Source organism: Camelina sativa, chromosome 19 (genome assembly GCF_030686135.1).
Source record: "Camelina sativa cultivar CO46 ecotype springtype chromosome 19, ASM3068613v1".
Classification (NCBI taxonomy): Eukaryota; Viridiplantae; Streptophyta; class Magnoliopsida; order Brassicales; family Brassicaceae; genus Camelina; species Camelina sativa.
Window position 1 is genome coordinate 10349964 of NC_141898.1, and position 67734 is coordinate 10417697.

Consider the following 67734-nt stretch of genomic DNA (forward strand, 5'->3'; position numbering starts at 1 on the left):
GGTAGTCCAGATGGGAGTGAATATGATATGTTGTTTGTTTTTATCTTAGTTTGCACTCAAGCTGGGGGAGAAGAGAATATAAAGTCTGATGTGAACTAAGAGCAAAGATTATGGGGGAGTTCTACTAGTGATTAAAGGATGTGCTTGAGTATCAAACTAAGTTAAAAGGGGGAGAATGAAGATGTTTGATCATACAAGACTATTACATGATGTAACACGAAGCATTGAGTGTGTGCTTGGGTTCTAAAATGCAGTCATCAAGGGAGAGATTGAAGATATTATGATGACTAGTTTTATAAGATGCATGGAATTGAAAAGTCAATCATCTAGGGAGAGATTGAGGAGAGATTGAAGATGCATAGCAGACTAGTTCTAATAGGTGCATGGATTATAAAACTCAATCACCATGGGAGAGATTGAAGATGTTGTGTTGAATGAAGTTTTATAAGGTTTAGAACATGTGGTGAAATCTCTACTAAGTGGCTATAATGGATGAGACATGGATACAGAGATACATCATAGATGTCATAGTGGTGGTGCAACAGTTCAGAAAAAGAGAGTTGACAGAATTAACACAGGGGATGAAGTAGAGCAGACACAATGATTAAGTAGAGCAGAACTTAAGTAGTACTTGGTGATCGTGCTGACACAGTGATTAACACAAAGCAGAAAAGATAAGGTGTTGAATCAAGAACCTTGCAGTTAGATATATTCAAAGATGTATCAAACGTCTGAAGCAGTTCTTGTACTAGTCCGACGTTAATACAAGAAGTAGTACAAGAAGCTGAATTGAAGAGTTTGAGTACAAAAGTTTAAGGCCGACTTGGACAAGCCAAGTGGCGGTTGTTGAGCTGGATGAACATCTTGAATGGAAGATTCAAGATGGGATCATGGAGATAAACTTTCCTATTTGTTGTATAATAGGAAATTCCTATTTGTTGTATAATAGAAAAATTGTCAATCCTAGGGGTTGTACAATTGTTAATCTTCCAATTCCTATTTGTTGTATAATAGGAAAGTTGCTAACCCTAGGGGTTGGACAATTGATATAAATACCGAGAAGGCGTTTCATGAAGACTTGCGCGCTTCAAGGTAGTTTCGAGAGATGTACACAAGATGTGTGGTGTCGCCCCATCAACAAGATAGAGAGATCTTTTGATGGTTTTATTGAAGATCTACACTAGTCGGAAACGACAATAAGTGGTAGTCTTCTTTCATTGTAATTCTAGGAAAGAGTGGTGGGTGCCATATAGCAATTGTAGGTTGCAGCATTTTCTAGTGAATGAATTCTGGATTATGTCCCGGGGATATAGGTTATCTGAACCCCGTTAACAAAGCTTGTGTCTTATTTACTTTATGCTTCTACATACACAAAGTCGATCATATACGTAATTAGTTTAGCCACAAATATGCGTTTTCAGTATTTCTAATTACTCGATATTTTATATTTATATAATATAAATAGTAACATAGATTATATCCTAAGTTGATTATCGATAAACCTAAATTTGCTTATATGATAGGTTTCACTCAACTTCAAGTAATTAAGGTCAAACTGAAAGGACGTTCAATTTTAGTTGTTGTTGAAAAAGACGCTCAGTTTTTGCTTTTGCTTTAATCCGCCATAGTAAAAGGCTAAAAGCGATGTATGGTGATGAACCTGAACTTGAGATTTCGTTAAAACAAAAAAACACTTGTGTTTTGACCAAATTATTTGTTTCTCCAGGGATCTTTGCTTTTTTTAAGACCAATCAAAGCTTGGAACTTAGTGAGTTTCACTAATATGACAATGTGTGTCGACAATCTAGAGTCAAGGGTTAATTCCATTTTGTCGTACTTTAAGTTAAAATATTGCCCACTGAACCGACAATACTTTGTTTTACGGGTTTGTAATGAAAATAGGGTTTAAACAATTTTTTGTATAGTAGCATCGAAACTTACGTTTTAATCTTCTAAGAAGTGTACTGCGAGCATATTGTATACCAAATGTGGTTAATTGAATATACTCTACACTAGATAATCTAACTCACATCATACTGAAAAATTTAGAAAAAAAAATTTACTCAACAACTCAAATCCATTAATGTATGTTTTAGAAGGTTGAATTATCAACTTTTACTATAAAAATCTGATTACAGTTGTGATCTTATAAAGTCGAACACCAAATAACAATTGTATCAAAGCGACGAGACAAACGTAAACAAACTACAGACAAAATACCAAACGAAAACTTATTTATTTCCAATGTGTGCTAAGAAGTTTTAATGGGTTTAAAACAGTTTTTTTTCGGCCTAAACAAGATTAGCATAGAGTGAGATCATCAATGGGCCGAATCAAATAAAGGATGAGGTTATAGATGGGCTCAATAGAAAAGGTTTACGCAAAAGTGAATGCTCAATTCATTAAGTCACATGCGTACCGGTTAGATTTAGCGCTTGGAACAACGGTCCCAACATGGCGTGTGAAGTAGCCTGATCGGCTGATCCCATATTCCCATTCTAGTTTTTCCTAGAAAGTAAATTATAAAACACTCCTTGTAAATGTGCTCTATTTTATTCAAATCATATTATCATACTAGTAAATAATTTTTTACAATAGGGGGAAAAGCTGGTTAAACTTATCCATAAATACTTAAACTTTTTTTTGTGTTCCGATGTAGCATTATTATTAAGGGGTGTTTTAAAAATTACATCTTTTCTATGTCACTTTTCAATAATATGCTTTTATCTTATCCATTTTCAAAAATACTTGATTTTCTATATATAAAATGACTAAATTCTAAACCTTAAACTCCAAATACTAAATCCTACTTTATCAAAATCATATCTTAAATGTAAAATAGATAATTCAAACCTAAAAAAAAGTTTTAAAAAATAACTTAACATATTGTAATTATGTAAAAGAAGATAAAAATAAGAATGTTCAGAAAAAATGTATATATTTTTGAAAAGGAATAACTCAAAAAAGATATTTCTAACAAATTTTCTTATAAATTCATGTGTTTAATTATTTTATTTCTCCCTCCAATAAGTTTCTTTAACCAATGCAGTTCTATTAATCAATACACGCCATGTATTTCATTGATTTTTCTAATAACGAATTCTTAAGATAAAGAGAGATAGTAATAGTAAGCAATCCCTAGTTTTATCGGACTTAATCTAGACAATGAATTCTTCAAGTCGTCATTTTATATTATCGGACTATTGGTGTATATGAAGGTAGCGTAGACTCTGCGTACCTATTGATAAACAAAGAGATGTGCTTCAACGTCGATTATAGCTATAGAAAATAACGTATTATTTAAGACAACAAAATCTTAATAATTTATATATAGTACTAGATGTGATTCTTTATTACCTCAAAAAAGAAATATCTTTCATGTGATTCCTTGGTTATCTACATTCACGGATATCTATACCCTTCCTTGTCTTACTTGATTTCCATAAAATAATACAACTATGGTAATTAATTAGTGGCTACAGAAATGAAATAACATTGTTGTGTGTTTTATTCAAAGTCACGAAGTACTCTATAAGCTTCAAAATAAAGATTATAATACACCTAGTCCATATTTTTTTTAGTAATTGGGACATTGGGTCTATAGATAGGATTTTTGCCGATCCAAGTTTTGTAATATTTATGTGAATTCTACGAAGATCGAATGTAGATGACCGCTCCGTTTAAAAAATTAATAGTATTATTACTTCAGTGTGTATATGACACTTTTATTATATCATCGCCCTGCCACCGATCTTATGCATAAAATTGTTGTTAACAAATGATACGTTGATGCAGTTACTTTAACCATTTTTTTTCTTTTAAGACCAAACCTTAGTGGTATTGGTAGTTCTGAGTGTGGATCGAAGTAAGTTTTGTTTTGTGAAACTATCACATGTAGTCATGTACTATATCGGTAGTTAATCCCATTTCCCGAAAGACCATGTACACAAAAATAAATAAGTTCTACGCGGATATATATATATATATATATACATATATTGTTTACACTATTACAATTTACAATATTACATGAATCTGTTTCCCTGTATGAAAGTTTTCTTATATCAAACCATAAATGAACCAAGACCAATCAATTAATTAATAAAACGACCACCTATATATATTATGGTCGTTTTATTAACTATTGAAACCACTTAACAACAAACACAAACGCCGCGCCCATGCCTCTCTTTATACATACTACACTGAACGTAGTCATTAACCATATCGGCGTCTCTATATACATACTACATCGAACGTGGTCATAAACCTATAGGGTCCTTTCTTGGGATCATTCAGCATACTACTATACACTTATGTTTACATCAGTGAGTTACGACAACTAATTAAAGCTCTCCTGATAATATTATGCGGCCTCGTGTTTTTACAAAGACACAACCAATGTAGAACCCTACCTTTTATAAAGAAAAAGATAGATTATACTATGTCTATCTATATATATCTAAATTAGTTCTATGCCTTTGTTTTTTTCTTTTTGGAACCTAGCTTTTATATTTATATCTTTCGATCTCGTGCTACTTAGTTCAAATCCATTGTAAGCTAAGCACATCAAATCCCCAAAAAGGATAAAATTTAATCGCAGTATATAGTATTACAAATTAAAAGAATACATAAATGGTAAAGAGACTCATCTCGAGGCGACACGAGCACTTTTCCGGCTATTCCTCCCACCACACACCACACCACACCACATATCACCATGGAAACTCTACAAAGCCTTTCTCTGGATTCCCGTGATTGTGACTTCTTTCTCTCTCTCATTCTTTAATTTTTTCACCTCAAAGAATTTGCCACTGGTTTTCGTGTTTTTAACGTCTATGCCCTACACCCACAATTTATATTTCATGTCTAATTAAGTAAAACTTAGTTTCAGTCCCCATACCTTCTTCACTACGCTCTAACTAAATAAATCGCAGGCTTCAAATGGTTCTTGACGAAGTTTATACGCTTATGTGGTTATATAATAGTACTAGTATTGTTTGATTAAGTAGGGTTTAGTTAAGAGTTAAAGAACAATTTTGCTTGTTGTGGGTTAGTAGACTAAAAAATAAAACCACATCATCACCACCAAATATGTGAGATGGGGAATTTCGAGCGGCTCTCTTTTCCATTTAATCAACTATTGGTTTTGTAATTTATTACGTAAACATTTGCATTTAGGATTTCGCATAAGCTTCTTAATGGTGGCTAAATGTTTTGCACAATATTTCATGCATAAAATTCAGCAAGGACATAAGGTATAATCGCCATTAATATGCTTAGAAACACTAAGTAGTGGAATATCTAGGTTTAATATACGACTATTAATCAATTATTACCCTATTTTATTGAGAAACTTCAAACAAAAAAAAACCATCTCCTACAAACCATAACGGAAGTGAATTTATTTAAAAATTCAATAATTTGGATATATTCGACAAAAATAAAGTATTAATTAATTTTTAAATAATTTTTTCTTGTTTTTAAGCCTATCTAAATTCACATTTTTCTCAAGGGAAGAAGATTTTTTTTTTTTTTTTGGTTTTACAGAATTAAATACCTATATTAGAAAAACTCTATCTATAATTAGAAGAAATATGTTTGTTAGTTGTGTCCACTCTAATTAGAATTAATGTATTAATTTTCACCGATACTAATAGAGATACGTAACCAGGAGGAGGGATTTACATAACACCGAGACGTGGTAGTGAAAAACGAGTAGAGGACGGCAGCAAAAATCTGAATCATTTGGGGGGAAAAAAAAGAAAAGAGAGAGAGAGAGAGGAGTATGAACCGAGGGATAGCCGGTGACTATATTATCAGTCTGCAAATTACACATTCTCCTCACCTTTCCCAACAAAGAGACTCATGCACAATCACAGAGTCTCTCCTTATAGATTCTTTTCTTTCCCCCCCCCCCCCCCCCCCCCCCAATTCTTCCGATTTTCTGCAACTTCTCTTCTCTTTTTAAAAACATTTTCATAATTAATAAATGAACATTTTCAATTTTCGTTTTAAACGAGACCATCATAGAGGCTTTGATCACTTGTAAGACTGAAAGTCTAACGTTATTTAGCTCTTTGTTTATTTATTTTGTTTTGCTTATTTGTTTGTAATTTAGTTTTGGCAATTTCATCATCATCTGTCTCTCATGTGTATTTTTGTCGTTATCTTTTTGAATTTGAATAAGTGAGTAAATAATAGTAGTATTACTAATTTTTTAACCCGACATAAGGCAAACAAAAAGAAACCAGACCTTTTCAGCAATAATATTTTATTGCTCATAATATACTTTAAATAAGAACTATTTATTTTCAGATGGTTTTGTATACTAATATTTGTCCATGGAAACATAACCTGATATTTCTCGGAAAAGCCTAGTCCCTCTATCACTAGAGGCAAACAAGATGTAAATTTATTAAAAATGTTAAAGTGATGGTTTTCGTAGAAAATTTGGCTAAGGAATTAAGAATCTAAATTTTTAATCAACTCATTTGTGAGGTTTAGCATTTGTAGAAGTTGATATTTTTTAGGTGTACTTAAAATTGTTGTGGTACAGTCAAACTTTTCTTTTTCTTAGTCAGACACTCAGACTTAACAATTTGTTGTTGTTGTTTTTTTTTTTTTTTTTTTTTGTTTCTTTCTTAAGGTAACCAATAATTTAGTGGGAAAATGTCACATCAAAGGTAACAGATTATTCCTGGATTTTTCTTATATTTCTTTCTTACTTAGAAAACTAGTTCAGAATATGTCATTTGATTATTCTTCTGCGCTTAGATTCTACGTACAGCAGACTGAGACTCTGAGTGGTTCAGTCTGGAAGGAAGCCATAAAAGGAAGCTTTCTTCTGAATTTTCTATTTTTCTTTCTTTTTCTCGTTCGTAGAATTATTGCAGATAGGTTTTTAGTCATATTTTAATAAAATGATAAAAAGTGAGAAGGATTTAGCAAAATCTAAAAAGTGGAATAAGAACTTTCCTTGAAGCAGACCTACACCTGCTCGATTATAGTATATATGTAGTATTAATTATTTTAATTAATGTGTATTTGAATTGATAAATTCATTGGTTGTTTTAATATCGTATGACATGTGTTAATACTTAATACTAAAGATATATTTGTGTCAGCTTTTTTTTAATTTATACGAAGTAACCATAATATTTTTTATACATGTATATATTTACTATTTAATTTAAAAAAATCTCTTTAAAAAGATGTTTCAGTATCGCTTGATCGAATTCTTTCCTAATTTGTCTTTTTTTTTAAAAAATCAACTTAGTTTCGGTTAATACTCCAGCATATAGTACAATGAAGTTGATCACGATGTTCAGTTTTGGTTATATTGCGACAACATAAAGCACCTATATATAAGCATGCATGTTAATACAGATGCATAATCGAAATCGATTATACTATGATCACCATTTTGAAACATTATTTTTGGTTGGCAACTAAAACATAATGTTTAGTATACCAATGAATACTATAATTTTTTTTTTGTGCCATACTAAAAAAATCACATGTGAAATCAAGTTTGGTGCACATGTACTTCTATTAGTATATTCATCTAAAACACATATATTTTGATAAGTATTATAAAATGAATTATGTTAATGGATGACACAAGGCATGCGATTAAAAAAGAGGGCTGGCTCCTAGCACAATACAATCTCCTAGTGTGCAAAGGACATACGCAATAATAACTTTTAAACTTAAACATGCTGTTTAATTTAATTAACTCATAAAAACTCTTTCTTTTGACGGGTGCGAAGATCGATTAAGCGGTCAACAGATTTTTACTTTGGGAGACCAAAACAAATTCCCCTACCAATTTTACGATTTTTTTTTTACATTTTTTAATTCTTCCTCTTGTCCATCAGAAAATTTTAAACTAACAATTAGTAAAAGAATATACTTTTCTCTTGTTAATCTTTTAAGCAATTTTGTTTTGGTATCTGTTTCCATATATGTGATCTTAATATTTAATGAATTGGCTCTTATAATATTGCATGAACGTACACATGCAGAAGAGAGAGAATTCAGGGATCTACAATAATTTATAGCTTCTAAATTTAGAGTAACATAGGTTCTATTTTTGCTGTATTTTGTAAAATGTATGCATGTATATTGACATCCATACGTACGTAGGCGTATGCTTAAACATGCATATATGGATCGATACGCAAGTATACGTGGTTAAGTAAAGGACAGAGCTGTAGAGAGCTGTAGATTGGGAATGGGAGACTTTACGTAGAATGGTCAAATGGTAATTAAGGCGTAGAGGTGAGTTGCAGAGTGTGGGAATGCTGGGCTTTGTGGAGTCATGAATCGCATTAAACGAGGACGTGAGTTCCCATAATCCTAGTGGGGTTTAGAGAGAGAAGCTCAAACGAGAGAGAGAGAGATAGTTAAAATCTTCTTTTTTTTTCTAAAAACATTATACGTAAGTTCAATCGTGAGTGATAAATTAATTTGCGTAAAGGGTTGGATTTTTTCGGTTGGAATCTTAGGTTTTGTCTTACTATAGACCGCCCATTTTGTCTAATCAAATTTATTCACATTTTACCGATTTCTGTATATTTTGAAATAAATTAATGTAAGTAAATATATAGCTAGTTTTCCAAATGTCTTATAGTATGAGGACTTTTAAACAGCATAGTATAGTAAAGAATTTTGATAGAGTTTATTACGTTCTGATAACAAAACTAAACATTCGTATTATGGTAATTTAGATAAGTTTTACAGAATGGAGGTTCTTGTTCAAAACGTATAACAAATGCTAAATACTATGATTGTTTGGGATAAATATTATGTATATTCAATACTATATGTGTTGGTATTTACAAGCGTGTATACAAATATATTTATGCATTTATAAAACATTTCAAATAGTCATGTATATACAAAACTGTCATGTGCCAGACCCGTTGCATATAATTACGTCAATCGTGCACCTTTACTTATTGTAGTTTTTCCATACTAGTGATACCGTCGTATATTCACCGATATTTAAATCCGACAGAATAGTAAAGTGTTAGGAAAAAAAATATCAATGCTGGTTTTAAATGAACTCGTTCATATAATAATTCTAAACAATAGTAATGTATAGTACATTAGCGCATATATAATTATTTATACAACAAATAATATTCTAAAAGGGTCTCTCAACCAAACTTCTCTGGTCTTCCACAAAGTTCATCTCTTACAAGTATCTTCTCCTTTGTTAAAAACCCTAAACTTATCATAGAGTAGCTTTTGAGAGAGAGAGAGCATAGAGAGAGAGAGAGAGAGAGAGAGAGAGAGAGAGGAAAAGAAAGAGAGGTTATATAAATCTGAAGAATACTTCTACCTATATATATACTATTCCCCAATCTTTGAAAAGTAGTCTTGATCATTAAATTCTCTTTCCCCAATCCTTGATTATTGAATATTCCTTTCTTCTTTGATTGGCTTAGAGCTTGGTATATTGATCATACCAAAGTGGTAGTGATTGATTGCTTACCCCGAACACAAACCAAACGTATTTGACTCGAAAAGAAGAAAATGAATTCTAACAACTGGCTTGGCTTTCCTCTTTCACCAAACAACTCTTCTTTGCCTCCTCATGAATACAATCTTGGCTTGGTCAGCGACCATATGGACAACCCGTTTCAAACACAAGGTAATACCTCTATATATATATTTATCTATACATATATGCTTTTCTTTTCGTGTTTAACTATATACTAAAAATAACAAATTGTAATTTTGTAGAGTGGAATATGATCAATCCACACGGTGGAGGAGGTGAAGGAGGAGAGGTTCCAAAAGTGGCTGATTTTCTTGGTGTGAGCAAACCGGACGAAAACCAATCCGACCGCCTAGTAGCTTACAACGACTCAGATTACTACTTCCATACCTTGATGCCTAGCGTCCAATCAAACGACGTCGTTGTAGCAGCTTGTGACTCCAACACTCCTAACAACAATAGCTATCATGAGCTTCAAGAGAGTGCTCACAATTTACAGTCACTCACTTTGTCCATGGGGACCACCACCGCTGGTAACGCTGCAGCCAAAGCTTCACCGTCTGAGACCACCGTGGAAAACACTAGCGGTGGAGCACTAGCCGTTGCTGAGACTGCCACGCCGAGACGTGCATTAGACACTTTTGGACAACGAACCTCGATCTATCGTGGTGTCACAAGGTTAGATATGTGACTCATCACTCTTTTTATTTGATTCTTTAATGATTTTGTGATATATATTTAAGTGTAATGATGAAATGTGCATATATAGACATCGATGGACCGGTCGATATGAGGCTCATCTATGGGATAATAGTTGTAGAAGGGAAGGCCAGTCTAGGAAAGGAAGACAAGGTAAGTAATTAATAAAGGTTTTGTCTTTTAATTTTCATTTGGCTCAGACTAACTATGTTTTGTCTTCACTCTTTGTTCTTGATGCGTAAAATCTTGGGAATCATATAAACAACCGTCCAGTTTACTTGGGTGAGTACGTCGAATTGGAATTTATTTTCTTTATCATCCTCGTGGAATAATTAATTATATTATATCGTTAAAAGAAACTAAATTAAACCAAATTCTTGGTATAGGTGGGTATGACAAAGAAGATAAAGCAGCAAGATCATATGATCTAGCTGCACTTAAGTACTGGGGTCCTTCAACTACTACTAATTTCCCTGTATGTTGGTTCATATTTTATTGCAATCATCTCTTGATTATTAGTTGTCTATGATTCAAATCTTTGATTATATAATATATATCAGATTACTAACTACGAGAAAGAAGTAGAGGAAATGAAGCACATGACGAGACAAGAGTTCGTGGCTGCTATTAGAAGGTGTTTCTTTGCGTTCTTCCGTAGGGTCTTTTCATATACATCGAAAACTTTCCTAATCTAGTTACATCTTTATATATACGTTCGTCAAATCACAGGAAAAGTAGCGGATTTTCAAGAGGCGCCTCAATGTATCGAGGAGTCACAAGGTTAACTAAAAATATTACCATACTTCTTACAAGAAGCATATACTAAAAATATATACTTGAAGTTGACCCCCAAAATAAAACACATCTTTAATTTACTTGTCATTTATATATAGGCATCACCAACATGGAAGATGGCAAGCGAGGATCGGCCGAGTCGCCGGAAACAAAGACCTCTACTTGGGAACTTTTAGTAAGTACTTAGTTCTTAGACTTTTGAGTACTACGTTTGGTACGCAAACCACAAGGAGTCGTTTTAACTATTTATAGGTTCAGAATAAATTTAACTAACGGTGGAGTTAATTAAACCTTAAAAAATGGAGTGCGCTACATATAAACCATTATCTTACAAGACTTACATGAGCGATATGGTTAATCTTATTTAGGCACTGAGGAAGAAGCAGCGGAAGCTTACGATATAGCTGCGATCAAGTTTAGAGGACTTAATGCAGTGACCAACTTTGAAATCAACCGGTATGACGTCAAAGCCATCCTAGAGAGCAGCACTCTTCCCATAGGAGGAGGTGCAGCTAAGCGACTCAAAGAAGCTCAAGCTCTTGAATCTTCAAGGAAACGAGAGGCCGAGATGATAGCCCTTGGTTCAAGTTTCCAGTACGGTGGTGGCTCGAGCTCAGGCTCTGGCTCGAGCTCATCAAGGCTTCAGCTTCAACCTTACCCTCTAAGCATTCAACAACCATTGGAGCCTTTTCTATCTCTTCAGAACAATGACATCTCTCAATACAGCAACAACAGTGCTCATGATTCCTCCTCTTTTAATCACCATAGCTATATCCAGACACAACTTCATCTCCACCAGCAGACCAATAATTACTTGCAGCAACAATCGAGCCAGAACTCCCAGCAGCTCTACAACGCGTATCTTCATAGCAATCCGGCTCTGCTTCACGGCCTTGTCTCGACCTCTATCGTTGACAACAATAATAACAATGGAGGCTCTAGTGGGAGCTACAACACTGCAGCATTTCTTGGAAACCACGGCATAGGTATTGGGTCGAGCTCGACCGTTGGATCGACTGAGGAGTTTCCAACCGTTAAAACAGATTACGATATGCCTTCCAGTGATGGAACCGGAGGGTATAGTGGTTGGACCGGTGAGTCTGTTCAGGGGTCAAATCCTGGTGGTGTTTTCTCAATGTGGAATGAGTAAACAAGGATCTCTTTCTTGTGGCACAAGGAAAGGGTCTTAGTAGTAACTATTTAATCAGTACTTTCATTTTTTTTTTGGCTTCTTCTCTTGGAAGTAATAGGATCAATTTAGAAGGGACTTTTGGTAGAAGAATTTAGGTGACGCAAGAGGCTATTTTAATATTTTACGGCTAAGGTAAATGATTCTCAGAATGGTTCTTGAGGGTTAGGGTTTTATGGGTACTCAGTTAAGTTTAAGGGTACCCAAATTTTGTTTAAAGTTAACCCTTTTGACTAATTTCCAAACTTGTAATTCGTTTATAAAGATATTTTCTCTATTTCTTATTTTATTATTATCTACATGTATACCAAAGCGAGCCGACAAACAAAGTCAAAGATAGTTTGTTAATTTTTTTTTTTTTTTTTTTTTAACAATAGTTTGTTAAAGTTGTTTGGAAAGCATTAACCAAACCAACCTATTATATATATCACATAATATAAAATTAAACTTGTATAAAACCCAAAAGAACAAACCTTTCTCTTGATATTTTAATACCACTTCTTAAGAAAGCTCACTATCATCTAAAGGGGAGACGTCAACTAGCTAGGCAAAGAAGAGGCATTTAAAATGCAAATAAAAACAGCAAAAGGCCGCTCAACATATACTTAAGAACTACATTAGAATAAAACGTTAAAAGTTAGTGGGAATCCTCTAATTAACTCTCTAATCAAAAGAGCTTCCAATGGAATAATTACATATATATACATAGTTATGTCTAGGAACTTAACATTGTCATTGAGTACAAAGAACAAAACCATTAAAGATGGTGTCCGAAGGTCTTTCCTTCACCATAGTTTTTCTCTTGGCCACCCTAATCACACTTGGTGAAGCCAATAACAACCGTAAGCTCCTACAAACATACACTAACTACCAACCGGAACATTCCCCTCTTCCATCTCCGGTCTATTCTCCTCCGGCTGATCTTCCTCCTCCTCCTACGCCAGTCTATTCTCCTCCGGCTGATCTTCCCCTTCCTCCTACTCCAGTCTATTCTCCTCCAGCGGATCTTCCTCCTCCTCCAGCTGATCTTCCTCCTCCTCCTACTCCGGTTTATTTTCCACCTGTGGATCTTCCTCTTCCCCCTACTCCGATCTACCCTCCTCCGATTGATCTTCCTCCTCCTCAAGCTTACCAAGCCTACTATTACAGGAAATCTCCACCACCACCACCCTCAAGATATGGAAAAGTGTATCCACCTCCGCCCGCTAGACCATGGTGGTGGTTGATATGAAGCGTCAAAGACATAGTGCATTAGTGATGTGATATCTTTGATGTCTCTAAATTAACCCGATGTTTCTTCTCTTTATATTTCAATCACGAATGTTGTTTTTGCTCTTTCGTAATGTGAGTTGAGTTATGCATTAACGGTTTGTTTAAAGTATCCTTTTGTTGTATTGCATTGATTCTTTTCATGTTGTGAGAATTTGATCTCGACTAAATATAATTACGCATGGAGATCTAAGAAACATAAGTTTCAACTTGTATATTAACGAGTAAACTATATAAACCAGAATTGTTTATATATTCTATGTTGTTTCATCGTAACTTTTGGTTTGAGATATTTTAACATTTTGTAGAAGATGATAATTAAATACATTAATGATCGTATTGCTTTTCACAAACCAGCCCCTCAACTGAGTAACTCAGTAAGCTCAATATCGCACTAGCAAGTTAATTGTCAGTCTGTTTAGCAATAAATGTGGTTTTAATCAGCTGATATATTTTTGGTCAAATTGTGTGTTTAGGATATGTATGTTTTGAATATGATTTTTGTCTTCTACTCCTATTTAAATTTAACTAAAAAATTTGAAGAATAGTTTTATTCCATTGAGAAATATTGAGCTCATCATATTTTAAATTCATGTCAAAATGTCAAAAGTACAACTAATTCCTTCAAAAAAAAAAAAAAAAAAAAGATACAACTGTAATCTTTACTAGATTTGGCTTTTAAAAAATTGGAACCGTGTTGGGCTTTGCCTTAAAGTAACGCTTGTGGAAAATTAAACATAAATTTTGGGCCATTAATCGCACGCACACACGTCATATAGCCGACTAATAGCAGAGAGACGGTGTGACCAGGGAATTATTTATGTCGCAAAATTATGCTCGAGAGAGAACATAGAAAGCCTAAAACTAAAAGCCTACTTGTTAAACAAATGTATTTACTTTCATTACTTGCAATAAGCAGGTTGGTTTGACTGGATTCTGATGACCATATCTATACAATATTTTATTATTTGGTTGTTCTAACTTCTAACCAAAAGAGTCTTCTAATAAGGCCTTGATTGGAAGAGCATATGAAGAAGCTTTTTTAATTTTATCATCCAATCAACATTTATTAGGAGAGCATATAAGGGAGCATTTAGAAGCTGCAGATGCTCTCATATGCTCTAATTTGAAGCATATGAGAGCATCTCATATGCTCTCATAAGCTGCAGATGCTCTCTTCCTGTATGCTCTAATTTGAAGCATTTCCCAAGCATGTAACTCTAAATATTAATATATATTAAAATCATTTTAAATAATTAATTTATTTTGTAAAAATAGAAAATTATGATTTCATAAAAGATAAATTTATTTGTTATAAGATAATATATGGGAAACTACTTAATGTTATTATTTAAAATAATATAATAATTTATTTAATACATTAAAATATTAATGTGGATATAATGTTTATAATATATATTATCGTTTTATTTTAGTTTAATCTATTATATTATATATATTTTAAAAATTTATTGAAATTAAAAATGCAAATATAGATATAAACTTTTATAAAAAATTTATAATATATATTAATTATTTGTAATTAATGTGTTACATTAGAAATATATAATTAAAAATTATTAAATTATACATTTATATATATATAACAATTTATTAAATTTATTAGATGTAAAATATATTTTTAAAAAATTATATAGCAATGAGTGATAATTAATTTTAATAATGAAGCACATTTAAATTATATTTTTTAATTAATGTCATATATTAATATAAATATAATATGCTTATGCTGCATAATGCTTATGCTGCATAATGCTTATGCTCTAGTATATGTGGTTCCAATCAAGCCCTAAGTTCTAACCAAAAGAGTTAAGATATATGGTCCAACCATCAGAGTAAAGGATATGGTCCAGCCAAAACACTAAGAGAAGATGTTGAGATTGTATAGATATTTCTTTGGTTGGTAAAACAATTATGTAACAAAAGTCATGAAATTCACATTTGGGTCAAATAAACTGCACTCAACAGAATTAATTTTGATAAAGTCTTATTCCCTTAACGACCCAAGTGATAAGATAATAAAACAAAAAGATCAAATCAGAGAATGTTTATTTTTTGCTAAAAAGTGTAAAAGTGGAAAGAGACTTCTCAACAACAATAAAAAAGGGACTAAATGTAATGATAACAACAAACATGTCAACAACAACAGTCTGAAACCTCAAGCAAAATTTGCTTTGGTACCTGTCAATTGAAAATTTCTTCTTCCTCTATTTTATTTTCCTTTCATTTAAATAACTTTCCCTCTCTGCTGACCAAAAATAAAATAATTTATCTTCACACTTTCTCTCTGGTCCTTTTCTTTGCTTCACCTTCAAATCTTCCCTCCTCATCTTGTTCAAAAGAAGAAATTACGAAACTTTCTTGTTCACGATATTTCAAAATCAAGATTTGGTTTAAGGGTCCCAGTTTTTTTTTTTTGTTTTTTGTTCTTCTTGCCTGATTCTTTAATTCTTGATTCTCTCATTAATGCTCATGTGTTTTATATGAATACCCTACAACTTAGAGGCTCCATTGAACAGTTACAACTTGTGAAAGTTTGATCCTTTTAAACCGACAGAAGGAAGATCTCATATGGCAAACAAGACAAGTGAGACAGTTTCCAAGATGGATGATTATGAAGTCGTGGAACAGATCGGACGAGGCGCTTTCGGTTCTGCTTTTCTTGTCATTCACAAGTCAGAGAGACGAAAGTGAGTTTTTAAAAGATCTTAATTTTGTAGTTTGTCTATAAATATGCTGTTCTGATCTTGTTTGAGATAAAAAAAAACCTATGGCTTGTTTTTTTTTTTGTAGGTATGTGGTGAAGAAGATTCGTTTGGCTAAACAAACAGAGAGATGCAAGCTTGCTGCGATCCAAGAGGTTAAAATTCATTTTTTTTTCTTTTTTTGTGATCTTGATTATATCCAACGATGATTCTTGAAAATCAAATTTTGATTGTTATGATGCAGATGAGTTTAATATCAAAGCTTAAGAGTCCTTATATTGTGGAATACAAAGATTCATGGGTTGAAAAGGTGATATTTTCTTCTCGTTCAAAGCTTCTAATCTAAGCGTAAAATTCTGAACTGTTTTGGGATATTTGGATTGGTTTATGCAGGATTGTGTATGCATTGTAACAAGTTATTGCGAGGGTGGAGACATGTAAGGCAAATTATTTACGTATGTCATATTTATGTTTCTTGGTTATTCTCTAGTGATGGTTTATTTAACTGACTTTGGTAAATGCAGGACTCATATGATAAAGAAGTCAAGAGGAGTATTTGCATCCGAAGATGTTAGCAACCGTTAAAGAATCTATTTGGTCTAAAACAAATGATGAATTGATACTGAAACTAACTAAGAATGAGCTTTGTTCTTCTCTGTAGAAACTCTGTAGATGGATGGTGCAGTTATTGTTGGCTATAGATTACCTCCATAACAATCGGGTTCTTCACCGTGACCTTAAGGTAACTCAACTTCTTTTACTCTCTATGCTTCTTTTGCTTCTATTGTACAAAGCATCCGTCAACACTGCAATTCAAAATTTTCCAGTGCTCCAACATATTCCTCACTAAAGACAACGAGGTTCGTTTAGGTGACTTTGGCTTAGCAAAACTTCTTGGCAAAGACGATCTTGCTTCCTCGGTAATAATGCTCATATTCCATTGGGATTTATAGTTTTTTGGCCGAAGTATTTCTGAACCATCGTCTTGTTTTTGTAGATGGTGGGAACACCAAACTACATGTGTCCTGAGCTTCTTGCAGATATACCTTATGGCTACAAATCTGATATTTGGTCTTTAGGTTTACTATACACAATCCTAACTTGTAATTTCTTGAATGTTTTTTGTTCTTGGTTTCTCATAAAGATTTTGGCTTTACAGGTTGCTGTATGTTTGAAGTGGCTGCACATCAACCTGCCTTCAAGGCTCCTGTAAGAATTTTTTTCCCCTCGACGTGTTAAATCTGTAGTTCCTTACGAGTTTCCATAAATGTGATTTCTTGTTTGCAAACAGGACATGGCAGGACTCATCAACAAGATTAACCGATCTTCGCTTTCTCCTCTCCCAGTCATGTATTCCTCTTCATTGTAAGTATACAAATGCATTTAGTTTAGTATTTGAAAACAAGCTTTTAAGTGTTAATGTTCTAATATTATTTTCAGAAAAAGACTGATCAAATGTATGTTGCGCAAGAACCCTGAACATAGACCAACAGTAAGTTCATGAGTTCCATTAGTTTATTCTTCTTTTTGAAACTTTACTTCCATGGTTGCTTCTAACTTTCTTAAATGGAAAATGTCTGTCTATATAGGCTGCTGAATTGTTAAGACATCCTCACTTACAGCCATATCTTGCACAATGCCAAAATCTGTCTCCAGTTTTCAAACCAGTTGTATCCAAATCAGAACACAACACGTACGAAAACAGAACATGTCTCCCTCCCAAGACCAAATCATTAAAAACACCCATTAAACAGAATCAAGAAGCAGAGGAAAGAGAAAAGATAAACAAGGATACAAGTTCTTCTTCAAATGAAAAGGAGAGACCAGCAAAGAGCCAAGAGATGTCATTGATCAGCACATTAACGCTGCTACGCGAGTTTCAGAGGAAAAGTCCGAAAAGCGAGGAGAGGGCAGAAGCATTGGAATCTTTGTTGGAGCTTTGTGCAGGTTTACTTAGGCAAGAGAAGTTTGATGAGCTTGAAGGAGTCTTGAAACCTTTTGGAGATGAAACAGTTTCATCAAGAGAAACAGCGATCTGGCTTACAAAGAGTCTCATGAATGTAAAGAGAAAGCAAAACGATGATGAAACCAATCAACACTAACCACATGCAACTTTCATGTAACCACCACTTTGTGTATTAAAGACATTAATCGAAAAAGCAATGAAGTTTTTGATCAGATTCATAAAAATTGATAGAAATCGTGATATTATTATCATATACTCATAAATATTAGTGTAATAAGTTACACAATGAGATTATAAACAAAATGGGTTATTTGTCATAGATTCTAAGGAACAAAATCAGAACAAAAAATGAGTTTTGTTATATATCTCCTTCTCATCGATCAAGGACTCTTGACTCTTGTTTCTTTTACTGCAAGAGAAGAGCCAAGAAGGCGGAGAGTGATGCAGCAACGATGGAGCCAACCACTGGGAAAGCTACGTCGGCACCGGAGGAACCACCTGGTGATGGTGCTGGAGACTCCATTGTAGCCGCGGTGACTGAGCTCACTAACACGGCCGAGATAAATAGGGCCACAAACATGTTGTTGACGTTCTTCATCTCCATGATTTCTTGTTTTTTTTTTGTTTTGTTCCTTTTTTTATTGTTGTTTATGTTTTTTTTTTTGTTTTTTGTGTTTTTTTTTATGTGATGCCTTGAAGGTGAAGGTGGTGGAAGGTATTTATATTATAATAAACTATGGAAGGAGAAGGTGAGAGATCTTTAAGGTCTGCCATTAATTAGCAAGACAAGAGAACTCGAAGAAATTTTCTAATTTTTGTTGCTAAATTTAGGAATGAACATGGCAAAAATAAACTAAAGCCATAAATTTCTTGAAAGAGTTTGAATTGGTCTCGAATTAAAAAGAAAGAACTATTTCTTATGTTTTGCAATTTTGCAAAAACATTTTTGGTCCATGGATGTTATAAGAAAAGAAGATTGTGTGATGAGACAAAAAAAAATTCATACAGTGACTAATTTTTTTGTGTGGTGATACCAAGATTATTACTTAAACAAATTAGAGACTAAGAGTGACATTTGCATAAATTGAAAGAGCTAGAAAGCTTGAATGATGTGAATACTGTAAAAAGTAGATGTTAAGAAAGATTATTATTCCTTTGACTTGAAAATGAATACTCATTGTTTACAGATTTCAGTCTTTACAGATACAACGAGACTACTTTTCACTCCAGAGACTGTTTTATCTCTTTCGGGGAGGCAATTATTGCATATGACAGCATTAACCTTACAAGCTCATTGTGTCAGGCAAACTCAACTCCAGAAAGTAAAGACTGCAACAAAACCACATAGACAAGCACATCATAATCATAAACTATACTACACATCACTATCACAAATTCCTCGTCAATTATGTCAACAAATGATCACGAAAAAGCATCTTCAAACTATTAGGTTGAACTCTAATCCTATAGGATGCAAGCTCTATTTCAAGGTCGCACTTATGTTTTTACAGCAAGTAAACTTATGAATATCAGGTGTTAAGTTTCTGGAAATACTAACCTCGCCGACATACATGCCATGCCAAAAAACACAGCCTTCACAGCTTGTTTTTGTCCCGCATAATCAAATGCCAAAGGAAGCATTTCGTGCAACGTTAGGAAAGCCATGATTCCACCAACTGCATCATACAAACAACAGTTTTGCATCGATACGCTTTATACGTCCAATAATTATAATTTAAAGTATCGATTTGCCGCAGAATTTCTACTTACCTGCTCCCAACAAACCTTCAAGGATTTCTGGACTTAAGCTTCTAGGGAAAAGATAGGCTGCATCATAAGGAAGATAGATAAAACGAGAATTTATGATACTCTCTCAAAATTCTTAGGAGAATAGGTACTTGTACAGAAGAAGCAACATGAGCAAAGAGACCGATGCAACTTACCCACGATAATTACACCTAGAGGCTCAGCTAAACCAGAGAGTGTTGCCAACTTGAATGCCTGCCATTTGCTGTTACATGCATAACATCAATTTGGGATGAATAAAACCACAGGGGTATATTATATATAGTGAACTGCATACATCCTATCCTAATAACCAGCCATGATGTTACCTCTCTGTTGCAAAGTAAATAGGAAGTGCAACTGCAACACCCTGAAAACATCACACCATAGCAGCAAAAGAAGCATGTTAAATCAGAGAAATGAATAATTTAGTTGTTTACCGTCTTTAGGATTAGTTTAGAGCAAAACAGACTGTCAAACTCGAAACACAGCAAGAAAAGTGAGACTGTTTTTTTCTAGGTTTCTTCTAATAAGAGGAAATTGGTAAGTCAGTAGATATAATAAGCCTTCAAAATTTTACAATGTTTACAGAATTTGAACCTCGGGAATGTTGTGTAGAGCGATTGCCAAAGCCAGATTAACACCAACTCGCATGCCCTGTGAAGTAGAGAATACAACAAGCAAAGATAGATATCAATACATTGACGATGCAAGCCATCAGAGAGTATAGAGATAATTAGTAATGCATGCTCCCTGGAAATTTCTGTTCATCTTGTTCCTTAACCCTCACCTTAATTGATCCGAGAAATACAGCCATCCCTTCTGGGAAATTGTGCAAGCTTATGCCTACAGTTCAAAGCGAAAAAGATGAGAAATACATGAAGGGTTAAACTAAAAACATGAAAATTTATAGAATTCCAACAAATGTGATACTTCATGATTGAACGAATCAAACAGATCATTAGGTATTTCATATTCATATTGACTAGCTTGCTAAATATAAGAGTTCAATGTTGCACGTCCAGACTTTTCACACCATCGACCGACAGATGTTTTGTGCATAGAATAAAGTTCAATTACTTTGATGCAATGATTTTGAGGAGTCACTGCAGAAACATCTAGCCAACAGATAAACTAGGATAACAAATGATTTAACAACTTGAAGAAATTGTAGTGAAAATTAGTATACCAATAGCCGTAATAATTCCACTAAACATGACTTGCTTGCGCTTCTTCTTCATCATGTCCTTACCTCCGTCGTCTCCATTTTTCTGTTATCAACAAATATGCCAAAATTTCATGATACTATAGAACCAGAAAACCTTTGAAGAACAATTCTTATAAAAAGAAAGATCAGTCTTGCCTTTCTTCGTTTCGAGTCAGTAGAAGGGCCAACAGTTGGTTCAGGTATGAATTTGGCAATACACGCAAAGAATATCACACCACCGAAAAACTGCAACACTAGAAAACTATATTACTTTCAGTGTGAAAACAAACAAAAAAAGACATTATTCGAATAAGAAAACCACTGAAGTACCCAGATGGACAGAAGTACTAACCCAGAGATTGGCTTTTAAGAAGCCAATAGAGTTTATAGCATTATGAGCCAAATCCAGGAACGATATGCTCAACATCAGACCTGCTGCAAAACCCTGTAGAAAGGATTTAAAACCATCAGATAAGTAACCTTCAATATGGACCCAAGTGAAAAGCTTTGTACAAAAGAATGGTTGGTACGGGAACAAAACTCTAGTCACTAGGACCCTATAAAACTTGACAACAAGAGATATAGCAGTGATGCAATATGAAAGTGAGAATGTAGCAGTTAACGAAACTCCACCAATGGCTCCCTAAAACAACGAGAACCCTGCTTTACCAGAAACTAAATGCCTCGTGAATGAGAGGATAGGGAATAACATATTGGGACTTTTAAGAATGAAAATTAGATGTAGCGTGTCATCTTCACCTGTAGAAGTCCAAGCATCTTCATATTGGGAGTCTCACTAAGAACTACGAAAAGAGCACCTACGAAAAAGCAACATGAAACTCGATTAAACCAAAGAAGCAACATTAATAAGGATCCACACAATTCCTAATGTTCAGTTACGACACCGAAACATCCTCAAATCAATGAACTAGCAATGTATTCGAAAACAAGATTAGCAAAGTAGCAATGTATTGAGAACAAAACTAGCAAGGTAGCAGCATCCCTGCACATATAGATAACAACAATATCCCAGAACAAATTTGATCCTACACTAAAAAAGATAGTAAAACAAAGGCAAACCACTACAAGTAATCCTGATTCTTCTACAAGACCAAAAACACTAATATGAAACAATCAGCAGTTCAACAGAATGAAAATATCGCAATTCCAGGGAAGTGTGAAGAAGAAAAGAATTTGACGAACACACAAACCTAAAGAAGTACTTAATCCACCAACGAGGGATAGACCAAGCGCAACGAGCATCTGAGAATCCATCGCTGTGTTTATCTGGAATGTGACTTATCGCGTCTCAGTTGTCGAAACAAAAAAATCCACAACCAAACGGTAAATTCCTAAAGTGGACTTTGAGAAAACGGTGGGCGTATGTATATAGCAGACGACGGGGGAGACGAAGGAGGAGGAGAATATCTAAAACCCGAAGGAAGAGATAAATAGCTTTTTAGTAATCGAATTTTGAAACCCTAATTCATAGCCTTTGCTGCTCTGTGCAAAATTCTTAGCCTAGTGAAGCAAAACATGTTAGATTATTTATCCCTGACCTGACCTTTGCTTCTCATTTTCTACCTACCAATACCATCTTCCTTTCTACCTCCATGTTCCCCCAATCCCCCCCTGGTGGTCTGTCTTGACCCGGATTTTTCTCAGGTCGGTTTAACCCGGTACACCATCTACCCAATTTTAATTTTGCAAAACAATTACAAAACCTTCCTCAACTTTTAGGTGAAATTATAAAAAATCTCGAAATTTTATTTTAGTAACATTAAGTCCATTATCTTAATTCACCTGTTTTTTGTTTTTTTTTGTTTTTTTTTTTTTTTTTTGTCAACCATTGGGCCACAACAGACCGACCCATTATCTTAATTCACATGTTATACTGTGTATATATATATTTGAATCAACCACTTTTAAAAGTGTTGATAAAGAGGATTTAAACGAAAAACTTAGATTACTTAAATAAGACACATTCTAAAAACTTTAACAAAGACCTCAAAATACAATAAAGCTTAATAATTAATACTAGCAAATCCCCAAAAAAAAAAAAAGCTAAAGAAGAAGAAGATACAAAAGCATGAAGCATGCAATTAATGCACGAGACAACAACAACAACACAGAGACGATCATTCTTGCTGCTCGACATCAGAAGCAGCCTCCTCGTCCTCATGATCAATTCCACAGCAAGGGACATGACCATTCCCAAAGGCCTTGACATGGTCCTTAAGAGACCTCTTGTGCTTGAAATCCGATCCACATGAGCAATACCATAGCTTCCCACAGTTCTTTTCGTGCGTCCTCCAATCTCCTTTGACCGCAAAAGACTTCCCACATCTACGACACGCAAAGGGCCTCACACCGTGCTTTCTCTTGTAATGTGTCTGAAGCGTACGGAAGTCCTTGAGCGGCCTTGCCCTCGGGTGGTCTATGTTGTTTTTGCACCCTGGTGCACAGCAGTAGCAAGGCAGCTTCAGCATCGCCGTTGGTTGTGTCCCTCTCAGCGACTCTGGTCCTTTCCTGTATTGTGAGCCGTGTCCCCACATGTGCATCTAATAAACATTTCATCACAATATTAGAACATATGTTTGTTTGCGTTTAATCATTTATATTTGATTTTATGATCAAATGGACATTTCAGGTTAGCATCCAAACTAATCCTGAAACAGGCTGTTGTCAGACGGTAATTAAATTCTTCTTTTTTTCAAAACTAATGATCTTTATAATATAAAATAATGGAAATGTTCCAGGCGTTAAAAGAAAAGAAAGATCTAAAACTGTGTGATTAGGGTCAATAGGAATAAAAATATCATATCTATGATATAAGCTAGTGTGAAGATTTAAAGAGGTATAGAACAATCTGCAAGACATTTATCATCCTCTTTTTCTTTTACTTTTTAGGGTAATGAGTGTTGTTTAGTAGAACTGCGCAAAAATCAAGAGAGGCAATACAAATGGTAGAGGAAGACTGATCATATATATTTTAGGGTTTGAAAGAGTCAGTATGAAAAAAAAAACTGTTGGTTAAAGAAGATCTTCTTGATTTTAAAACCTATTGATTGATTTTAGTTGATCTTTTCATAGCCATCAATCCATCGTACAGCTGATGACTTGTACCATCAAATAAAAAGTTATTCTCAAGTTCTAATAGTAATAATTATTTCGAAAAAGTCCTAGTGTGTACTAAGGATTTTCTCATGATGAAGATTTTATAAAAATCAAAAACACAACGAGAATTAGTATTTAGAAAAACACTCATTACCCTAAAAAGTAAAAGAAAAGTGTATGAATTAAGATCCATTTTCAAGAACAAGAAAAAAAAGTAAAAGTTGAATATCATTCTAGGGCAAGTAGCAACTAAATAAAGTTAGGTTTATTGGATGAATTAATATATCCTTACTTGCATGTTGTTGTATCTGTTGAAGGTCTTGAAGCATAGAGGACAAGTGAACTGTGTAGGACCCATCAGAATCTGAGAAGGAGTAGGGATCCAAAAGTGATGAAGATGATTACCCCTTTGTAAGCCACCATGACCATCATCATGATCAGAAGCAAGAGTAAATTCTACTCCTTGATCTTGATGATGCTCTTGGTCGTCGGTGGAATCAAGGACCACATCGCTGCTGCTGCTTCCACCATCACCGAGGTTTGGTAACCCTAAATGAAGATCCACGGTTACATCATGATGATGGGTTTCTTGGCGTTGATCAAGATCATGATCAAGAAAGTTTGAATTAGAAGAGGTTTCTGTCGTCTCCATGAAATAGTACTCACGATGGTGATCAACAATAGGTTCTTGATGCTTATGGATGGGGCTTAAGCTAAGGAGAGGGAGAGCTTCTCTAAGTGGAGGAGAGTCAGGTGAAGTAGGGTTATGATGATTTGTGTTGATGTTTGGGTTTGTGGTATGGTGAGGGTAGTAGAAGTTGCCATGAGAGTTGTAGATGCGTGAGAGAGAAGTGGAATAGTTAAAGCTATAGTCATAGTAGTCGACGTATCCATTGTTGAAAATGCAAGCTGGATCAGACATTAAAGACAGAGAGAGGGAGAAGGCAAGATATCTCTAGATGATGGGGTTTATGTGAAGGAAGCCAGATATGCATGTATATGTGGGTGTGTGTATGAGTGAGTATATACAGGCATGTGTATTATATAGATGAGTGTTGTGATGTGACAAAGCGGTGGAAAATAGCATATGATAATTGATAGAAAAGGGTACGGAGAAGATAGTAGGTAGAAAAGAAACAAGGAGAACGTTTGAAGAAGGGAAAAGAAAACTGACTATCTTGGGACTCGAAGTGCACGCACGTATTTATTAAAAAATAAAGTCAATTATTAAATCTTTATGAAACAAAATAACCATATAAGCAAGGGAGTATTACTATTGTCACAAACTATATAAGATCGGGGCTAAAAACCGGACGTGTGTAAATATGGTGTACCACAATATATTCTGAAGGGAGTGTGCCTTAAAGTTCGGGGTATAGATTTTGCTGTTGGTAAATAATACATGTTTTTGGTCCATGACTCTGTAGTTAAAAGGGGTAGCCAAAGGCCAAAAACCTCAGGGTAGGCCAAAAAAGACGGTCGATATCACCTAATAGGCTAATATATTAGAATGATTACTAGATTTAATCGGTTGTTAAAAAAAAATTAATCATCGTATGAAATTTAGCCTATATGTTTATAAAAATTTGATTAAAATTAATATAAGCACGCGTCTTTTGAATATATTGATTAAGATCACTAATCAAATCAAATTTATGCGTATCATCTTTAGGTTAAATGTTGTATATATAGTTCATATGTATTGTTGTTGGTTTGATGCGTTTGAATTTTGATACCGATCCCTACCAATAACAGCTTTTTAACTGAGCAAAAGAAATAGTACAATAGACAAAACATAGTATGGAAAGGATAAAAAAAATGGACAAGATCGTCAATCAATGATAAAAGTTTGTCTCCTTTAATGTCTAGAAGTGAATAATAAAATGTATGAAGAGAAAGATGAAGTATAGAATCCAGATGATAAATATTTTGGTTTTGTGGGGAGTTTGATCGCATTGGAAAAGAGATGGTCGTGATCCAGGACAGCACTTGCGTTGGTGGCCTCATCTCTATGTCGGCTCGGCTTCAGAAACATATTACTTGGAAACCCCAAATCTTTATTTATTTATTAATTAACATAACGTATAATTAGTAAATGAATATCAACTAAATGAATTTTTACAACAAAAAACTAGAACTGACAAAGATTATACAGTATGTTCCGACGTTGGATGTAAGAGTAACCCTTAATTTTTATGTTCAGGTAATTTAAGAAGCTAGTTTACTTCATGCATCCAGAGCTAGCATCAAAACCCCCTAAAACCTAAAAGACACTTGCTTCAGTTTTAAAAGATCCAACTTCTCATTAGTACTATTTTTCAACTATACAACAAACTATGTATGTGTGTCGTTTTCAAAATTATTACATTCGTTTGTTTCAATTTGTGGATGTAAAATACTAGGGAAGGTGTGACTGTTTTTAATCGCAAAATTTTGATGATATCTAAATAAAGAAAAGACCATTATTGTTCACTAATTAAATTAGAGATCTTGTTGCAAATTCTCCTATCTTTTTAGATGTTATATACCTTGAGTAGTAAGAAAACCCGCAAATACAAGTCTACAACCACTAGATTGATAAGATGGCCTAATTTGTTGAGGTCTATAGGCTCTATACAGTACTTTGCGGGTATATCATATGCACTCCAGCACACGTGAATGGCCAATGTTCCAAAAAATGGTGAATATAGTAGTATTTAGTCATAGTTTAGTGTGTCTGCGGACTATTTTAGTATTAAGATAATTCTATGTATTCAGATTACGTTAACCTAGCTAGTGGTTTTTGATTGGTCGAAACCATGATCGGTTATGTGCACTCTCGACTAGTTTATGATCTTCTTAAATATACTGGCGGTGGATTCTAAGATGAAGAAGAGTTGGTTATATATAAATGTAGTTCTACGAACAAATAATATTTTCTTTCCTATTGGGAATAATTAATTTCTTTTCCTCTTAAAGGGTATTCTTGATTTAAATTGTTTCTTATCACATTTTGCTAGTTTCTCATGCATAGAAACCAATTTTAACAATATCAAAATGTTGTCGTAGTAAGATGCGACATTGTAAGACGAAGGGGGTCAAAATTAGTGGGTTTGAATAGAACTTGCATTGGTCGCAATGTATGAACTCGGAAAGATTGGGCCAGAAAGTCAAAATAATGTATAGAACATGTTGATTTGCTATTAATTGGTTCGAATCAGATTAGATTAAAATAAATCAGTACATGTTCCCGAGCAAGCACGAGTGTGTGTGGTGGATTTTTGTATATGAACCTTTTTTTTTGTGTAAGTGCATATATAAGTGCGTTCTTTAATCTCTCTAGTGTGTCTTATATGTATACTTTGTTCTCTCTTCTCAGACATTTGTATCTATATGCGAACCTCGTGTTAATTTCACTTTTTAAAATGTTATTATATTTTATAATATAAAAAAGTCTTTGTATATATGTGTGTGTATACAAAAGTGCATATAAAAAAGTCTTTGTATGTGTATAGTATTTATGTTCTTCCAAACTATTTTGCTTTTGGGATTGGCCATGATGTTATATTTCTATTTAAAAAATTGCATTCTAATTTTTATAGTTACTTGAATGAATTAGTCTACACACTACAGTATAATTATTTCACATTTTTTCCAAAAAGATATTGATCATGGGACATCTCCTTTAGATGTATACTTGGGTGAATAATACATTCTTCGATGATCAATATTGTTTTCTTCCACATTTGTGAATCTCTAATACATTCTTTGATGGTTTCACATTGGTACTTGATAGCCATATAAATATTTAAAATCAATATTAGGTCTTGTTACACTAAAATAATTTGTTTTCACTACGCTGATCATCTTGACCATTTATACTCTCTCTAACCCCCCCAAAAAAAGCTTAACGTTTTAGCCATATACTGTATGTTGTAGCCACTATACTACCTTAACCAATCCATATTTTTAAAATTTGTAACTCGCAGGATTTAAAATTCCCGCCTCAAACATTTTCTAGCACCGGCACTACTGTACGTGAAAAAAAAAGCCAAAACATGTTTTATCAAAAAAAAAAAAAAAAGAAACTTTTAGACAAAAAGCTATCGTCGCCTGAGAGATTCGAACTCACGCGGGGAGACCATGTACTTAGCAGGCACACGCCTTAACCACTCGGCCAAAGCGACTGTTTTGTTATTGTATTCATTCACAAACTTATAATCCTTACAAAAAACAAAATTAGCACGAAGGCTGATCCAACAAGATTATCTTGAATGTATTAAAAAGCCCAAGCCTTTATAAGCCCAATACCCTTTATTTTCCTTCTCTGATTTTTTTTTTTTTTTTTTCCTTTTCTTTTTTTTTAATCAAGAAAGATTTCGAAGGGCACGGTTTCGAATTCAAGGCTCAGAGAAGGAGAAGAAGAAGAAGAAGAAGCTCCTCGAAAATTCCAATCGATTTGATCATCCAAAAACAGGCTACACAGCGTAGGGAGAGATAATGTTCTACAGAGGGTAAGCCCTATAATTATCTCTGATTTGTTCGCCAATGATTTTTGATTTCATTAGTTCCCGCAATTAGGGTTTATTTGTATTCGTTTGTGTATGGTTTCAATTCAATCCTGAATCACTTCAATTTCATCTTCTGGTAATGTTACTTTGTTCTCTTCTTTCGGATTTTTATTTGACCTGTGATCTCTCTCTCCCTGAATGGTGTAGTGTAAAAGTCTTGCTTTAGTTTTTAAATTAGATGTTGTTTGTTCAAGAAAGTTTTGAACTTTAGCTGTGATATGTTGTGTGGTGAATGCTAGATATGGAGATGGTCCTGATGGGCGTGAGATGGGACCAAAGCGTCAAAGAATGATTGATCAAGGTCCTCCTGGACCATTCTATGGACCTCATCCTGGTTCTGGCTTTATGTATAACCCTTATGGTTTTGTTCCTCCTCCTCCACCTCCTCCTTTTCCTGTGGTTCGACTCCGTGGTTTACCCTTTGACTGCGCTGAGCTTGATGTTGTAGAGTTTTTTCACGGTTTAGATGTGGTTGATGTCTTGTTTATTCACAAGAACAATAAGCTCACTGGAGAAGCCTTTTGCGTTCTTGGTTATCCCCTCCAGGTCGATTTTGCTCTTCATAAGAACAGGCAGAACATGGGAAGGAGATATGTCGAAGTTTTTAGGAGTACTAAACAAGAGTACTATAAGGCTATTGCTAATGAGGTTGCGGAATCTCGTGTCCATGGTATGGCTAGTGGTGGGGGTGGGGGTGGTGGTGGTGGAAGTGGAGGTGGAAATGGCGGTGGTGGAGGCGGAGTTAGTGGTGCAAGTCCACCTCGCAGCAGACATGTGCAGAGGGCTAGGTCTACTGATGATGGGAAAGAGAACATTGAGCATACGGGTATCTTGAGGTTGAGAGGATTACCGTTCTCAGCGGGAAAGGAAGACATACTTGACTTCTTTAAAGATTTTGATCTGTCTGAAGACTCTGTTCATGTTACTGTTAATGGTGAAGGGAGACCCACTGGGGAAGCGTTTGTGGAGTTTAGGAATGCGGAAGAGTCACGGGCTGCAATGGTCAAGGATAGGAAGACGCTTGGGAGCCGTTACATAGAATTGTTTCCTTCATCGATTGAGGAGTTAGAGGAGGCACTATCAAGAGGAAGGTGATACAACATCTCTCTCTCTCTCATGGTACTTTCCATCATACCTCTTCTAAATGGTTATCCTAAGATCACAATTCCGATTGCATTGAGGGTTCCGGTTTTGATGTACTATCTGGTCAAGAATACTAGCGGGTCTTTATCCATTCTTTAGATTTTGTTGTGCTGTATTATTGGTCAAGATTTTTCATGCACCTGGAATCAATTAGAAGTAAGTTTTGAATCAAATGGGTGCTTAATGATCTTTTGATCCACTTGTGTTGTTTATCGTAAGAACCCTTGTTGGATTGTAACATTAGGCTTTACTAAAGTTGTTGAAAGAGAAATCTTGATTGATACTCTTGTCTCAGGGACATGTTGTTATACCGTCACCGTCTCAAGGTCGTCAGAAACCTTGAAAAGATGAATCGTTTTGGAATCTTTGTAGTAATTTCTAAACAGACTAGTAAAAGCAATTTGTCTTCATTGATATTTTACTTTCGTGACAAAACAAAAACAGTATGGAGCATTACTCTGTATATATATGTTCTTTGTTACTGTTAGTTTTGTTTTTGGTTTTGTGGAAGGGTATGAATCGATTCTCTTAACAATGCTTCCTACATTATTTTATACTAGGTTTTATACTAAATTATAAATTAATGTATTTTAAATAATATTTTTTAATTTATTTAGTTTTTGAATTCCCAATTAATTAAATTTTATTTAATTAATTTGTAATTTTGTTTAGAATATTTTTTCTTCTTCTTACGTTTTATCTAGTTTATAACTTAATTATATTAAATTTGTTATTAGATAGAATATAAAGTTTTAAAACACTTAGTTTTGTTTTCTATAATTAAACAAAGGTATATGCCTATATGGTATGTTAGTGTATATTTTTATGTGTATACAATTTTTTTTGTTGGAATATTAAGAATGTGTTGTAGTATGTGTAATATTTTGTAGTTCATATACTAAATAATTTATAAGTTAATTTTCCAAACTATGACTACAAATCTATAATATATAAAATAAACTAATAGTTTTAGTGTTGGTTTTATAGTCCAAACCCGCCATGCTAGGCGGATCACGCAACATGTTCAAAGATTTTTAATCTGCAAAAACTCATCATACGAAACCCATGAAAGTAAAATATAGTATGTGAGGCTAAAAGTCACTTTTTAACAAATCAGTTTTTCAAATTTTTAAAGAACAATACCTTTTCACTCACCTCCTTATAAAATAAGGAAATAAAATCTGTATATATTTACAATTATGTTTTTTACCTTTTAAAAACACTTAGTTTCTATAAAAAAAAAATCAAACATAAATATAATTAATTTGTTTATTAAATTAATTATTTAATGTCAATGGCATACCTGTAAATAAGTGTCAACTCCATGATTTATTTTATAAATATCTCAAAAAAATGTATATATAGATGTAGGGACAAAACCATTGGACATATATGTATCAATAGACAGTATAATACAAATGGTAGAATAGTTGTTATTTGTTAGGTATTGTTTCTTGCCCTTTTTTCACTTCGACTACCACATCTAAAACTGACCAGGTAATAATATCAGAAAAATGAACGGCTAGATCAAACTACTTGTTAGCACGATTCTGGAAATATCATTATGCAAGCAGCAGAAACTTTGGGGTTTTCCAATTTTAAACTGCATCTCATGTCTTTATCATTCTGCCATCTTTGTACACATCTGAGAGGGAGTCTGATTGTTTTAGTTGATTTGTTTAAGAAGTTGAACAATAATAACATAGGAAGTAATTGTAAATAGTCTACTGTGACTGAATAGGATTAGAATGATTTTACATTGCAATCTTTATCCAAATCGTACGACAACTAAAACTTATATTCTCAAATAAAAAATTACGACCACAGATTATGTTACGTTTACATTTCAAGCATATAGAATCCCAAAATATATCAGTAAAAATACAGCAAGCTTAAGGTTCATATTACTAAACTTATATCCAAGAGAGAACCACTCTAAACTCCAATGACGATGATGATAACCTTTTGCCAATTAGTAATTAATGACACAACGGATTGAAGCACACTGACACATCTTTTTAGCCTTTGTCTTTGGACGATGGAGATCGAAAGATGGAATTTGGAGATACATATCATCACCAACGTTAGAGACTATAATACAAATTGTTAGAATAGTATTTAAAGATGGTTCTCTCAAGTATGCTTTGTGACGGGACATCGACATCCATTAGAAATGCACGGTTCTTGACCTACTTTCGCGTTATCACACTATATATTAGTGTGATTATACCAAACGTTTGCACCCTGGTGTACGCTTAACATTGATGAAGGGGAATCTGTTTTTTGTTTTTTTTTATAATTGAAATGTTTATGAGTTGAACAATATCAAAAGTCATTGTAAATACACAATAGTAGCCACTAATTTAAAAATAATTGAAATAATGTATTTTTAAATAGCTGGCGAAAAGGTAATCATTGTTATATTTTGAAAAGCCTACAAATTAAACGAACTAATCATTTTGATGTGTGAATATGCTATAATGGAAGAGTTAGCTATATGTGGGTGGCCGAAGGACGAAGGTGAGTTATACAATATATCCAAGAATCGATGGTAATGAAAGCTTAAACTGAAACAAAAAGAGTTATGACATAGTCTAGTTGTTTAATAATCTCCCAATATTATATGCCCTCTCTAAAAGAGTTTCGATAGCTATTTTGTGTAACACATTTAATTAGTTTGATATCAAACTTTTATATGAATATTCTACTATTTGCTAAGAACTTTTTGTAATTCGTTTATTAAGTGTGAAACCAAAGACTTATCGGAATGCCACTTGCATTGTGAATCCTATGTTTAGGATCCCATGACAATAACCAATCGCGCATCAATATGTTCGTACTTTTTTTGTGTTTATAAAAGGGTTCTAAAGTTTTTAATTCATCTTTTTAAAAATTCAAGATTTCCAACAACGAAAAAAGTATTGCATAAATGATACTTATAGTAAAATTCGTACAACAACCTCAACTAAAATCAGAAAATAGTTAGTTGGCGGGCGTACATAGAACCGTATAAGTAGTTTATCCTTTGTATTACATTGAATTTGCATGTCAGCCCACGTGATTTTCTTCTTACATCAAAGTTTGTGTTAACTTTTTTATCTTATTATTTTTCTTCTATTTTCCCTCTATTCCATTTTTATTTTATTTTTATATAAAATGTATTCCTTTTCTTATGCAGTGTAATGTAATACTCCATGTTTTGTTTTTTAGTCTTCAAATATATTTTTAAATAGATGTTCTTGATTTGGTTTATCGTAATAAGGTTATGAAAGTTTTATGTGACCAGTAATTTACCGTTTTAGTCTCAAAACTATTTGGACGGCAGAAAGTGAGAGAAAACGTAGTTAATAGTGTAACCTCATCTACTCAAAAAGTGAAAACAATTAATAAAGAGAAATGGGCAAAAAAGGTCAATTTTCTCGGTTTGTCGTTGTCGGGTCATATGTGCATCCAAATCCAAATAATATTTAACCAATTTGGGGGCCTTCAGCTCAGTGTGAGAAGACTCTCTCTCTCGTCCGACACCAATTATATATGTATTAAATTGGAATTTTTTTTACAAGTTATTTCCAAAAGTTACAGTCACCATGTGAATTGTGAAAGGGTTCAAGTATGTGCACCAGCCAGCACCACCACTGTTAATCTGAAGTTATGACATCATGTATGTTACCATATACAGAGATATCCTTGTTTTATCTGTGCACCGGCACTACTGTTAACTTGACTTTTTGACGTCATGTATGTTACCTTACAAAAAATATCCATGTTTTATTGTTCTACTGGTATAATTAGGATCCTATATCTGAAATCCTAAAATAATAATTATAGTATTATACTATGTAAATGATATGGATAAATATATTTATCGTCAATTAATTTTGTATTAAAAACTCATAGTTTTCAATATATCATTGGCACATATCTTTCTTTGATATTACCACTTGGGCAACCTCTATTCTTGTTAATGCTTATGCTCATAGTCTTTAAAATTGCAAATAAAACTATCTATATTTATTACACGCGTTTATCTTGATCCTTAAAGAGAATACTCTTTTCACCTTTTTAAAGATCAATCCATCACTTTTTTTTCCTTTTTCTGTTCGACTCAGTGAAAAACTTTTGATAGTCAAAATTTAGAAACTTTAAAGTGACACTCCCACTAAGTTTTTGACTCGTATTTTCATACTATATATGCTACGTAGGCAAGTAAGCAACGACTCTCGTCTCCTCTTCTCTCTCTCTATGTCTCTCACCTAACCTTGCAAAGAAAAAGAAAAAAAGAACCACCTTACTATTTCTTTTCTTTTTTGAGAAAACCCTCTTGGTTAAGGTCTAAAGATGGCATCAAAAAAAGCAAGAAAACCAAATCGAGCTGATAAGATACTCACAAGAAGCCATTTCAAGAAACAACTTCCACAACACAACAGCACCAACACCAGTACAACTCTTGATCAAACATCTGCATCTAGTGTTGTGTCTACATGTTCTTCTTCAACGACTTCGTTTTCTCCTCCCTCTCCTTCCCCGACGGTGCTAGCTTCTTCACCAGGCGGCGGCGGTTGTTGTACTCCGAAAGCTCAGAAGTCTAGGATACCGGAGATGCTGACGTGTCCACCGGCGCCTAAGAAGCAAAGAGTCACACAGAATAGCGTGTTACGACGGAGGCAGATCGTTTTCTTTGCTCCTCCGGAGATAGAGCTCTTCTTCGTCAACGCACACGATCGATGAACAACTTTTTAAGTTATTAATTAGCTTTTTTTTTTTGGTTAGGATTTGATAGAGAAAGTAGTATAAGTAGCTGATCAAAAGTTCATCTCTTTGATTTTGTTAATACAATAACGAAGAGTATCTTATAATATTTCGTGTGATGTTTTTTGTTATCTTCATTTTGGTAAATTCATGAGATGTTTTTTCCTATTTTGGTTTGTTTGGCTTTCTTTTTTTCATTATTTTGGCGCTTGTCTTTTTGGGATGATTTGAATTAAGTCGGTTTGAGTTTTTGTGGTAGGGTATATCGGAAATCAACTATGATTTAAACTATAATTGATACCATTACCACCCCTTTAGTTATTTAATACTTTTCTTGCTTCACTTTTTTCTAAGTGCTATGTGTTAGGTTCTTACTCAGTACTGACTTTAATTTCTGGCCTATTATTATTAGCTTTGTCAGTTATTGTAATTTTGATGTGGATTGAGTTTTTCTTTTGGTTTCACCTAATGTGTTGTTCTTCCTCGCTAGTTCGTTCATTATTTGCTTTGATCGATCGTTTGTACATGATCCTCGTTCACTTGACAGTAAAAATTCGGTTAAGTGAAGTACTACTTCTTAGTTAGTCGTTTTTAATGAGGAAGTTCTTGATCTTATATATATATGCAGATATTTATACAAAAATATTTGATTGAGAAACAATCACTTTCTACATGGAACTTCGCACTGAGTTTTAGGTCCAATAACATTAACACCGCATAGAAAGGAGCATAAATTAATTTTACTAAGTCAATCTTCAGCAACTATATAATATAGAGGTAAAATTTTATATGCATATGTGTGCACACACTTCTAATTCTAAATAAACTATTATTACCTTCTCTCTATCAATTAAAAGAGTATATAGTTAATGAGATGCTGCACATTCTTTTAATTGTGTAAGTAATATATAATGGGGGATGATATCACTAACCAAATCCCACTATCAATCGTTTTCTGAAATCTAATTCCAAATAAGTATATAATATCTCAAAGTTTAGTGTCTATATAAACTTTTATTGAATGCATCTTTTCGTTCCACTTCTTTTAACTTCAAACATGTAAAGTTGTAAACTAATGTTCACTAATTAGAAAATATAAGATATGTTATAATATTAGTGAAAGCAAAGAGACGAGAAATATGTGAAGAGTTAGTGGGGATGGCCACAGTGTCGAGGCCAGAGAGGATAACATCCGCCAAGGGAATCCAATGAAGCGACTCGTGCGGCTTCTCTCATTATTTTTCTTTCTCTCTTTTTTCTTTTCATCTATAGTTTTTTTTCATAAAAAAGTTAAAAACACACATCTTTATCACATCATCGATAATACAGAAATGATCATTCTTTTTAGAAAAACAGAAAAGATTATTCTCAACCATTTTACGTTTTACTTGGAATGTACAAATCCATATACAATGGTCAAAGTATACAATGGTCAAAGTAATCAAAAGTGTCATTGAATTAGAGATGTGCAAAACGAAACTCCATAAAGTAAACAAGGAATTTCTAAGCCAAAAGACCCAAAATTTATCTATAAAAAAAGAAAAGCTAATTGATTGCTTGAGAAACGACTCAGAGGATAAGAAAGATTTTCATCAAAAAGAAAAAAAAAACGGAGAAGAAAGATTTGACACAAAGAACAAAAAAACACTTATCATGATGATTGTATTTTTAATTTTTGATTGATAACCAGAACATAACTCCATTTTACAAAAAGTTATGAATCGCATATTCTTTTAAATAAAATATGTTATTTATTTTATTCATAAGCAATTCCAATTCATAAATACCACTAAATTTTTTTTTTCCAAAAATACAACAAAATTAATACTACAGTTTAACCATTCATAAAAAACCATAAAAACCAAACTCTAAACCTTATATCCAAGAAACTAAACAAAAACCTAATTTGTTTTAAGTTATAATCCCTTTAAAATCATTTGTAGTGTTTGTGTTATTTTCCTACTAAAAAAATTTGTAGTGATATCTTTGGAAAAAACCTAATGATGATACTTTTGAAACAAAAACTTATTTTAGTGGTATTTTTTAGGTATCTTCTTTTAAAAAAGTCTGTATAAACTTTTGTTTTGCATTTTTGATTAATCTACAAAAATTTAAGATGTTCAAAAAGAAAGAAAAAAAGTTAAGATGTTGGGCCTTCTCAATAGAAGGCCTTATTCCGGTAATAAGCCCAGAGAAACTAAACAATACTCGAATTATTATTCTATTCAATAGATTCATCCCCAATAAATAAGTTGAAAAAGTGATGTGTTGCCGCCGTTCACGTGGACAGCACGTGTCAACCAAGATTCAAAACAGAACAAAAAACTTAAATACTTTTTGGTAGTTCCTCCTACGACGATCAAATACAACAAAAAAATATATTAAATAATACATTAAATTCAATTCCATAAAAATTGCTTTTTTTTTTTTTCCTTCCTTCCTCTGACTGGAAACTTCCTCAGATCGTTCCATCTTCCAAAGGCGGAAGCGTATCCTTCAAATCACCGTGGACGCCTCCTCTCTCCGAGACGGTCTCCTACGTTTTTAGATTGAATGGTATGTTGATTCTTTATTCAAATCGTTCTTGTTGTGATTGCATGAAGCTGCTTATACCTTCCTTCTAGGGGTTTTGTCTTCTTCTGTTCTTCCTCTCTCTCTCTCCCTCTCTCAAAATTCTCAAAGTTTCGAAATTTAAGTCTGATTTGGTGGATTCTATCTTTGAACGTTTCTGGGTTTTTGCTTGTTCCTTGTTTCGTTGAGTATTGGGAGGAGTCAAAATTGCTAAAGTTTTGATTTTTGTTGTTGTTCTGTTTGGATTAGGTAGTCGTACGTCATCACTAACAGTTGGATTTTTGAATAGGGAATTGAAGACATGCATTCAAAATCTGACGGTGGGGAAAAGATCGATTCAGAGGTTCATCGAACATCGTCGTCTTCTATAAATAGTTTAAACCTTTGGCAGCGTGCAGCAGCTGCCTGCAATGCGAATTCTGTTATGGAAGCTGGAGATAAACCTTCTAAGTCTATAACATTGGAATCAAATGGTCAGAAATCACCTTCCAATAGAGATGATAAGGCTAACAAAGAATCGAATGTGGCAACGTCTCCTCAGTCAGGTGCATTGATTTGCTCTCTTGGTGCTACGCTCTTGTGGATTTGCTTATAGTTGTTTTGAATTCTCCATCACCATAAGTGTTGTTGGTTTTATTTTGATTTGCAGCTGGAGATTACAGTGATAAAAATCAAGAACCTATGCATCCCTGCATCAATCAACCTCCTCACCCTCAACTTGTTGGCCACTCAGTTGTTAGTTTAGCTGATAGATATAAAATATTTTAGGAAACAATTTAGCTACGGTTGCTAACGGTTTGGTTTGGTTATGAATCATGCAGGGATGGACATCCTCAAATCCATACCAGGATCCTTATTATGCAGGAGTGATGGGAGCTTATGGACATCATCCCTTGGTATATATGACTCTGTTTCCAAACTATTTTATAAGCTTTCCTGAAGCCTCAGCTAATTTTCTCTGTTGAGACTATCTGATTTGATCATTTGACATGTTTGGATGGTACGTCTACCATAATTCATGGCGGCTATTTGGGTGTGAAATGTGAGATTGCAGGTTAAAAAATATTCTTGTAGTTGTAGGTGGTTTGAAGTCTAGCGAGGTTATAATTGCCTAACACTGTTCTTGATATCTATTATGATTTAAAGTTGCAGTTTATTATTGGAGAGATTGGGAAATGCATTTGGTTATCAACAGGGTTTCTATGGCTCTTTTATTTTGTTAAGTTTCCATGTAAGTTTCTGATAAATAACACTTTCCCTGTCAGGGTTTTGTTCCATATGGTGGGATGCCTCATTCAAGAATGCCACTGCCTCCTGAGATGGCACAAGAACCAGTTTTCGTGAATGCTAAACAGTACCAGGCGATTCTGAGGCGAAGGCAGGCACGCGCCAAGGCCGAGTTAGAGAAGAAGCTAATAAAATCCAGAAAGGTAAATTGCGTCTTCTCATGAATAGTATTAGTTTCCTGAGATCTCTGATCCCAATGTGAATACATTACACTGCTTAATGCATCTTTTTCTTTGTTTGCGTGGTTCACAGCCTTATCTCCATGAATCTCGGCATCAACATGCTATGAGGAGGCCAAGGGGTACTGGAGGACGGTTTGCAAAGAAAACCAACACCGAAGCTTCACAGCGCAAAGCCAAAGAAAAGAGCAGTGGTAGTATTACTCAGTCCCCGACGTCATCTAATTCTGATCAAGGTGAAGCTTGGAATGTTGAGTATAGAACACCTCAGGGAGATGAGATGCAGAGCTCAGCCTATAATAGAAGGGAAGAAGGAGAGTGTTCAGGGCAGCAATGGAACAGCCTTTCCTCGAACCATCCTTCTCAAGCTCGTCTAGCCATCAAATGACCTCACAAGGCGGCAATTCATTCTTGGCTTTCTCTTTGTTGGCTTATTTGGTAGCAGCCATTGAAGAGTTTTTTTCTTTTTCTTATTTTGTACAAATACTTTTTGTAGCTTTGTGTCTTTATTTTTTTTCAGTTTGGGAATACTTCAAATGTTGCCGCTTTTCTTTGTCAACTCTCTCTTAAGTATTAAGTAAACATTTCTTAGCCACTGATAGAGCTTTTGACTGAGTTTTGAAGTTTTAAATACAAAACTATGTGATTGAAAACTAAATTCCAGAGTGTGCCAAAATGAAAGAGTAAAATGTACCACAAAATCTTCAAGACTTTCTTATAAGAACTCACCTCGTCTTGGTCACTTAAAGCTGACTTATTTGTTACAATGAACTTTCGTTTCTATATTTGTTTTTATGGTTTTAGATCAGGGTCAGTCCAACCATCAGCTTCCTCCTCACCTTGAGTTTCATCTAGGTCAGCATCTTCAGTCTGGTCAGGACCTGCTGCATCTGAGGAGTTGTTAGCCGCATCTGTGATATTCACAGGTTGCTGATTCTCCATCAAACCAGAAAGTGCTAGCTTTGGTGACCACTCTAGGACATCATCAATGATGTTAGACATCCTTCTTTGGTACCTGTATGAACAAAACTCATCACAATTCAACCTCTACTGCAACCAAATCCAAAAACTCAGAACCTGAAGCGATTAGATATGGTTCTACTAAGAAGGAGAACAAATTTCTTTTTAAAGCGGTTTAAAGCGATATATAGAGGTGGATATAAGAAGGGAGTGTATACCTGGCCCGAGCAGCTTCATCAGGGGCATGGTGCCTAAGCAGCATGACAGCAACAATAGCCACTACTGTGTAGAAAAGTCGAGATGTCCACTTGGGTGGTTCTTCCTCGTCTTTCTTTGGCCAGAAACGGAACAGTTCCTTCAATGTGGCTTCTTCGGCTAGAATGTTGGGGAAGACCCAGACACGCTTTCCCAAAAGAATCCACATAGCACCGAAAACAACTGCTCTCACTGCAATAGGAAATCCAGACGGACTAATCTTAGTATAAACCAAGTTAAAACTACATAAGTATATGACCCCCTAACTGGTGACCTGAATCAGTTAGGTATCCATATCTAGTAAATCATTGTCTAGCATTGCATAGTGGTAATTTGCTATTCTAACAATGCTCAATGGTAAAAGAAAACCAGATGTAGAGCCAATAACGGGTGAAAGACACTCCCAAACCCCACATCAACCAGTTTAAATGTGAAGAGCTTACCGAAAAGCAAAGAGAGAATCATCAAAAGAATGCCCGCGCATGAGTAGAGTACAATTAGTTTGCAACGGTGTGGGTACACAGGAAACAAACAAATTGCGAGAGTCAATACAGGCCAGAAGAAGGACAAAAGTGTTTGCCATAGTGGATGTCTTTTTTCGAAGGTCCATGCAAAAAAGGCATCATTTTCAGAGAAAGATTGATCATCCTGCGTTACAAAGGAAATAATGAAATCAAAACGCTGTTATACTTGCACTAATGAATGCATATCTTAACCAGAAAAAAAAACAAGAACCAAAGAGGAATGATGCTGTTGAATTAATTTGTGTAGTAAGTGGAAAAGGATGTTTAAAAAGATATGACAAGACAACAAGTTCAACAGAAGCTTTTCTCTAAGAAAGTAACTTCAACTTACACGGAAAATCTCGAGATGAGCAGGCCAGGTAGAGAGCTTTTTCTTCCCAGGACGAAGAGTTTTAGTAACACGATCACAGCGGACCAAAAGGTTCTTTCCCAACAAAACATTGGCAATATCGTCTGTATCGAGGTCTTTATCTTCTTCAAGAATCTCTTTCAAATCAGGGTTATTCTTCATAAAGCTCACAAAATCTTTGCCTCTAAAGTATTCAACTCGTGCTTGCTCCATAACAGCCCATCTGGATTCTAATCCCTTGTGGTCTCTAACTTTCTCAGCAAACAACTGAAACGTATCCTTCTTCACAGCTTTCTTCTAGTAAAGGAAATGACAATGTAAAAACAAAACAAAATTAAGCATATGGACAAAACATTAACTTCAATGCAATCATCATTTCACATTACCAAGGCCTTAAAAAAACAAACTTTGGCCATATCAGTGAATCAATTTAACATTCCACAGGTATAATTCACAACTCACAGAACCACAAAACAGTAAAAATGTGCTCAAAAAAATCCAAAAGAGAACACACATTTATGCGCATTCACATACAATTTAGCAAAAAATAATCATGAAAAAGTCCATTAATTCATATAATCAGAGGTTTCACGCTCGATCAGAGACTGAAACAGATCAAACTTAAGAAAACGTAACCTAAGAAGAACACAATTTTACAAAATGGATCAGAGAAAAAAATGAGAAAGAGGAGAACGAACCCTAGGTTGAGCATCGGAACCAGAATCTCTAACGGAGGTGGATGCAGATCCCGATGATCGTTTCACTCTCTTCTTCTCTGCTCCGACCGACTTCTTCATCTCTCTCTCTCTCTCTCTCCCTCTTCTTTCGAGTCGGAGAGTTTTTTTTTTCGATTTTTTTTTGTTTACAGATCCAAAATATTTTGTTTTTGTTATAACAAAAAAAAAATCTGGTTTTTTTGGTAAACCGTAGAATTCAGATTGCAAAAACCGGTTTGTATTAGGCATTGGATTATCAGAGTGTTAATCTCCTGTTAAATAGTCTAATAAAGATTTATTACCAAAGATGCTTGTAAAATAACGTAGACTATTAGCTTTCAATTTTTTTTAAATCTATTACTATTTAATATGAAAATTTTCAAATGTTTCACCTTTGAAGATTGAGTTTTACTGTATAAAATCTGTTACTATTTAATATTTAATATAAAATTTCATTTTTCACATGTATCGGTGATGAGATATATGATTGGAGCGAATAACGAGTTTTTTTCTTTTTCATTAGTCTTAATTCCTCGCACTCAAAATGGTAAAACAAATAATTTTGTGCGTCTTATTCGTTCATAATCACGTTTTCTCAATATTCAATCGCATTAGTTTTTAAGCTAATATTGTATCGTTGACCAAAAAAAAATCCAAAAACTTTAAATCAAATTATATAAAATCTTCACAACTATAATTATTCTACAAGTTTTTGATTTGAAAATAATGTAATTTTTGTAATTAACAACTAGGATTTATCCCATGGTACACCACGGACCTATTGTTTTCATAAATCATTTAAATAAGTTAGTATACTAATATAATCAGGTTTTATTTAGTTAATATAAATATTAGAATATTATATATAATATGTTGTATTTGCAAAATTTACCCATAGTAAATTTCTTTGTTTTGTAATATCAATGCACTTATATATATTTTTTATTTTGGTGTTTTTACAATAATTAACAGTACTTATTAATAAAATTATATAGATTGACTTTGAAAAAACAATAAATATGTGTACTTTCAAAGATACAATGAACTATGATTAAAATCAAAAAAAATTTAAGACCATGGTTTTGTGCATTGTCTTAAACCATGGTCAAAAATACAATGAAATATGATTAAAATCAAATTTATGGTGATTAATAGTGTTTAAGACCATGGTTTTTTGGAAAATCATTTCAAAAAAGATTATTGCACAAAATATATTTCAAAAATGTTAAGATAGATTTTTAAAATATATATCTGTTCATAAAAATTCAAATTACATCATATGCTGAAAAAAATCTAAAATTTTATTAACTTTATGTATTTAAATAGTAATTTAAATAATTAAATATAAGATTAAATAAAACTGAAAGGAGAATTATATTTTAATCTAACATATTGCTTTAAGTTGGGTAGATAGATTTTAGGAAATTAATATTATCAGATAAGAAAATCATTGTGTTTGATTGTAAGAATTGTAGAGAATTTAGTTGAAACTTGTTTGGATACAAAGATAATAGAAGAAAAAATGTATTAAAAAAATGTTAAGATAAATAGTATAACTATAAATACTAATTTTTAGATGGCTCATTATTTAGCTTTTTTACTTACTCACTCCCTAATTTCTTAAGTCTTCCTGGTTTTATCGGATTTAAGGTTGTCTACAGTACCGAAGAATAAATAACAGAGAAAAGAGTAGAGAGGAAACGTAGCAACTTGCCATGGAAGCTCTTATTGCTTCCACTTCTTTCTTCCTCCCCATCTCCAACTCTTCCTCACACATCAGATTCTTCCCTTCATCTTCTTGTCCCAACTTAAAGTTCGGGACTTTTCGGAAAACTTTGTCATCATCATCACACCTCGTCTTCTCCTCCTCTTCTGCAATTTCCGCACCTCCTTCTTCTACTGCTCCTACTCGAAACACATATTGGATGGTGTTATTGGATAAACCTCCGCAATGGGGTTCTTCCAAATCCGATATCGTAGATTATTATGTCGAGATTCTTGCCAAAGTGTTGGGCAAGTAGGTTCTTTTTTCTTTCTTCCTTTTGAGCTTTGTGATTCCAAGTTTTTTTCTTTCTTACGACTGTTAATTGTGTTGTTTGCAGCGAAAAAGATGCGCAGATGAGTATATACGATGCTTCCTTTGATACCCATTTCGGATTTTGTTGTCATATCGACGAAGATGCGTCACGCCTGCTCGTGAGTGAGTATTATTTATATCACTGAGAATTTCAGATTTATTTTTATATGGTTGGTGTTTTAATTGGGGTTTCTATGGAAACTATAGGTTTACCTGGAGTAGTATCTGTTAGACCTGAAGCTGGTTATAGTTCAGAGAAGAAGAATTATGGTATTGGGAATCAGAAAGTTGTTTCCTTGTTTGATTATGGGACAGTGAAACATTGGATGGTACGAATAGATAAGCCTGGAGTTGGTATTGTTACTAAAGCGCAGATGGTTGATCATTGTGTTCAGTTGCTATCCAAGGTTTTGTGGAAGTGAGTTTCTTGTTTGATTCTTCTGCCTTGAGGAAGATATTGTCTGTCTCCTTCAGATTTTAATAGCGTGTTCTTATTTGCAGTGAAAAGGATGCACAGATGTGTCTTTATCATGTTTCCTGGCAGTCTGATTTCGGTTTTTGTTGTGATCTCGATGAGAATAGTGCTGTGGAGTTGGCTGGTTTGTGAGTTTGTCAAATGGGAATCAGACAGCAATGTTTGTTGACTTGTTTCTCTGTTAAACTAATATATGAAGAGATGGTGTTTAATTGGTGCAGGTGTACCTGGTGTTCTTGCGGTTGTTCCTGATAACAGTTTCGAGTCACTAAACAAAGACTATGAAGGCATGTCTTGGATACTGATCTTCAGATTGAAACAATGTGCTACAAAATTGTTTAGAATCTTTGCAAACCACACCTTTAGCTGAATTGATGAGAATAGGTGTGTTAAAATTCACATTGTAATAACTTTGACTCTCTTTTCTTTTCCAAAAGGCGATAGTACACAAGGTTTAGGAGATCAAGATGATTCAGAGTCTCCTCCTGTTAAGACGAAGAAATTGTTTATAACTGGTATGCTAACACTTAATGCATGCTTTTGGTATAAAACTCATGCTTCTCCCAATTCATTGCCTGCATCTTAAATTCTTAATTTACGAATGAAGTTCGGTCTGAAGATTACATTTACTGATAGATCATGTATTTTGGGTTCAGGACTGTCTTTCTACACATCTGAGAAGACATTACGTGCAGCATTTGAAGGGTTTGGTGAACTAGTGGAAGGTGGTCATAATTTGCTATCCCATATTCCCATTTAAAGGTCAAAGATAGTATTGAGAAAAAGATAGATAATAACAGCCTGTAATTTTTATCTGCAGTCAAAATAATTATGGACAAGATATCAAAGAGATCAAAAGGCTATGCCTTTCTAGAGTACACGACAGAGGAAGCTGCAAGCGCTGCACTGAAAGAGATGAATGGAAAGGTAAAGCTATGTTTTCGAGATCCTAGAGTGTTTATTTTATATCTACTGGAAGTAAGATCTGAACATGAATGTGATAGAGAGAGAGAGACAGGGGAAACCATGTTTGATTCTCAGATGTTCAGGTGATGTTTTCTCTGTGCAGATTATTAACGGGTGGATGATAGTAGTAGACGTAGCCAAGACCAAACCATTCAGGCAAACAAGAAGTCAACCGAGTTCCAGGTTCTAGAAACCAGTCTTAGGTGATACGAGCATGGGGATTGGAGATGCTTCAGGCCAAGAAAGAAAAGGCATGTAGTGTCATGTTTCACACTAGATCGAGGCTTTAAGAGGGTGTAGAGTGCCCAGCTATTCAAGATATAGACGTTTAGCCTCTACTCACATTTTGGCTGTAGGATTCGCACATTCACTCATCTTTTGTAGCTGCCAAATTTATCAGAATTGGCTTTATTTTAGCCATTTAGGAACTTGATAAATAGTGCGAAGAACAATATTTGCTTAAAAAAATTCTGATGTTGTATATCTTGTGAGTTATTATGGTAAGAACTTGAAACATTCTTTGTGTTTGGGCCTTGTGAGTTACACACAACAAGATTATGTCTTCCTCAACGTATTTGGGAAGATAGACCTTTTCCTGAGATCTTCCTTGTATAAATTGCTTATTATGTTTATGTGTAGTCAACAGGTTGTGAACAGGGAGACGGAAGGACATCTTGCATCTCTGCGAGTAAGCATTCAAGAGACTATTGTGAGGTACATTGCTTACACTGTGAGTCAATTTTGAATCGTTCTATTTTGTTGTTTTGTCAGCTTGGGAGAATCCGAACATTGAATATTTAATTTCTGATATTATCAATTTGATCACCAATGTCAACTTCTGATTTGAGTTTACTTGACGTTTTCTCAAAGAGAAAGCAATTTTTAAAGTATTAAACAAAGCATGAATTGGCCATTCTTTATAGTTTATATTAATGGATTCTTGATTATCTTCACTTTGGAGCAATAATGGCAGCTTTTATCAGCGTTGACTTTCAGAACTGTTTCATCTTCATCCTCTTCTGCCTCTTCTCAATCGTCTGTTACACTCTCTTTTTCAAGAAACCAAAGGACTCACGAGGCTGTGATCTGCCTCCGAGCCCACCGTCTCTTCCTATAATCGGTCATCTTCACCTTCTCCTCTCTTCTCTATCCCACAAGTCTTTACAGAAAATCGCCTCCAAGTATGGACCCCTCCTCCACCTCCGGGTCTTAACATCCCCATCATCCTTGTTTCGTCAGCCTCAGTGGCCGACGAGATCTTCAGGTCTCACGACGTGAACATCTCATCACGTGGTGCTGCTGCGATAGATGAGTCCCTCGTGTTTGGATCTTCTGGCTTTGTCTACGCTCCCTATGGTGATTACTGGAAGTTCGGTGAAGTAGATCATCGTCACTAAGCTTCTCCGACCTCAGGTGTTGGAGCGGTCACGAGGAGTTCGTGCTGAAGAGCTACAACGGTTTTACAACAGAATTCTCGATAAGGCGAGGAAGAATGAGGATGTTGAGGTCGGTAAGGAAGCGACGATGCTCATGAACAACATCTTGTGCAGGATGAGCATGGGAAGGAGTTTCTCAGAGGAGAATGGTGAGGCAGAGAGAGTCAGAGGCTTGGTGGGTGAATCATATGCCTTGGCCAAGAAGATTTTCTTCGCATCTGTACTGCGTAGACCGCTTAAGAAGCTCGGGATCCCACTGTTTCAGAAGGATATAATGGATGTTTCCAACAAATTCGATGAGCTGCTAGAGAAGATTCTTGTGGAACACAAAGAGAAACTGGACGAGGAGCATAAAGATACGGATATGATGGATGTGTTGTTGGCAGCTTATGCAGATGAAAACGCAGAGTATAAGATCACTAGGAATCATATCAAGTCGTTTTTCGTGGTAAATGTTCCTCATTGTGTCAGATTTCGTATATGAGGAGGATCCATACAAAAATTAGTTATAATTGTTCCGGTCTTTTCAATGCAGGAGCTTTTCGTGGGAGGCACTGATACCTCAGTGCAAACAACACAATGGACTATGGCTGAGATCATTAACAACCCTGACGTTCTTGAGAGGCTGAGAGAAGAAATTGATTCTGTTGTAGGGACATCAAGGTTGATTCAAGAAACAGATATACCAAACCTTCCTTATTTGCAAGCAGTGGTCAAGGAAGGACAAAGATTGCACCCTCCATTTCCTCTCCTGACGAGGAAGTTCCAAGAAAGGTGTGAGATCAAAGGATTCTACATACTGGAGAACACATTTCTTGTTATCAATGCTTATGCTTGGATGAGAGATCCTGATTCCTGGGAAGAACCTAATGAGTTCAAGCCAGATAGGTTTCTAGGTTCTTCAAGATTAGGGCAAGAAGACGAGAGAGAGGACGCACAGAAGTACATTCCTTTCGGCGGCGGAAGGAGAGGCTGTCCTGGATCAAATCTAGCTTCTATTTTCATAGGAACTGCGATTGGAGTGATGGTGCAATGCTTTGACTGGGGAAACAAAGGAGATAAGGTCGACATGGAAGAAGCTTTTGAAGGACTGACGCTTACCATGGCACATCCGCTTAAGCGCCCTCCAGTTCCTCGAACCCTGCCCTTTTTGTAAACTTCTAGTTCCTGACACCCAACTCAGGAACCTGTAAGAAGATTACTTTCTTCATGTTTGTTGTATTGAAAGTCTTAACAGTCAGATCAAAGAAGGCTAAAAGCATCATCCTTCATGATTCTCTAGCTATTTGAAAATTCTGAAAAAATTAACTTTGTATTCCACAACTATTGTATCTTAACTGTCGTTCCAAAGCCTGCTATGTGTTTATCTAATGCGAAAGAACCTTGTTGCATAGTCACGAGTTTAATGATGCTAGTGCTTCTACTTGCTGTATCCTCATATTTGCTTCTTGATTTGTTTTAGTTTGAAAAGTCAAAATTTTACAATTACTGTGCTCAAGGCGGTAAATAAATAAAAATAGTCAAAACAACGGCGTATTAGTAAATACGGTAAATCAGGAATAATTCCGACGAAACAAAACAAACCAAGTCCCAACGACGTCACAACAGCTTTCTCTGTTTTTTTTTCCGGTCCGTTTTGCGATTAGGACGAAACCCTAATTAGGCGGAGCTATTGGTTTTTTTGATTTTGGCGTCGACGCAAATATGAAAGGGATGGCGAGGCTTGTATCATCTTCTGTTTCGCGACTCGGATGTCGCGAGATCGTTTCTGGAGGAACTACTGTGTCTTCTTCTTCGTCTTCCTCTCTTCTCCTATCTCGTCGCTCGCTTTTCATCTCTGCGACCAATTTACTCGATTCTCGGGCGACAAATTCTCTTCTTACCTCTTCTTCACTTCGTCAGAAATGGGCCTTCCTCGGAGGTATGATGGTTCTTCTACGTTGTTTGTTTGTTTTTCGTGTTCTGTTTTCATCTCCATCACAAAAACGATAAGAAAGATTGGAGTTTTTCAGATATATTAGATTGGTTCAGGCTTGAAATTGGAGCAATTTGTTATCTCTCAAGAGTCTTTTAGACGAATGAATTCGAAAACAAGCATGGTGGATTTTAAGGGTCTAATTAGCTTAAGTCATATGTGTGATTTGAGCAGGGCAGAGAAGAACGATGTTTATTCAAACACAATCAACTCCGAATCCTTCTTCTCTGATGTTTTATCCTGACAAACCAGTCATGGAGGTTGGAAGCGCGGATTTTCCTAATGTTCGTTCCGCTTTGGGTTCGCCATTAGCCAAGGCTATTTACTCCATTGATGGTAGTATTATCTCTCGTGTGTGATCTGTTTTTGTTTGTTTAACCAATCGAAAGACTTTGTCTTTCATATGTGATTTATGAGATGTTCTTTTCTTTGATTTTGCAGGTGTGGTTCGAGTTTTCTTTGGGTCTGATTTTGTTACTGTAACAAAGTCAGATGATGTCTCATGGGATATCCTCAAGCCTGAGATATTTGCGGCAGTCATGGATTTCTACTCTTCTGGCCAGCCTTTGTTTCTGGATGCACAAGCTGCTGCTGCCAAGGATACTGCCATCAGCGAGGTAAACCAAACACCCCTCCTTCACTATATCACCCTTGAGAGCTTTTCATTTCTCTAGTTTTGTGTTAGGTTTTTGCCTTGAATGAACATGATCTTGAACATTTGTTGAGTAATTGAGAGTGATAGTTTGCTGTAAATGTTATTATATAGACATGGGATATTTGATTTATGGGCTGTTGAATATGAGTTAAGATCTTGAAGTAGTAACTGAGTGTGGCAACTTGGATGAACGATACCATTTTCCCATAAAGATGGTGTTCTGTTGATTATTGATTGATGTTTTGCAACCCTCACCAAGATTTGGTAGATAAGACAATAGTGTAATAAGTGGTGTTGTTGTTGTTTATCCCCTCACTGGTGGAACTTTTTTTTTGTGATAAAGGATGACTCTGAAACTGTAGCAATGATCAAGGAACTCTTAGAAACACGCATCAGACCAGCAGTCCAGGATGATGGTGGGGACATTGAGTACTGTGGGTTTGATCCGTAAGTTCACTCCCTCGAGTTGCGGCAATGGTCAAATGAAACCTGTTTCTCTTTATCTCTTGAGAGTAATAAATATTCTTTTGGTTGGGGTGGTTTGATCAGGGAAAGCGGTATAGTGAAGCTGAGGATGCAAGGAGCTTGTAGCGGTTGTCCAAGCTCATCTGTTACTTTGAAATCGGGAATCGAAAACATGCTGATGCATTACATATCTGAGGTAACAGAGATCCTCCCAACACTTTGTTACATATCTGTATTGTGTTAAAAAAGTTGTGATGTTAAGTAATTAACCATTGGAGAATCAAGAACTTGCTGCTGTCTCTCTCTCTAATGGAAAGGGTTGTTGTGTTCAGGTGAAAGGTGTAGAACAAGAGTTTGATGGGGAAGATGAAGAAGAGGGAACGTTGTCTGGAGAGATAAGAGAGTAGTAGAATAAAAGATATCTCCTTCAAGCTTCTCTTCTTATCTACTATGAGATCTACTCTGCTCTCTTTTAGTGTACAGAAGAATAATTCCCAGTGAGTGCATGTTTTTTTGCTTCAACCCTCACAATTCAAAAATCTACTTGAGTTTTATTTACTTATTTTCTGAGTAAAAAACAATACGAGTGTTTTTTTGACTTAATTAAATCATTGTAAACCGATCAATCCAATTAAACTAAACCAGACTTAACCGTATATAATATCTCGTTCACGTTGGGACTTTTTGGAAGTGTTGGGAGAAAAAGGAGCAAGAGCGGTAGTCTTCTCATCTTCTCCAAGATGAGGAGGAATACACAGAGAAGAAAGTCAAGAAAACCTAAACGTTCGCCGGCAATGGCGGCGACGAAGACACCAACTCAACAAGACGTTGTTTCCGATGACCTGACCTATGAACTGTGGGCTCGAACCGTCAAAGCTATACTAGTAGAGAAAGGACTTTGGGATGTTGTTGAAAATGGAATCCCACCGGATCCATCGAAGATTCCAGAGTTAGCGGCGGCGACGATTCAACTCGAAGAGCTTTCCAAAGACAAAGAAGCGCTCCAGATTCTGCGATCTTCTCTCCCAGATTCGCTGAGAAAGACACTCGAGACCACCAGTACTACTTCAGCCAAACATCTTTGGGATTTGTTAAAAGAAGCTAACGAGGAACAATCCAAGTCAGAGAAGACGAAGACGAAGAAACTCGAACGTAACATCATCTCCTCATCATCATCACCGTTCATGGATCCTCGTTTAGAATCGAATCGTCATTTGGCTATTACGAATATGGTACTCTCCTTGTCAGATTCATATGATCTTACAACGAATGAACTCATCATCATGGGTGTGAAGAAGCTTACTTTTAACAGATTTCGTGCGCTTCTTGATTTTACTGAAGCATATACAGTGAAATTGACCTTGTATGAAGTTCTGAAAAAAAACGAGTATCGAGCACAGTCACGCGATTGTGAAGGTTTTATCAGATGGATGACCTCCATGTCAGATTCATATGATGGTACAGCTCTGGTGATGGAACAAGTCATGAGTGTGAAGAATCTGACTTTTGAAACTACTCGTGAGCTTCTTGATGTGTTTGAATCAGTACCAGAGAAGACCATCAGTGGGATTATGAACGGGTTTGTGGTTGGATCATCATCACATGTGAAAGAAGTTGGCTATTCACTTAGTGATCTTAGGTGTTTTCTAAAAGAAGCCAAGTTAGAGATGAAGGAAGGAGAAGGTATCATCAGCTCAGCATCATCACAACGGAAAAAAGATAGTGCTACTACAAGGGTGATGAAATCTAGGCATGAAAGAGGAGAGTGTATTCGATGTGGAAGGAAAGGGCATGTTTTCAAAGACTGTAGCAGCAGGAACAACAGAAGAAGAAAGAATCAAAGCAGGGATGATGTTGTTGGTCCTGTGACCTTTGAGAAGGATATGTGGATGATATACGACACTGCCACTAACCATATGACTCCACATATCAATTATTTCACCACTTTAGACAGAAGACACAGAGCTCAGATCGAATTCATCACCGGGGAATCTGTCACTGCTGAAGGAATGGGAGATGTCAGGATCATGACCAAGGAAGGGTTGAAGAAGACTATCAAGGATGTGCTTTTTGTTCCCAAGATCGACAGAAACGTGTTGAGTGTTTCTCAGCTGACAGACGCTGGCTACATAGTCGCAATGACCACTGACAAATGCATTATAATGGAACAGAAAACTGGGGGATTATTTGGTCGATGCTTGTGGGAAGAGAGAGGCTATTTTCTGCGTTTGCAGGTGGTTGAAGGTAATCTCACATCTACTTGCTAGACTTACTAGTAAGCATCAGTCAGTCTATTATGGGAATTTGGTTCGGTTTGATTCAGTACTGTTACAGTTTGGACCAATATATCTGGCATCAATCTTAGTTTTGAGGAAACATTTTTGGATTACTTACTGTATGCTGTGACTGTTTTGCGGATATGAACATATATACATGTAGTACTGCTTATGTTAAGTCTTTGTGGTAAATCATCATCTTGGCGTGCTTAGTTCTAATAATCACAAGTTAAAACCAAACCATTCTTGTTAACCAGCATTGGAGAAAAACTTGTATAGTTTTTGCATGTGGTGTAGCGTGCACCGGTTTATAATGACTTAAACCGGATTAACCGAGCTAAACTGAACCATACTTAACCAAATTGGATTCCCCTTTAGAATAAATAATAACTCATCCCAATTAAGTAGTGTATCATATTAATTTAGCACGCCACAGGAGTCAGGAAATAGTGATTATTAAAACCGTATAATTTAGGGCTTAAGAAAAGTTTTAAAGAGATCCTTAAGCGTAGCCGGCTATGGCGGTGGTGAATCCTGCGACTTTACAAGACGTTGTATCAGATGAGCTTAACTATGAAATATATAGAGATTGTGTGGTAAAAGACACGAAAGCACTCCAGATAATGCAATCTTCTCTTCCAAATTCGGTTTTCAGACAAGACACTAGAGACCACTTCTGCCAAAGATATTTGGGATTTGCTAAAGAAACTACCTGAGTACCAAATGTTAGCAATTAATATTGGTCATGTAACATTTGATGAAGATATGTGGATGATAAACACTACTACCACAAACCATATGACAACGTATGTTATTTCACCAATCTAGACAGAACATATATACAGAGCTAAGGATGCAAGGAGCTTGTAGCGGTTGTCCAAGATCATCTGTTAGACTGTTACTTATGAATCTGGGAATCGCAAACATGCTGATGCATTACGTATCCGGTGTAAACAAAGATCCTCTCAACAGTTTGTTGCGTATGGATCCTATCTGTATTGTGTTAAAGTTGTGGTGTACTGTTAGATATCCATTGGAGAATCAAGAAGTTGTTACTGTCACTTGTGAAGATGCATCTATTGACATAGTTGATGTAGTAGAAATAATAGTAGTTCAAGAGATGGATCAGCAGGATTAAGTTCAAAAAGGAAATCTATTAAGGCGGTCAAGCGAAGACTCGTGAAGCAAGGAGAAGGTTCTAAAAGAGTAAAGACTTTCTTGTTATGAAGATTAAAGGAAGTTTTACAAAAATTGTTAATTTCCTAAAGTGTAAAGAAAAAGGAAATTAACAATTCTTAGTGTGATTAGAATTGGGAATTAGCCTATTGTATGGCTAAGTCCAATTAGTATAAATAGAGGATGCTGGGTCTTGAGAAAGATCAGCACTTCATAGATTGAGAGATCCTAGCATTGAATCTTAAGCTTTGAGAAAGATTAGTTTAGAGATTCAAAGGAGGCTAAGAGCTTAATTGGATTAGAAAATAGAGTTAAGGAAAAACCTTGTAAGAACTTATTTTTTAATAAAAAGAGAGTTGTTTGATTTCCTGTCTAAGATCTAAAACCGTATAGCTCTTACGTTTTCAATTGGTATCAGAGCTTACACTTATAATGATTTAGTACGGGTGAAATCCTGTGGAAAAGACGGAGAGTTACGGTGATCTTCTCAATAACAACAAAGTCATTATGGACGATGGAAACTATGGTTTTTGGAAATCAAGGATGAAGTCTATAATTGGTGGGATAGATCGACTTGCCTGGAAAACCGTTCTTGAAAAGTGGGAAGAGACAACAATCAAAGATGAAAAGGGTTCAAAGATAGCTAAGCCTGAGGAAGATTGGACTGAAGACGAGCTGAAGAAGTCAAAGTACAACTCGCGGGCTCTCACAGCTATTCACTGCAGCGTAGGAAGAAAGCAATTCGAACTAATTCAAGGTTATGGACACTTTATTAGGGAATGTCCTACAGTCAAGAGACGAGAAAACAAATGCTCTGTGTGCAAAGGTCTAGGACACACTTAGGAAGAATGTGTAAGTCGAAAGGAGAAATCTTTGATAAGTATGGATGAAGACACAGAGGAAGACAATGAAGAAGAAATTCTGAATTTTGTGGCTTATCTTGGTATTACAGAGTTTATAGATGGGGAAGAAATCCCAGACTCTGAGGGAGAACCTGATGAAGAATTAATAGAAAGCTATAATGAGGTTCGAAGTGCACTCATTAGACTTGGAAAAGAGAATCAAGCATTGGTAATGGAGAAGGATCGTCTTGATAATTTGGTTAAAGCTCTGCAGGATGAGTTAGAATCTGAGAGGAAACTTAGTCAAGAAAGTGTGTCAATGATTAAAGAGAAACTTAATTTGGCTAAACGGTGTGAGGAACTACAGAATGATTTAGATGCAGAAAAAGGAAAATCTGCAAAGCTGCAAACAGAGCTTGATGTTCAACATAAGAAGATTCACATGTTTGCTGGAACTAAGCATTTTGATGAGATCTTGAGCTATGGAAGAACAAAAAAGACTCATAGAGGTTTGGGATTTGACGGTCGCACAACTGGTAATACAGGACAAACCAAATTTGTGTCAGGAGGATTGAATACTCCAGCAATAGATACAGAAAACAATCAACAAAGGAGAACAATTGGATGCTTTTACTGTGGGAAATATGGGCACATAAAGGTTTTCTGTTATAAGTACTGGGAAAAGGTTTAGAGACTCAGGCATCAAGGAAAGTGTTTCTGGAATGGATTTCGTAAACAAATTTGGATAAGAAAGTCTGATCTATACCAAACTGCATCAAGGGAAGTTGCAAAGTTTACTTCAGGTGTAAACCTCAGATGCAACATGGCTTTAATTACAGAAGAACCAGACAATGATAGTCCTTGGTATTTCGATAGTGGCTGCTCTCGTCATATGACAAGCACACAAAATTATCTACAAGACTTCAGAAGAATCAGAGGTGGTAAAGTTACGTTTGGTGATGGAGGGCATGGAGATATCCAAGGAAAGGGAAAAACCGATGACACTACACTGCCTAAGTTAATGAATGTATATCTAGTCCAAGGCTTGAAAGCAAACTTAATAAGTGTAAGTCAATTGTGTGATGAAGGATTAACGGTATCATTTACTAAAATTGACTGCAAAGCTACTAATGAGGAGAATGTTGTTGTCCTAAAAGGGAAACGGTCTGGAAACAATTATTATTTGTGAAATGGCAATTCATATGTGTGTTTTTCGGCAAGAGATGATCTTAATTTGTGGCATCAAAGGCTTGGACATATGAATATCAGAAATTTGACAACACTGGTTAATAATGAGATAGTTTGAGGAGTTCCTCATATAAAAGGAGTTGATCGGATGATATGTGGACCATGTAATCAAGGTAAGCAGGTGAAGATTCAACACAAGAAGGTTCCTGATGTGCAATCCAAAAATGTTCTGGATTTAGTTCATGTATATTTAATGGGGCCTTGCAAACGGAGAGTTTAGCTGGGAAGAAATATGCATTTGTATTAGTTGATGATTTTTTAAGATATACATGGGTTCGCTTCATTCGTGAAAAGTCAGGCACCATGGAGAGTTTTAGAATTTGGGCTTTGCAACTCATAAATGAGAAAGGAGGAATTAAGAAGATACGTAGTGACCATGGCGGTGAGTTTCAAAATGAAACAATGAAAGTGTTTTGTGAAAATCATGGCATATCACATCAATTCTCTGCTCCAAGGAAACCTCAGCAAAACGGAGTAGTTGAGAGGAAGAATAGAACCTTGCAAGAAATGGCTCGAGCGATGATTCATGGAAACCATGTTGCACAAAAATTCTAGGCTGAAGCATTAAACACAGCATGTTACATCATAAACCGAGTATATGTGAGAAAGAACTCAACCAAGACACCGTATGAGTTGTGGAAAGAAAAAATTTCAAATCTAAGTTACTTTCATGTGTTTGGATACAAGTGTTACATCCTGAATGACAAGGACTATCTTGGGAAATTTGATTCCAAAAGCGATGAAGGAATATTTCTTGGGTATTCAGAAAGTAGTACAACCTTCAGAATTTACAACAAAAGGTTGGGCACCATAGTGGAATCGGTTAATGTGGTCTTTGATGATTTATCGGTGAATCAATGGACTGGGTGTGAATCTGACAGTGATTCAGAGAAACTGGGTACAAGTGAATTAGAAGAAGTGGAAGCTAACACTAAGTCTGAAGAAAAGTTGATAAAAAGCCAAGAACCCTTGTTGCAAGTTCATAAAAATCATTCTGCATCGGATGTTATAAGGAATCTCAGCGAAGGTATGAAAACCAGAGGTGTTAAGATTGATTTTAAGATAATGGAGAGCAACTTTGCAAGCTGGGAAAAAGTTCATTTAAAGTGCTTTATTTCATTCTTTGAGCCTAAAAATCATAATGAGGCTCTTGATGATAACTCATGGATTATAGCAATGGAAGAGGAGTTAGAGCAGTTTGAGCAAAACGAGGTATGAGATCTAGTTCCTCAACCTAACAACGTAAATGTGATAGGGACAAAATGGATTTTCAAGAACAAAACTGATGAGAATGGAACTGTGGTTCGAAACAAGGCAAGATTGGTGGCGCAAGGATATACACAGATTGAGGAAATTGATTTTGAGGAAACATTTGCTCCAGTAGCAAGACTTGAATCAATAAGGTTCTTCTTAGGATTGACATGTATCATGAACTTTAAGGTGTTTCAAATGGATGTTAAAAGTGCATTCTTAAATGGAATTCTACAGGAGGAAGTATATGTGGAACAGCCTAAAGGATTTGAAGATCCAAGAAACCCAGATTATGTGTATAGTCTAAAGAAAGCTTCGTATGGTTTGAAACAAGCTCCAAGGGCATGGTATGAAAGGTTGACTAACTTTCTATTGCAACAAGGTTATGAACGAGGAAATGTAGACAAGACCTTGTTTGTATTAACTATAGAACAAAATATCATGGTGGTACAAATCTATGTGGATGATATTATTTTTGGGAGCACATCGCAAGATTTGGTGAATAATTTTGTGGAGAAGATGTCTCAAGAGTTTGAGATGAGTCTTGTTGGAGAATTGAAGTATTTTCTAGGATTGCAGATTACTCAAACAGATAAAGGGATATTTGTATCACAAAGTACCTATGCAAGGAAGCTACTGACAAAGTTTAAGTTAGAAAAATGCAAAGAAGCAGTCATTCCAATGAGTACGTCAAAAAAGTTAACAAGGGATGAGAAAAGACAAGATGTTGATGTGACTTTATATAGAGGAATGATTGGAAGTTTGTTATATTTGACAGCTAGCAGACCTGATTTATGCTACAGTGTAGGAGTTTGTGCAAGATATCAAGCAAAACCCAAGCAATCTCATCTAGAAGTTGTGAAAAGGATTATTAAGTATGTAAAGGGAACACTTGATCTCAGCCTTTGGATGTCAAAAGGGTCGAATTCAAGTTTAGTGGGATATTGTGATGCAGATTATGCATGGAGTCTGGATGATCGAAAAAGTACAAGTGGTGGTTGTTTCTTTTTGGGAAATAACTTAATCTCTTGGTTAAGTAAGAAACAGAATTATGCATCTTTATCAACAACTGAGTCAGAATATATTGCTATGGGAAGTTGTTGTACTCAATTACTGTGGATGAAGCAGATGTCTGCAGATTATGGTATGGACTCAGGAATTCTTCAAGTTTTGTGTGACAATAAAAGTGCTATTGATCTCTAAAAAAAGCACGTGCATCATTCTCGAACAAAGCATATTGATGTAAGGCATCATTTTATTAGAGAGCTTGTGGAAAATAAGCAAGTCCAGATTGATCATCTATCCACTGAGATGCAATTAGCTGATTTGTTTACTAAAGCACTAAATTTTCAGAGATTTGTGATGTTGAGAAATCTAATTGGTGTTTGTAAGGTTTGAATGAATCAATGTGGAACAGGGACTGGTTCGAGAAGTGTTGAAGTTGTTTATTTGGTGTTTTTTTGAGTTTGGATCAAATAAGTTATGGGTTTGGGCTGGATTGTCTTTTTAATAAAAAAGGGGTTATTGGTTTATAATAGGAGGTCTTGGCGGTTGTCGACGAAGAGGAAGAGGCGAGAGAAGAAAAAAAAAACCTAAATTTTGCTTGTCGAAGAGACGAGATTGTGAATCGAAACAATGGTTCAAGCAACACGAAGTGGGTTGATTTATGGAAGAAGAAGAAATGAGAATCGGTCTGATGGTGATAAAAATCACCCACACTTGATAGATGAAGAAATCGAGGAAGCTGAGCATGCACCGGGATTGGTTCCGTACTCGGAGGATTCATCCTCAGCCGAGAAGGTCACAAACATGGATGAGGAGTCATTTGGGACTGCTTGTGACGATGACTTTAGTAAACCGGAGGATGCGGAGGTTGATGAAACGGCGGTTGATTTTGCGACAGATCATGTTCAAAAATCACGAAAAGGAAAGGAATCGGCGGTGGTATTTTCAGATGACGACATAGATCCTGCAGAAGTTACGGTTCAAGAGCAGATTGATCGGATGGCTAAGAAAAGAAGAATTAACAAGAAGTCGAAGCATGCATCACCGAAGAAAGCAAGAAAAACAGGGGAATCAAGTACAAGATCTAAATCAAAGGTTAATTCAGCATCTCAAACAAGGTACAACATTTTCATCTCTCATGGAATTACGGAGGAATGTTTTGTGGATCTTAAGTGTAAGGATGAATGGGGCTATCTTGATTTGATAAAGAGAATGGGTATGCCAGATTGTGTTGAAGATTTGTCTTGCTATGTTAAAGAAGTAATTGCTAAGTTTTATGTTAGTCTTCCAGTCAAAGCACCAACTGATGGAATTGCCGTAAGTGTTCGTGGGTATTCTTATGATTTTTCTCCAGCTGCTATTAACAGAGCTTTTCGACAGCCTCCTTTGACTGAAGCAGAAAAAGAAGTTGATGCAGCTGTTGATCTACTTAGTCTTGGTACAATTGCTGAAACTTTGAGTGGGGAAGATAATATATCGTGGGAAGATATGAATCCAAAGGATTTACCAGCTGCGTTTGGAGCTTTATTCAGCATCTCAGGATATAATTGGATACCATCGTCTCATAGGAATCATGTGTCTGAACAGCGGGCTAGACTTGTCTACAAAATCTTCAAAGGGATTCGATTTGATTTTGGGAGATTGGTGTATGATCAGGTATTTGAGTTGACTAAAGTTAAGAAGAATGATTCTCGGTGGTTAGTGTTCCCAAGGACCATTTAAAAGGTTCTTATGCATCAGAACTTTAGAGACAACTGAGTCTGAAGTTTTTGTCAAGCCTGTAGCTTATCAGAAAGATATTCGCACTGGAAAGGCTTATGCTACTAAGTTTCCTGAGTGTCCCAGTTTTTATGTTCCACCGGTATCCTCTGTAGCTCCTGGTCAGAATTATATTGAAGTTGAGCTTGGCAGTATTCGTATGCATTTGATTGATCACAATGATCCAGGGACTGTTTATGGAGCATTGATTGATACAGCTCGTGTGCTACAAACTCTTTCAGGAGTGTTTCATCGTTTGACGCAGAATCATCCTATGTCAAGAATGATCTAGTTGTTTTTAACCGGTTTGTTCTTCAAGCAGGGGGAGAAGGATCAGTTTATGGGGGAGTGACGACTTGCGGAAGGATCAGTTTATGGGGGAGTGTTTGTGTTTGAATAATCAGCTTTCTTTTCCGCGGTTGTCCAAGATCATTTGTTAGACTGTTACTTATGAATCTGGGAATCGTAAACATGATGATGCATTACGTATCTAGTGTAAACAGAGATCCTCTCAACAGTTTGTTGCGTATGGATCCTATCTGTATTGTGTTAAAGTTGTGGTGTACTGTTAAGTATCCATTGGAGAATCAAGAAGTTGTTACGGTCACTTGTGAAGATGCATCTATTGACATAGTTGATGTATTAGAAATAATAGTAGTTCAAGAGATGGATTAGCAGGATTAAGTTCGAGAAGGAAATCTATTATGGCGGTCAAGCGAAGACTCGTGAAGCAAGGAGAAGGTTCTAGAAGAGCAAAGACTTTCTTGTTATGAAGATTAAAGGAAGTTTTACAAAGATTGTTAATTTCCTAAAGTGTAAAGAAAAAGGAAATTAACAATTCTAATTGTGATTAGAATTAGGAATTAGCCTATTATTGTATGGCTAAGTCCAATTAGCATAAATAGGAGATGCTGGATCTTGAGAAAGATCAGAGATCCGAGCATTGAATCATAAACTTTATGAAAGATTAGTTTAGAGATTCAAAGGAGGCTAAGAGCTTAATTGGATTAGAAAATAGAGTTAAGGAAAAACCTTGTAAGAACTTATTTTCTCATAAAAAGAGAGTTGTTTGATTTCCTGTCTAAGATCTAAAACCGTATAGCTCTTATTTTTTCGACTTCTTCTCTAATTAATGTATGGAGAGATGGGAGTAGAGTAAGATATCTCCTCAAGCATACCCTCTCAGCTCTGCTAGTGTACAGATGAATAAATCCTAATCAGTACACGTTTTGCTTCAACCCTTGTGTATTTTGCCTTTTGGGCTTTTTGAATCAGTCACACACACTCTACAGAATCTACTGAGAGATCAGGATTGATTTATTATGTAACTTTTGTTGACCAATATGAATAATTTTTTTTGATTATTTGAGTTTTTTCAAGGAATAATTATCCTGAGTATTATAGCGATTTAACAATAACACTATACAAGAAATTGTTAGATTTTGACACAAACTTTTGTATAATTTTGTTTGAGGCTGAATTCTAAAGAGATAAATGTAAGTGAGGTTGCGTTGGTACCAATTAAACTGAAACAGACTTAACCATATTTAATTTCCGGTTCACTTTCGGCTTAGGGTTTCCGGTTCGGCTTAACCATAAATAGAAAGTGTTGGAGAAAAAGGGACAAAACCTTTCGTCCTCTTCTCCGGAGAATATTATACCGACAAGAAAACTCAAGAAACCCTAACAATCTCTCCCGGCTATGGCGGCGGCGAAGAAAATATCGACTCTACAAGAAGTTGTTTCCGATGACCTGAACTACGAAATATGGGCTCCAATCGTGAAAAATACTCTAACTGAAAAAGGGCTTTGGGATGTTGTCGAACATGAACATGGACAAACCAAGCTCACAGAAGTTTTTATTGTATGATTCTGGTCCAATTCATAATTAATTATATTTGTAAATAATTACTTCTATTTTAAAATAAAGCAAAGGACTTAAATGTTGTGAAATCTAATTGCTAAAAATAATATATATTAAAACATTTTCATGAAGTTTTATAAGTTTGTGTTAGAGTGAAAACTAATATTTTCAAGTTCTGATTTGATTAATTCTTATCTTAGATAGCATATATAATTTAGAGTCCATAGACACGTACGTAGAAACATGCAAGGCTAGTTGGCTAGGCAATATATCTATATATAGTGAGAATACCTTAACATTGTATAAGTTGATTAAGTTGCATATATTCTCATAATTTGAGATCCATATATAAATCAAATGAAAATGGTTGAGAGAAGATGGATACAAACACATTATTCATTATTTAAAAGATAGAGTACAAGGCATATACCATGTAGGGATCGACAACCTTCTAGGCAAACACATCACAAACAAGCACGAGACACTTAACATTTTTGTCAAATACACGACAATTATTAAAAACCTTAAAAACAACATTGTAAAAGATGACCACCCACTTCATCTCGAGATGTACGTGGTATTTTTGTATATGGATGGATATGTATGTCTAGGCAGTTTCACCTGCCTTCATCGAGTTCTTGGTGCAAATTGTAGAACATGCGTTGACACATTTTTCAACCGCTCCATTGAAGATTTCATTTACATCTAATCATCCAAATAAAATTTGAACAAATTATTGTCTAATCGTTTATTATTTTTTTTTTTTTTCATAAAAATGATAATGAGTTTGAGAAGTTTGCTTTACCGGATTTCTGGAGAGTGTTTAAAACACCACACACGGAGGATACACACCCCAACTTGCAGTATTTATTGACAGCATGACCTTGAGACAAAAACATATCAAAAATAAAACCATGATCCCGTCTTGTAACAAATACAGAGATATGCACTTTCCATAAAAACGTTAAAGGGCCAATTAAAAAAATATATTCTTGTAAGTATTTTTTTCTTGATAAAGTCATATTATTGTAAGTTTAGACCATGTAATTTATATAAACGTGATTTTATATATAAGTACATTAATTCTAATGTATAATTAAATAAAAACTATTCACACAAATTAAATTTCAGTTTTGAAGTTAAAAATGAGAATGACTTACTTCTCATTTTACTCTTCAGTTAATGTTTTGGGTGTTGTATAATTTGCTAACTCTTATACTCATGGTCATCGTAAACCCTAGTTTTGTTATCCAATTTAGGGTTCAAACGATCTAATACATTGTTTATAAATTCGTATTTGGCCTTCATTATTATTGGCACGGCTCGGAGCTAATAATATTCGTAATAATGAAAAATATAAATCATTTTACCTGTGTTTTCGAAAATGTCGTTCGTATATCCGTTAGGGCATGTCCCATCAACGATTTTGCAGCCACTAAGGTCTGCACATACATACCTAGGAGTTCCAGGTAAGCGGCAAGTATTATAGATATTTCTAGCAGTGGTGGACGGACAGCAGCTCTTTGCGTCAACTTGAATTTGTGCCATGAATAGACTCACTACGAGCACACTTACAATCAAAGTTTTGCCTTCCATCTTTCAATTGATAAGTTGTTTAATAACAAAATGTGTGTGGGGAGTTAGAAGCGTGTATTGATGAAATGGTGATGAAACAAGGGCTCGCTTAAATACTAGTTAGTCTAGATTTTCCAACCACAAAGTTCGTTTATTACATGCTGTATAGACTGTACAGGCTGGGTGGACCAACCTATCTCAATGGCTACCTTCACCTCTGGGATTTTAATTTTTAATTTTTAATTTTTTGGGGTTAAATATATAAGAAGAAAAACCTCTCGATATTTTGTGTAACTTAATATTTGAATTTAGATGATTAATATTCTTTTTACAATTCATAATTCCCTATTAGTTTTGCTGGTTATATTTGGTATGTTCGTGCTAATTACCGTATAATTATCATGTACGTTTTTATCATATTATCCAACAATTTGGAGTATGACTACGAGAGTTTAGAAGTGGAAAAAGTGCTCTAAAGTGTTAGTAATTAGGATTGTAGTTTTTTTAATTTTATTTTTAACTATTTTAGTTGCAATGGCGTGTATAACTATTTTAGTTGCAATGGAATATATTATGAGAAATATGTCTATCACGTTTTTAAAAAAATTTGAAGCTTACTGTTAAGATTTAGTTTCTACTTGGATGACAGAAACTCTTGCGTAAATATGTCTTTAAAAGATGAATTATGCTGTCAACAGAAAAAAAAAAAAAAAAAAAGATCTTTGTTTATGTTATGTAAATTCACTAGCTACAAGGGCTAACTCCGGCTAAGGTCAGTAGTGGATTTAGGAAAATTTGAAGCTTACTGTTAAGATTTAGTTTCTACTTGGATGACATAAACTCTTGCGTAAATGTCTTTAAAAGATGAATATGCTGTCAACAGAAAAAAAAAAAAAAAAAAAAAAAAAAAAAAAAAAAAAGATCATGTTATGTAAATTCACTAGCTACAAGGGATAACTCCGGCTAAGGTCAGTAGTGGGTTAAAAACATTCACGGTAAGATATGTAGATTATAAAGCGTGAGACGGTAGTAGTGGCTCAAAAACATTCACAGTAAGATATGAAGATTATAAAGCGTAAGAGTAGATTGAAGTGGTTGGTTTGATTCAGTGGAAGCATTAATTATGAAGTAGGTTGAAGTTGGGAAGATATAAGAATGTATAGTTACAACGTGTTTTGTGCTTCTTTATTTAATTTTTTTAAATAGTGAAATTATGTTTCCCAAAACTCTAGAAAGAATTTAAAGGGAGATGGCCGGGTGGGTCTTCTGATCTTCTCTTATGCGGAACACAAGATTAAAGGGAGCAGGTTATTTGCATTTGTATATTTATATCACAGGGCAATTTGTCCAATAACCAAATTCAAAGATTTAATTAAGAAAATAACATCTTATTTGAAGAAATTAGAAAAGTAGAAGGAGGGGTATTAAAAATTACTATTTTAGTGTTTTAATGGTGTGGTGGTTGGTGGTGAAGATGGCTGGCGGCCGGAGGTAGTGGTCGTCGGAGATGATCGTCAAAAGTTATCGCCGGAAGTGGTGGCCAGAGTGGTCGCCGAAAGTGGTCGTCAGCGGTGGTCGCCGGAAGTAGTCACTGGAAATGGTCGATGAAAGTGGTTGTCAGAGATGGTCGTGGAGGTGGTCGCTAGAGGTGGTCACTGGAAGTGATCGTCGGAGGAGGTGATAATGCTGGCCGGAGGTGGTGGTTGTGGTCGGAGGTAGATTGGTGGTGGTGGTGGGTGGAGTTGGTGGTAGTGGTGGTGGTCGGAGTTGGTAGTAGAGGTGGTGGCCGGAGGTTGTGGAGGTGGTCAGAGGTGGTGAAGGTGGCCGGAGATTGTGGTAGGGGTGGTGGTAGTAATGTTAGATAAAGGGTAACATTGTATATATTGTAAGAACAATTATTGGGTTGGTGAACCCTTATGTTCACATCTCCTTATTTTAACTAATGAAAATTTGACATGTCAGAATACATTTAAGAATCTATTCATCCACTTTTCTATAGAATAAAAAAACAAAATCTATATAAATTATTATATAATTTCATTATAATTGTAAAATCTAAACTCTAATCATCTCATTTGAAAAATCCAAACCGAGATATAATTTCATTCTAATTGTAAAATCTAAACTCTAACCATCTCTTGTAAACCCAAACCGACATATAATTTTGTTTTAATTGTAAAATCTAAATTCTAATCATCTCATTTGTAAATCCAAACCGAGATATAATTTCATTCTGATTGTAAAATCTAAACTCTAACCATCTCTTGTAAACCCAAACCGACATATAATTTTGTTTTAATTGTAAAATCTAAACTCTAATCAACTTATTTGTAAACCCAAACCAACACATAATTTTGTTCTAATGGTAAAATATAAACCAAGCCAATATTTAACTTTCCTTAATTAAAAGTATATTGAATTTAATTCCTCAATTTATTTTTCTTTTTAATTAAATTTTGATTTATATTTTAAATAAAATAATGTATAATTGATTCTGATTGGTTGAAAAGGAAGATGTTAACAAAGGAAAGGTTCACCTTAGGAGTGAACCTAAGAATTTTGTTGTTGTCAATTTGGATTTTAATTTTAATCGATTAAAGAATAACATAATTATCTTTTTCTATTTTTTGTTTTTTATCAAATTATCGACATAACTTAAGATCAAATAATAACAGATGTAACATTTTTTACAAGTATTGAAAATTTTAAGATATATTTCATCAATAAAAAAATATATATATATCGATATAGATCAAATGACTTTTCCAAAATTATAAAATTTAAAATCAAACCAAATTGGATTCCCCTTATAATAAATGATAACTCATCCCACTTATGTCCAAACTGATTCGTAAACACCGTAACGTCCCAATTTACGGAATACGGAGGAGTGTATTTAGATTTTATCATACAAATTTGGCACGTCTCAGGAGTCAGGAACTAGTGATTATTAAAACCGTAATTTAGGGCTTAAGAACAAGTTTTAAAGAGTAGCCAGCTATGGCGGTGGTAACTCCTCGGACTCTACAAACCGTTGTATTCTTTTTTTTGTCAACAAACCGTTGTATTCGATGAGCTTAACTATGAAATATAAAGAAATTGTGTGGCAAAAGACACGAAAGCGTTCCAGATATTGCAATCATCTTTTCTAAGTTCTAAATTTGGTTTTTCTGCCAAAGATCTTTGGGATTAATTTGCTAAAAAACAAGCTAACGTACAAGCGAAGTTACAGAAGAAACTACCTGAGTACCAAATTTTAGCAATTAATATTGGTCATGTAACAATATTTGATGAAGATATGGGGATGATACACTCCACTACCACCAACCATATGATATGACACCGTATGTCAAGTGAATAAATCCTCTCTGCTCTGCTAGTGAATAAATCCTAGTGAGTACACTTTTTGCTTCAACCCTTGTGTTTTTGGGCTATTGAATCAGACACCCTCTGGAAAATCTACTGAGAGATCATGATTGATTTTGTTATGTAACTTTTGTTGACCTACAGTAATAAATTGTTTTGATTATTTGAGTTTTTCCAAGGAATAATATTAGCAATAACACTATACAATAAATTGTTAGATTTTGACACTTATTTTGTCATGAGATCTAGGCATGAAAGAGGAGAGTGTATTCTATGTAAAGGTAAAGGGCATGTCTTCAAAGATCTGTAGCAACAACAGAGTCAGAGAGAATCAAAGCAGGAGTGAAAAAGCGTTACGTGAGTATCAAATGTTAGCATTCAATGTTGGTCCTGTGACATTTGATAAGGATATGTGGATGTTATACATCACCACCTCGAACCAAATGACTCCGTATGAGACGTATTTCACTACTTTAGACAGAACACACAGAGCTCGGATCAAATTCATCATGGGGGATTCTATCATGTCTGAAGGAATTGGAGATGTCAGGTTCATGACCAAGGAAGGGAAGAAGAAGAAGACGATCAAGAATGTGTTTTTTGTTCCCAAGATCGACAGAAACGTGTTGAGTGTTGGTCAAATGACACATGCAGGCTATGGGATTGTAATGACCGCTCACAAATGCACTGTAGAGGATCAGGCTGGGAGACTATTTGGTGAATCCATGTGGGAGGAGAGAGGCTTTTTTCTGCGTTTGGAGGTGGTTGAAGGTAACATCTAGTTGCTAGACTAAGGTCTACTATGCCGACTTGGTTCGGTTTATTCTGTTTTTAGTATGTTGCGACTGTTTTTTTTCGGATGTGAACAATTGCTAGACTTACTAGTAATCAGAGCCTATTATGCTGATTTGGTTAGGTTGATTCAGTTTTCAAGTTTGGACAATCTTAGTTACAGTTTGCTGCTAATATTTTTGGTAAGGAATACAAGACTTAGAGAATAAGTAAAACTTGAGGAACAAATAAATCTAGAATATTCTAGAACATGGATCTAAGATGGGCCTATAATGAACATTCATCTAATCGGTTCATAACAGTGCTTAAGTACTCAAGTACCGATGGATTAAAAATTAATATTCATGATTTAGTTGAGTTTTTATTCCAGATTTTATCTTATGAGCTTAAGTTGTCTTTTAGTTTATAACAAACGCCAAAAGGCTTTTTTATTTATCAAAAGTATATAGACATCAAAGGTAACAATAATTTTCTTGTATATGGTTTTTATTAATGAATCATAACAAAAAGAAAAACCTCACTATAGCTCATGTTTGTTGGAAAAAAAATCAGTATTTTATATTTAGTGTTTCTATAGCTCATGTTTGTTGGAAAAAAAATCAGTATTTTATATTTAGTGTTTCTAGTAACCACATGTTTGACGCAAACTGTATATTGTGGTCGATGAGATAAAATAATTTCAAATTTGTTTATCAAAACTTCCCAGTGGCCATCTTGAGATCCCTTTCATGTTCCTTGATTTTCTTCTTATTAATGCTGCTCAAAATTTGATTATGTAACTATTTGTTTGATTTAACTATTGATTACAACATTTCTCATTTTTTATCGGATGTCCCCGAAGGGACCATTTTAAAAAATGTTGATTACAACATTTCTCATTTTATCATTTTTTTCTTCTTTATATTATCACCAAAATCCTATACTACAAGCTAATCATTCTGTCCCATATTTCTTCTCATTCTGTTTTACAGTCTTGTTACAAAATTTA

At 34.9% G+C, this 67734-nt stretch overlaps 13 protein-coding genes, 2 non-coding genes and 1 pseudogene across 19 annotated transcripts; 11 read left to right on the forward strand and 5 right to left on the reverse strand.

Annotated features, from left to right (window-relative positions):
* Positions 1-9178: 9178 nt before the first annotated feature.
* On the forward strand, positions 9179-12468 carry LOC104765974 (AP2-like ethylene-responsive transcription factor PLT1). Of its 2 annotated transcripts, XM_010489770.3 has the most exons (9): positions 9406-9661; positions 9754-10186; positions 10278-10360; positions 10481-10489; positions 10594-10682; positions 10768-10841; positions 10937-10987; positions 11101-11177; positions 11371-12462. In XM_010489770.3, exons 1-9 carry the CDS (start codon positions 9544-9546, stop codon positions 12150-12152), a joined length of 1716 nt encoding a protein of 571 aa, XP_010488072.1. In that variant the 5' UTR covers positions 9406-9543; the 3' UTR covers positions 12153-12462. The 2 variants fall into 2 exon arrangements, with proteins under 2 accessions (XP_087356758.1, XP_010488072.1); XM_087500632.1 differs by lacking the exon at positions 10481-10489 and having other exon boundaries at positions 9179-9661; positions 10278-10364; positions 11371-12468.
* Positions 12469-12895: 427 nt separating this feature from the next.
* LOC104765975 (uncharacterized) lies at positions 12896-13733 on the forward strand. Its single transcript, XM_010489771.2, has one exon. The coding sequence runs from the start codon at positions 12955-12957 to the stop codon at positions 13420-13422; it is 468 nt and encodes a 155-aa protein (XP_010488073.1). The 5' UTR covers positions 12896-12954; the 3' UTR covers positions 13423-13733.
* Positions 13734-15633: 1900 nt separating this feature from the next.
* Positions 15634-18842, forward strand: LOC104765976 (serine/threonine-protein kinase Nek6). Its single transcript, XM_010489772.3, has 12 exons — positions 15634-16171; positions 16275-16341; positions 16431-16496; positions 16580-16623; positions 16711-16756; positions 16848-16928; positions 17014-17106; positions 17184-17265; positions 17346-17395; positions 17478-17551; positions 17627-17678; positions 17776-18842. Exons 1-12 carry the CDS (start codon positions 16053-16055, stop codon positions 18286-18288), a joined length of 1287 nt encoding a protein of 428 aa, XP_010488074.1. The 5' UTR covers positions 15634-16052; the 3' UTR covers positions 18289-18842.
* Positions 18843-19284: 442 nt separating this feature from the next.
* LOC104765977 (zinc transporter ZTP29) lies at positions 19285-22812 on the reverse strand. Of its 2 annotated transcripts, none has more exons than XM_010489773.3 (12): positions 22356-22812; positions 21904-21962; positions 21497-21589; positions 21301-21390; positions 21127-21208; positions 20728-20783; positions 20538-20594; positions 20267-20307; positions 20096-20163; positions 19923-19979; positions 19711-19828; positions 19285-19481 (listed from the first exon to the last, which is right to left on the reverse strand). In XM_010489773.3, exons 1-12 carry the CDS (start codon positions 22417-22419, stop codon positions 19436-19438), a joined length of 831 nt encoding a protein of 276 aa, XP_010488075.1. In that variant the 5' UTR covers positions 22420-22812; the 3' UTR covers positions 19285-19435. The 2 variants fall into 2 exon arrangements, with proteins under 2 accessions (XP_010488075.1, XP_087358646.1); XM_087502520.1 differs by having other exon boundaries at positions 21301-21406; positions 22356-22736.
* A 277-nt stretch (positions 22813-23089) lies between these two features.
* On the reverse strand, positions 23090-25399 carry LOC104765978 (zinc finger protein WIP4). Its single transcript, XM_019240680.2, has 2 exons — positions 24554-25399; positions 23090-23705 (listed from the first exon to the last, which is right to left on the reverse strand). Exons 1-2 carry the CDS (start codon positions 25181-25183, stop codon positions 23283-23285), a joined length of 1053 nt encoding a protein of 350 aa, XP_019096225.2. The 5' UTR covers positions 25184-25399; the 3' UTR covers positions 23090-23282.
* A 2948-nt stretch (positions 25400-28347) lies between these two features.
* TRNAS-GCU (transfer RNA serine (anticodon GCU)) lies at positions 28348-28427 on the reverse strand. Its single transcript has one exon. It is a non-coding gene; the product is annotated as a tRNA-Ser (tRNA).
* Positions 28428-28549: 122 nt separating this feature from the next.
* Positions 28550-30235, forward strand: LOC104765979 (uncharacterized). Its single transcript, XM_010489774.3, has 2 exons — positions 28550-28754; positions 29051-30235. The coding sequence occupies exons 1-2, from the start codon at positions 28741-28743 to the stop codon at positions 29904-29906; spliced, it is 870 nt and encodes a 289-aa protein (XP_010488076.2). The 5' UTR covers positions 28550-28740; the 3' UTR covers positions 29907-30235.
* A 3890-nt stretch (positions 30236-34125) lies between these two features.
* On the forward strand, positions 34126-34994 carry LOC104765980 (cyclin-dependent protein kinase inhibitor SMR13). The gene has a single exon (XR_015591273.1). It is a non-coding gene; the product is annotated as a cyclin-dependent protein kinase inhibitor SMR13 (transcript).
* Positions 34995-36979: 1985 nt separating this feature from the next.
* Positions 36980-39335, forward strand: LOC104765983 (nuclear transcription factor Y subunit A-9). The gene is made up of 6 exons (XM_087501965.1): positions 36980-37259; positions 37564-37819; positions 37924-38009; positions 38096-38170; positions 38540-38704; positions 38814-39335. The coding sequence occupies exons 1-6, from the start codon at positions 37257-37259 to the stop codon at positions 39126-39128; spliced, it is 900 nt and encodes a 299-aa protein (XP_087358091.1). The 5' UTR covers positions 36980-37256; the 3' UTR covers positions 39129-39335.
* On the reverse strand, positions 39287-41789 carry LOC104765982 (uncharacterized). Of its 2 annotated transcripts, none has more exons than XM_010489776.3 (5): positions 41527-41789; positions 40811-41125; positions 40399-40603; positions 39919-40147; positions 39287-39755 (listed from the first exon to the last, which is right to left on the reverse strand). In XM_010489776.3, the coding sequence occupies exons 1-5, from the start codon at positions 41623-41625 to the stop codon at positions 39533-39535; spliced, it is 1071 nt and encodes a 356-aa protein (XP_010488078.2). In that variant the 5' UTR covers positions 41626-41789; the 3' UTR covers positions 39287-39532. The 2 variants fall into 2 exon arrangements, with proteins under 2 accessions (XP_010488078.2, XP_010488079.2); XM_010489777.3 differs by having other exon boundaries at positions 40811-41122; positions 41527-41717.
* Positions 41790-43119: 1330 nt separating this feature from the next.
* On the forward strand, positions 43120-45578 carry LOC104765984 (organelle RRM domain-containing protein 1, chloroplastic). The gene is made up of 9 exons (XM_010489781.3): positions 43120-43561; positions 43647-43744; positions 43829-44039; positions 44123-44220; positions 44318-44383; positions 44534-44611; positions 44753-44821; positions 44917-45023; positions 45166-45578. Exons 1-9 carry the CDS (start codon positions 43260-43262, stop codon positions 45250-45252), a joined length of 1116 nt encoding a protein of 371 aa, XP_010488083.1. The 5' UTR covers positions 43120-43259; the 3' UTR covers positions 45253-45578.
* On the forward strand, positions 45527-47889 carry LOC104765985 (cytochrome P450 705A22-like; annotated as a pseudogene). Its single transcript, XR_015591187.1, has 3 exons — positions 45527-45776; positions 46046-46946; positions 47034-47889. The product of XR_015591187.1 is annotated as a cytochrome P450 705A22-like (transcript).
* A 159-nt stretch (positions 47890-48048) lies between these two features.
* On the forward strand, positions 48049-50196 carry LOC104765986 (nifU-like protein 4, mitochondrial). Its single transcript, XM_010489782.2, has 6 exons — positions 48049-48419; positions 48648-48809; positions 48915-49090; positions 49472-49575; positions 49678-49789; positions 49926-50196. Exons 1-6 carry the CDS (start codon positions 48203-48205, stop codon positions 49998-50000), a joined length of 846 nt encoding a protein of 281 aa, XP_010488084.1. The 5' UTR covers positions 48049-48202; the 3' UTR covers positions 50001-50196.
* Positions 50197-50224: 28 nt separating this feature from the next.
* LOC104765987 (uncharacterized) lies at positions 50225-52047 on the forward strand. The gene has a single exon (XM_019241521.2). The coding sequence runs from the start codon at positions 50334-50336 to the stop codon at positions 51858-51860; it is 1527 nt and encodes a 508-aa protein (XP_019097066.2). The 5' UTR covers positions 50225-50333; the 3' UTR covers positions 51861-52047.
* A 9344-nt stretch (positions 52048-61391) lies between these two features.
* On the reverse strand, positions 61392-62744 carry LOC104765988 (DELTA-urthionin-Uf1a). Its single transcript, XM_010489784.3, has 3 exons — positions 62384-62744; positions 61819-61896; positions 61392-61718 (listed from the first exon to the last, which is right to left on the reverse strand). Exons 1-3 carry the CDS (start codon positions 62607-62609, stop codon positions 61621-61623), a joined length of 402 nt encoding a protein of 133 aa, XP_010488086.1. The 5' UTR covers positions 62610-62744; the 3' UTR covers positions 61392-61620.
* Positions 62745-66205: 3461 nt separating this feature from the next.
* LOC147920386 (uncharacterized) lies at positions 66206-66736 on the forward strand. The gene has a single exon (XM_087501049.1). It carries the CDS (start codon positions 66206-66208, stop codon positions 66734-66736), a length of 531 nt encoding a protein of 176 aa, XP_087357175.1.
* Positions 66737-67734: the final 998 nt, after the last annotated feature.

Excerpts from the sequence above, each read along its gene's own strand:
- LOC104765974 (XM_010489770.3), top strand. The coding sequence starts at position 9,544 with ATGAATTCTAACAACTGGCTTGGCTTTCCTCTTTCACCAAACAACTCT. Across the intron at positions 10,988-11,100 it reads ATGTATCGAGGAGTCACAAG|GCATCACCAACATGGAAGAT; the intron begins GTTAACTAAAAA and ends ATTTATATATAG. Across the intron at positions 11,178-11,370 it reads CCTCTACTTGGGAACTTTTA|GCACTGAGGAAGAAGCAGCG; the intron begins GTAAGTACTTAG and ends AATCTTATTTAG.
- LOC104765975 (XM_010489771.2), top strand. The coding sequence starts at position 12,955 with ATGGTGTCCGAAGGTCTTTCCTTCACCATAGTTTTTCTCTTGGCCACC.
- LOC104765976 (XM_010489772.3), top strand. The coding sequence starts at position 16,053 with ATGGCAAACAAGACAAGTGAGACAGTTTCCAAGATGGATGATTATGAA. Across the intron at positions 16,624-16,710 it reads TATTGCGAGGGTGGAGACAT|GACTCATATGATAAAGAAGT; the intron begins GTAAGGCAAATT and ends TGGTAAATGCAG. Across the intron at positions 17,266-17,345 it reads ATCTGATATTTGGTCTTTAG|GTTGCTGTATGTTTGAAGTG; the intron begins GTTTACTATACA and ends TTGGCTTTACAG.
- LOC104765977 (XM_010489773.3), bottom strand. The coding sequence starts at position 22,419 with ATGGATTCTCAGATGCTCGTTGCGCTTGGTCTATCCCTCGTTGGTGGA. Across the intron at positions 20,595-20,727 it reads TATTTCTCGGATCAATTAAG|GGCATGCGAGTTGGTGTTAA; the intron begins GTGAGGGTTAAG and ends TCTACTTCACAG. Across the intron at positions 20,164-20,266 it reads ATTTACTTTGCAACAGAGAG|CAAATGGCAGGCATTCAAGT; the intron begins GTAACATCATGG and ends TGCATGTAACAG.
- LOC104765978 (XM_019240680.2), bottom strand. The coding sequence starts at position 25,183 with ATGTCTGATCCAGCTTGCATTTTCAACAATGGATACGTCGACTACTAT. Across the intron at positions 23,706-24,553 it reads ACAGATACAACAACATGCAA|ATGCACATGTGGGGACACGG; the intron begins GTAAGGATATAT and ends AATGTTTATTAG.
- LOC104765983 (XM_087501965.1), top strand. Across the intron at positions 37,820-37,923 it reads GGCAACGTCTCCTCAGTCAG|CTGGAGATTACAGTGATAAA; the intron begins GTGCATTGATTT and ends TTTGATTTGCAG. Across the intron at positions 38,705-38,813 it reads AGCTAATAAAATCCAGAAAG|CCTTATCTCCATGAATCTCG; the intron begins GTAAATTGCGTC and ends CGTGGTTCACAG.
- LOC104765982 (XM_010489776.3), bottom strand. The coding sequence starts at position 41,625 with ATGAAGAAGTCGGTCGGAGCAGAGAAGAAGAGAGTGAAACGATCATCG. Across the intron at positions 40,604-40,810 it reads CTCATCTCGAGATTTTCCGT|GATGATCAATCTTTCTCTGA; the intron begins GTAAGTTGAAGT and ends TTTGTAACGCAG. Across the intron at positions 39,756-39,918 it reads GATGAAGCTGCTCGGGCCAG|GTACCAAAGAAGGATGTCTA; the intron begins GTATACACTCCC and ends TTGTTCATACAG.
- LOC104765984 (XM_010489781.3), top strand. The coding sequence starts at position 43,260 with ATGGAAGCTCTTATTGCTTCCACTTCTTTCTTCCTCCCCATCTCCAAC. Across the intron at positions 44,822-44,916 it reads GTTTGGTGAACTAGTGGAAG|TCAAAATAATTATGGACAAG; the intron begins GTGGTCATAATT and ends TTTTATCTGCAG. Across the intron at positions 45,024-45,165 it reads TGAAAGAGATGAATGGAAAG|ATTATTAACGGGTGGATGAT; the intron begins GTAAAGCTATGT and ends TTCTCTGTGCAG.
- LOC104765986 (XM_010489782.2), top strand. The coding sequence starts at position 48,203 with ATGAAAGGGATGGCGAGGCTTGTATCATCTTCTGTTTCGCGACTCGGA. Across the intron at positions 48,420-48,647 it reads GAAATGGGCCTTCCTCGGAG|GGCAGAGAAGAACGATGTTT; the intron begins GTATGATGGTTC and ends TGATTTGAGCAG. Across the intron at positions 49,576-49,677 it reads GAGTACTGTGGGTTTGATCC|GGAAAGCGGTATAGTGAAGC; the intron begins GTAAGTTCACTC and ends TGGTTTGATCAG.
- LOC104765987 (XM_019241521.2), top strand. The coding sequence starts at position 50,334 with ATGAGGAGGAATACACAGAGAAGAAAGTCAAGAAAACCTAAACGTTCG.
- LOC104765988 (XM_010489784.3), bottom strand. The coding sequence starts at position 62,609 with ATGGAAGGCAAAACTTTGATTGTAAGTGTGCTCGTAGTGAGTCTATTC. Across the intron at positions 61,897-62,383 it reads CGACATTTTCGAAAACACAG|GTCATGCTGTCAATAAATAC; the intron begins GTAAAATGATTT and ends TTTTGTCTCAAG. Across the intron at positions 61,719-61,818 it reads AAACACTCTCCAGAAATCCG|ATGTAAATGAAATCTTCAAT; the intron begins GTAAAGCAAACT and ends TTGGATGATTAG.
- LOC147920386 (XM_087501049.1), top strand. The coding sequence starts at position 66,206 with ATGAAAGAGGAGAGTGTATTCTATGTAAAGGTAAAGGGCATGTCTTCA.